This window comes from Quercus lobata, chromosome 8 (genome assembly GCF_001633185.2).
Source record: "Quercus lobata isolate SW786 chromosome 8, ValleyOak3.0 Primary Assembly, whole genome shotgun sequence".
Lineage (NCBI taxonomy): Eukaryota > Viridiplantae > Streptophyta > Magnoliopsida > Fagales > Fagaceae > Quercus > Quercus lobata.
The window spans coordinates 30,884,895-30,956,104 of NC_044911.1; the positions used below are offsets into that span (position 1 = coordinate 30,884,895).

The 71,210-nt window shown below is 36.6% G+C and overlaps 5 protein-coding genes and 3 non-coding genes across 9 annotated transcripts; 3 read left to right on the forward strand and 5 right to left on the reverse strand.

Moving 5' to 3' along the window:
• Positions 1-1,135: 1,135 nt before the first annotated feature.
• Positions 1,136-2,587, reverse strand: LOC115956727. Its single transcript, XM_031075029.1, has 3 exons — positions 2,318-2,587; positions 1,256-2,221; positions 1,136-1,162 (listed from the first exon to the last, which is right to left on the reverse strand). Exons 1-3 carry the CDS (start codon positions 2,585-2,587, stop codon positions 1,136-1,138), a joined length of 1,263 nt encoding a protein of 420 aa, XP_030930889.1.
• Positions 2,588-11,799: 9,212 nt separating this feature from the next.
• On the forward strand, positions 11,800-11,871 carry LOC115958709. The gene has a single exon (XR_004084632.1). It is a non-coding gene; the product is annotated as a small nucleolar RNA U49 (small nucleolar RNA).
• A 273-nt stretch (positions 11,872-12,144) lies between these two features.
• Positions 12,145-12,293, forward strand: LOC115958708. The gene has a single exon (XR_004084631.1). It is a non-coding gene; the product is annotated as a small nucleolar RNA snoR2/U65 (small nucleolar RNA).
• A 63-nt stretch (positions 12,294-12,356) lies between these two features.
• LOC115958701 lies at positions 12,357-12,448 on the forward strand. Its single transcript, XR_004084624.1, has one exon. It is a non-coding gene; the product is annotated as a small nucleolar RNA snoR77Y (small nucleolar RNA).
• A 1,524-nt stretch (positions 12,449-13,972) lies between these two features.
• On the reverse strand, positions 13,973-21,436 carry LOC115957350 (nucleobase-ascorbate transporter 1). Of its 2 annotated transcripts, none has more exons than XM_031075571.1 (14): positions 21,098-21,431; positions 19,128-19,225; positions 18,538-18,714; positions 17,816-17,916; positions 17,651-17,726; positions 17,084-17,143; positions 16,810-16,997; positions 16,634-16,730; positions 16,372-16,458; positions 16,020-16,078; positions 15,834-15,925; positions 15,510-15,587; positions 14,868-15,028; positions 13,973-14,485 (listed from the first exon to the last, which is right to left on the reverse strand). In XM_031075571.1, exons 1-14 carry the CDS (start codon positions 21,171-21,173, stop codon positions 14,273-14,275), a joined length of 1,563 nt encoding a protein of 520 aa, XP_030931431.1. In that variant the 5' UTR covers positions 21,174-21,431; the 3' UTR covers positions 13,973-14,272. The 2 variants fall into 2 exon arrangements, with proteins under 2 accessions (XP_030931431.1, XP_030931432.1); XM_031075572.1 differs by having other exon boundaries at positions 14,357-14,442; positions 21,098-21,436.
• Positions 21,437-28,491: 7,055 nt separating this feature from the next.
• Positions 28,492-37,579, reverse strand: LOC115958265. Its single transcript, XM_031076674.1, has 10 exons — positions 37,057-37,579; positions 34,292-34,445; positions 33,933-34,107; positions 32,985-33,100; positions 32,547-32,606; positions 30,793-30,943; positions 30,449-30,515; positions 29,733-29,804; positions 29,568-29,633; positions 28,492-28,776 (listed from the first exon to the last, which is right to left on the reverse strand). Exons 1-10 carry the CDS (start codon positions 37,228-37,230, stop codon positions 28,642-28,644), a joined length of 1,170 nt encoding a protein of 389 aa, XP_030932534.1. The 5' UTR covers positions 37,231-37,579; the 3' UTR covers positions 28,492-28,641.
• Positions 37,580-48,201: 10,622 nt separating this feature from the next.
• LOC115956728 lies at positions 48,202-49,053 on the reverse strand. The gene has a single exon (XM_031075030.1). It carries the CDS (start codon positions 49,051-49,053, stop codon positions 48,202-48,204), a length of 852 nt encoding a protein of 283 aa, XP_030930890.1.
• An 11,958-nt stretch (positions 49,054-61,011) lies between these two features.
• On the reverse strand, positions 61,012-67,599 carry LOC115957758 (probable plastidic glucose transporter 1). The gene is made up of 12 exons (XM_031076080.1): positions 67,366-67,599; positions 67,158-67,281; positions 66,606-66,806; positions 65,012-65,111; positions 64,424-64,536; positions 63,880-63,973; positions 63,638-63,794; positions 63,249-63,395; positions 63,079-63,152; positions 62,673-62,761; positions 61,824-61,938; positions 61,012-61,593 (listed from the first exon to the last, which is right to left on the reverse strand). Exons 1-12 carry the CDS (start codon positions 67,550-67,552, stop codon positions 61,396-61,398), a joined length of 1,599 nt encoding a protein of 532 aa, XP_030931940.1. The 5' UTR covers positions 67,553-67,599; the 3' UTR covers positions 61,012-61,395.
• Between the last annotated feature and the right edge of the window lie 3,611 nt (positions 67,600-71,210).

Consider the following 71,210-nt stretch of genomic DNA (forward strand, 5'->3'; position numbering starts at 1 on the left):
TAGTAGAGATAGTTATGACAATGGTGTTAATGAATTTGCATTGTAATAGCACTAGCCTACTGATGTAATGTTTTGATGTGTCAATGAATGAAGAATTGGTCAATTATTGAGTATTTTGTGCATATCATAACAACCATTCAATGGAAGAATTATTGGTCATGCCACTAGTCTGTGGGCATTTAATGGAAGAAGTATTGGTCAATTATCAATAACTTGTGCATACCATAACAACCATTCCACAATAAAAACTTCCATACACTATATTGGAAAAATATACTTGGACACAATCTGTAGTAGTAATAAATAAACTTCCATATAATTTGGCTGTGCATACCATAACAACCATTCCACAATAAAAACTTCCATACACTATATTAGAAAAATATACTTGGACATAATTTGTAGTAGCAATAAATAAACTTTCATATAATCTAGTTTGGACAAATATTGTTCCATACAAACTGTAATATCACAACTTCCATATAACAACCTGGAGTGTATTGTACCTTAATTACAAAAAAGCACATTCCAAGGCCAGCTATATATATATATATATACACATACACACATCTATACACATAAATATAATTGCTCAAAACAAGGTGATTGTTTTTTACACTAATTGATAATTACAAAAGGCCAACAATGGTCTTCACAAAAAAAAAAAAAAAAAAAAAAAAAAAACAAAAAACAAAAAGGCCCACATGTTCCCACTAGCTTTACTCCCAATGCTGGCATGCGTACCCATTAGCTTCATTCATTTCTTGCCTTTACTCTTTCCTCTTTCCACCCACTGGATTCATTTTTGGTGACCTTTGTGCAGCAAGTTGTCCTCTAGTCCTCACACCACCAATGCTCCCATTTGCATGTGAAGGCTACAAAATAAAAAATAGATCCACTTGTTAAAAAATATCCCAGTTTACACAACCATCCAGGACTAAGTTACCTGTGAAGAACTTGGTAAGGTATCCCAGGTCTCCCTAGGTGTGTGAAACTCTGGTTGTGAGGAAGAGAACCATCCTATTCTCTTGTGAGATGGCCTAGGTTGATTTCCTTGCTGTGAGGATGAAGGCTGAGTGGCAGACATCATGTTGTAGGTCTGGGTAGGCTACTGGGATGGTGGTTGAGGTGCAGTTCAAGGTGCAGGCACTCCTCCTCTTGCCTGCAACAAAACCCGGTTTCAATACAGTGTTTATTGTAAGTTTAAAAACAAGTTTTTTTTTTTTTTTTTGCCATTTAAATCCTAATTACTTACAGCTTTTTCTTTTTGAAGTCTTTGTCTCCTCTGCCATGGTGTCTCCCCAGTGATGCCAGCCTTGCACCCTCTTGAATTATGCCCTTCTTTTTTGCATTTCCCACATCTTACAGGTCTGTTCAGTCTACTTACTTTGTAAGGGTTCCTAGGCTCATCAGAAGCCCTCTTTCTTTGCTTGGGTGGTCTGCCTGGTGGTTTGTATATGTGAGGTGCCAGGGGAGCAGGCTGTCCAGTCTCAACCCATTCTGACTGGCCAGGCATGGGAGGAAGTACCTCCTTGTGTATCTCCATGTAAGTTTCTTTGAAGTAGCATGAGTGGGTATAGTCTTCTGGTTTCTCAATGTTTGTATAAATGGTTGTTATGGCATGTTTGCAGGGAATGCCATTTAAATCCCAAGACCTACAATTACATGTCTTCTTCACCAAATCAACTACATGCCTCTCATACTGACTACCTACCTCATAAAGGAAACTACCAGCTGGGGTAGCACTAAATGGCTTACTTTCAACCTTCAATTTCTCCAACCTATCTTGTATGCTTGAACACAACTTTCCAGCATACTTCTGTATCCCTTCTCTTTTTGTATAATACCTAGTCATAAGTCTAACCCCAATCCACTCCAACATTACTAAGATAGGCTTGTCCCTAGACTTCAATATCATTGCATTAAAAGACTCACTCAAATTATTTACCAAACAATCTGTTAAGGCCCTAGGAGTGAAGTGTGACCTTGTCCACTGTGCAGGTGCAATGTTTGCAAGATACTCATATGCCTTTTCATCCAAATCCCTTATGTACTGCATGCATCTCTCAAACTCCCTTACTATTGTGGCAACAGCACACCTCCACAATGCATCCTTCAGCTCCAATCCCTTGTGATCAACTTTGAAATTGTTGTAGATGTGTTTCACACAGTATTTATGCTCCACGATAAGGAATAGTGTCTCTATTGCAGGTATAAGCTCCTGTAAATAAGCAAACAAACAAACAAACAAAACAAGTTAGTTCAGCAAACAAAGTCAACTATTCAAGTGTAACTGAACAAAACAAAACTTGCATACCTTTTGCCTATTAGAAATGAAGACCAACTGAAACTCCTCTAGTCTCCTTATATCATCAGCAAAAATTTCCAAAAACCATATCCAAGACTCCTTGGTTTCTTGTTCCACAACAGCCATGGCTACTGGAAAAATGTTGTCATTTGCATCCTTGGCAGTGGCATATAAGATTTGCCCACCAAATCTGTGCTTTATGTGACAACCATCTAAACCTATAAATGACTTGCATCCACCTAAAAATCCTACCTTTTGAGCATTGAACCTAACATACATCCTCTTAAATTTTGGCTAGGAAGTCTCCTCAGCCATTTCTGTCTGCAGTATAACCCTACTCCCCTTGTCTACAGTGGTTATCATTTATGCATAGTCCCTAAGGACACCATATTGCAGTTGCTCATCTCCATTTATCAAATCCTTTGTCTTTCTCTTTAACCTATACACTTGGTTTACACTTAGGCCAACAGATAAATTTTGCATCACATGGTTGTGTACACCACTCAACTCCCAATTTGGATTTTTGCTAAAATCCTCAATGAACCTCTTAGCAACATAAGCTGATGTTGCTTGGCTGTTTTTAAAAGACTTTGGGCAAGTACAGTCATCAGTCAAGGTCTTAATTTGAAATGTTAGCTCTCCACTTATTTGAGATGTATAACATCTCCACCCACATCCATTCTTGCAGTGAACTGATATCTTGATCCTCTCATTAAGCTTAAATTTGATGTCAATAGGTTTTTTGATTGCATACTCCCTCAAAACAGCTTTGAACACCTTTGCATTAGGGAACTTCATCTCCTTCTTCAGTACAACATTTCTCATATCACTCTTAGCATTAAACTTTACTTGCTCAGGTACCTACTCATCATCAGACCCATCCATGCTTACTAGGTCATCCTCAAGGGCTGGCTCAGTCCACTCAGGGTCTGCATGGAATGCATTGCTTGATTTTGGGGCTGTGTGGGGTGCATTGCTTGATTCTGGGGCTATGTGGGGTGCATTTCTTGATTCTGGGTTTGTATTGGGAGCAGAACCTTGTGGAGCTGAGTTTGAGCAGCAAATATATCATCACCAAAGTCATCCCCTTCTAGGCCTTCATTTATTCAATCATCATCATCATCATCATCATCTCCTTCAACATTCTATTCTTCATCTCTTGCATCAATGTCAACATCCTCAACATCTTCTTCATCATCACTCTCATCATTATTCTCATTATCTTCATCATCATCACTATCCAAATTTATTTCAACCCTTGCTGCATCACCACTTACATCACCACTTGCATGACCACCTACACCATCTACCACTCCCCCTCCATCACCACCTACACCACCATCTGCCACTCCCCCTGCATCAGGATACTCAACTGCCAATGGCTCCACATCTATGTCAGTATAGATTATGATTTTTTCAGCACGCCATGCCTTATGAAGGTTAGTCATGTTTACGACATTTGTATCTGTTTCTATGTCTCTTAAATCATGCTGTAGATCACCTTCAGGAAGTAAATACTTATATCTACTGTGTTCTTTAGGAGCACCAACTAGATAGCATAAATCCCGAATTTCAAAGTAACTCAACTTGTCAGGGTCAATCTCTGTCAGTAAATGTACAGACCCATCCACATATTGTATGGTTGGCTCCTCCACAAAACATCCCCTAACAATTATTTCAATGTCAAATGTGAAGTCAACCATCTGCAATTAAAATAAATAGTTTGTTTACACACTGACATGCAGAAAATGACAAGAAGCCAAAAGAGACAACAACACATAGATAAAGGACCACATAAAGCACATGCAAAACCAGATTCCCAACAAATTCATAGGGACCACACTACCCACAGTTCACAAACAAGTGCAATCATTGACAAATAAACTTGATTTTTTCAGGTATATGCATTATAGAAACAACCATAGCAAAATGCATATCCTAAGTGATTCTACACATAAATAGCAAAATGCACATTTAACATACAAAAAAAAATTTATTGTGCAGATGAACAGCAAAACCTAACTACGTGGGTGGGTCACGATAAAAAAATGACATCAAGAACCCAAATGCAAATGAAAAACAATCACACATACCTTGCCTAGGTTTGATGATGCAAAACAAGTGTTTTCTCCCTCTCCAGACGCTCCAAACCACGAAGAGCAAGCCTGATTGCACCTTGGGTCTCTCTCTCGAAAAGTGTTTGAGTTTTGGGGGTTTTGATTCGCGTTATGTTCTGTTTTGGGGTTAAAAGGTATTTTTGTAACGGCAGAGACCGAGGTAGGTTACAGAGAGTGACGGAAACACACCTCAGGTGGGTTAAGTGATACTTTTCAAACCACGGATGAGCAAAGTGATTTTTGCCCAAACCACAGGTGGGTTATGTGTAATTATCCATTTTTTTTAGAAACAATTTTCATTCATCCTAATTTTAGGTTTATGCATTTGTCTAATAATATTATACATTTGCGAACTACTTATACAACCATGAATTTCGTAAGGCTAGCTTCAAAAATTGAATACCAAAATAACATTGAAATCATATGTACGTGTCTGGATATGTTCATTTTTTGGACCTAGCCTCATGAAACTCTTAGTTGTATCAGTAGTTTACAAATGCATAATAATATTAGACAAACACATAAACCAAGTTACTACAACTTTAAAAATGAGGACCAACCTTCACTGTTGATGGTCGAAGCCAAGTCCCTCACAAACCCACAAAAATGAAAACCCATAAATCAAATTAATAAGTTAATTCAAAAGTACAATCAACAAAACAAAATACAAACTAAACATATCTTACAGTACATTAGGGGCGTGGGGTTGTTAAAGCTTCAATGTATCTCATTAGCATCCAACATTATAGCCATGAAAAAACTCATTAACAATTTCAAAAGCTTCCAAGTGATCCATTGCTACAAACCCAACAAAAACAAAAACCCAAAAAGCAAAAATCGAATTTCAGATTAAGAAGTGAAAGTTCTCCATTATTTAAAAAAGAAAAAGAAAAAAAGAGAGCTTTACTTGACCTAACCAAATCCAAAACGATAGAAATGGAGAACACAAAACCCAATAAATTTATAAAATTCTAACTGAAAAATAGTAAAACCGTGAGCACCTAACAAAAATCCCAGCAAACCCATCCATTCCTCATCTTCGTGACTCATTAGAACACAAAACAACAACCCCATTCAACAAAATCCAAATTTTAAACTTAGCCAACAAAATCCCAATATACCCATCCTCTTCCTTATCACTGTGACTCATCAAAACCCAAAACCAAAATCCAAAGACAACCCCAACCTCCCTTCAAGTTGAAGCAAGTGGTAAAGAAGCCAAGGTGGTTCAGTCGAACAGCGAGGTGGCAGTGAATGATAGATAAGTTGGGAGTCATGGTGGTGGGATCGAACAACCTTGACTTTACTGCCAATGAAGCTTAACCCTTTTGTCTCCAACCGCCCCCCCCCCCTTTATGATTCTCTATCTCTCTCTCTCTTTCTCTCTCTCTCATGTGAGTTTTGTGTTTGATGAATGTTTTGTTAATTAAAAAAAAGGGTAAACCGTAATATACTTGTGGGGGTCAAAAACTCCAACACTCTTACGGACTACAATGACTAGGTAAGTGACTTGCATAATTTATTTATCAGGAACATAGGGTAGAAATTCCACAGAGGGAGACCTAAACACCTAATTATTAAGATAGAAGGACATGAAAATAATTCTATGATGTATAAACTACATTCCCGAGGTACCAGGAGTAAGCTAGAAAGCAAAAATAAAAAGTCTCTCTCCCTAACTTGGGTAATTCTATCTTTTGTTCTTCTTCTGATTTTTTTTTTCTCTTAATATTTCCTAAACCCCTCTTTGTTGCAGCCTCCTCCCCTTTTATATGCATTTTTCCTTCCCTTATCTCCCTAACTAACCTGCTCTTAGCTTGATTTTTGGGATACTTGTCACATTCCCCCTCTGCTCTCCCCCCCCCCCCACCCTTATAGGACTTTTAGGGATGTTTGCACTGTTCAGGCTATCTTATATGCATTTAATGTGAAAGAGATTAGGTAAAGAACCTCTCATTAATACGAAAGAGACTGACGAAGGACCATCCATGCTTGTTACCTTGGATAAGAGTTTCAGTATTGGTGGCTAACTCAGATCTCCACGGGAACTGTTTTGGTGAGTGTGAGGGTCCTTTACTTGTTGTTTGGTGGACTGGGCTTGGTTCACTGCAGCTAAATGGGACTAATTACAAATCAAGTTATGCGTAAGTCACATAAAACTTTTCAAGGCAAAAATGCGATTCCTCCTAAGCAATAAAATACTATTATAAGTGTTTTGTGTCATGAAATGACCTTTTACTCTTACAAAACAAGTAAAATAATTATTCATAATATTCACAATGAGAGAGAGATTGAAATAGAGTATTTAAGGCTTATATTTTATTATGTAAACATTTAAAAGAGTTCCTTCACTTGGAACCCCGGGCGTACTGTCGTGGTACCTTGAATGTACTATTGTGGTTCCCAAGGGTATTAGGCCTGTAAGAATCTAGAATGCTAATTTTATGAACCATACAATCTTTCTCCATGCTTATTATGCAATAAAGTTTTGTCATTTCCCTTTACCTCTATAAGTCCTGCATAAGAACACATTATACAATACACATATCTTCAAATAATTGTTAGTTTCTTAGATTAAGATATGCATTTTAATACATATACATATATGTAAATGAATTTCATGAGAATGATTCAGCCACAAGAATCCTGGCCCCAATTCTCATAGACTTAGTGCTTTTGCACAAGACTTGTGGGATTTGGAACTCAAGTCCAAGTGGTTTTACTTGGGCATTGCCTTCCAAGATAGTTAGGTGAGGGGGATTTTTATGGGAGAGAATGATATCTGATGTCTACATGTTTTGGCATATGTTTCTTTGGAGGCTAAGTGATATTTTGAACGATCTCAAGGATATAGGACAAATTCCTTCACCTTGGCTCTCTTATTTTGTTTTTTTCTTTCTCTTCCTTGTTGGGCTATTTAAGCTCTAAGAATATATGTTTTGAACCTCTGAATTCTACCCATGAATCTCCATTTTTCTCCCCCAAAAAATCCTCCTTTCTACTATGCCTTAGTGTTCCTTCTATAGCAAACTTTGTTCGATACCCCGGGCGAGGATGCCCCAGGTTTGCTGAGTAAAACCATGTCCTCTGGAACCTGAAAATGTGCATTAGGCAGAGGTTTAGCTTATTTAGGCAATTATAACTCAAAAGGGGCATTTGGTTTTAGCTATAAATGAAAGATTCCTTCTTGGAAAGTCAAAAGGAATGGGTGGGCTACTCAGTGTATTGTGACAGCTTTAGTTGAAAATGACAATTGAGAGAAAATTGTGAGGAGGTGTCATACACATGGGGGAATTGAGTTTTCCATTGGTTCATGCATTCCAAGCAAATATATGAACCAAAGGAAGCCTTCGGGATCCTCTTTTCACCATAAATCACTCCCCTACCAACCAAACCATTTCTCCCTTACTATCCACTCGGGATCCCACAGGCTTGGACCATGGGTTACAAAGATAATACCTGGTTTTGCTAGATTTTTTTAATGGCTTTTGTTGGAAATATGAACATACATCTTGCTGCATATCCTCTAGTCTTACTGGGATCCTTCTTCTTGCTGCATATCCTCTGGCCCGCCAGGATCCTTCCTCTGGCCTAACCGAGATCCTCTTCTTTTTTCTTTATTATTATTATTATTATTATTCCTTTCTTTTTCCTTCTTTTTGGGATTTTGAGCCTTCATGGTCCTTCTTAACTTCATAAATTGAGCCTTCTTTTGTTAAGGCCCGTGGTCTTTCTTTACTTTTCATGGAATGAGCTTTCTTGTGAAATTTTGGTCCTCAACAATGAGTTACTCTTTACTCTTCAAGCACTCTAGCTTCTATCCGCAATGAAGGAACTGACCCATCTCTTCAAGTATGATCTTTTGGGCCTTTGGACCTTGGCCTAGAATCAAGTCCCCCCCCCCCCCCCAATAATACATATAAAGAAGTTTTCGATTCTAAGCCCCAAATTGTAAATCCTTTTATTTCTTACCCAAAATCTCTTAAGGATCTTGCATAATTTTTTTTTTTTTTTTTTTTTTACAACAGCATTTTTGGATTTTTTATTTTCTCTTATTTTTTTTAATATATATCTTTTTTTGGAGGGGATAGACATAAAAGGGGACTAAAAAAAACATATTTACCATTGTTTTTAATAAAGGTGAGTTGTGGGATACAAATGAAGCGAACCTCAGGTGGATAAAATGACTTTTTTTTTTTTTTTTTTCTTTTTAAAACCATAGGTAGGCAAAGTGATTTCAGGTGAAACCATATGTGGGTTTATTGCAATTACCTCAACAATCTAACATTTGCTTTCTATTTGGTCAGTTGCATTTAATGAGTCAGGAATCTAGGGACCCAAGACTTGAATCGAAAATTGATGTTATGTTTGGTTTGATGTATCACTCAATCTCAATTCTCATAACTCAGATCTTATAACCCTAACCCATATCTCATATCTTATTATCTATTTTTATCTTTAACTCACTCCCAATTTGTTTGGATAAAAAATTGGCTTTAGTTTTTTGTTTGAAAACTCAATTTTATTTGAAAATGGTAGAGCACACACGTCTGATTAGGTTAGAATGATCCTCCCTCCTTACTCGCGTGAACATGCTCTTTCCCCAATTAAGACAACTCTCTAAGAATCGAAAAGGTCAAACCCAGCACCCAACTAAAAGAAAAAAACCAGCCACCCTATCTCATATCACCATTAACAACCCACAAACCCACCAATTGCAACCCTAAAAAACCCAACACATTGTCGTTGTTTTCCATCCACCACTGCATAAATCATAAAAAATCAAACTCATCCACCATAGCAGACCCACTCACACCACCAACACCTTCAACACCACAACAAATTCTTATTAAAAAAAAAAAAAAACTACAACAAATTACCCTATAAAATCCACAAACTCTAAATATCAAATTCCAAGCCTATAAAGCATAATCTAAATCTAAATCACAACCCAAATTGGAGCTCTAATTTTGTTATTAGGCCTTTGTCATCTCTACCATCACCACGTGACGTAGAAGAAGAAGAAGAAGAAGAAGAAGAAGTTAAAAGAAAAACCAGTGTAAAGAAGAAATAAAGAAAGAAATAAAAGATAAAAGAAGAAGAAGAAGAAGCCGAAAGAAGAAACTAGGACAAAGAAGAAAGAAATAAATAGAAGATAAAAGAGAAAAGAAGAAAGAGAATAAACTAAGAGTAGAGAAACAAGAGCGAGGAAGAACTAAAGAAAGAAAGAAAAGAGAAAATAGGAAAGAGAAAGAAAGAAGGAAAATGTGTTGTGTTGTGTCCAGGTCGAAGAAGAAAGAAGGAAACACTAGTTGAAAGAAAGAGATGAGAAGAAAAAAAAGAAAGAAGGAAGCATCAATTGAGAGAGAAAAAGAGAAGAAGAAAAATAGAAAAAGACCATTGGACCATATGTGTGGCTTGACTTGATGGAGACAAGGCATGACCATGGATCCTATACATCACCAAATATTTATAATAATGCCATGATATCTCAATTTCCATAACTTGGAAACTCCTAAAACTTGTTCCAAATTCTCATCACTCTGACTCATTTATTTTGAGTTTTGATTTATGAAAACTCAAAACAAAAACTGAACCAAACAATGATTTTTTAGGTGGAGTAAATGAATTTTGAGTTTTGGAGTGATGAAAACTAAGTTTTGAGATAGGAAATTGGCTAAACCAAACAGCCTCTGAGTTTTTCAAGGCTTGAAACCCGCTACACTACTTATGCAATTGGAGGCAATCACATGTTGCTGAGTGGGTCGGGTTTTGTGGGTCTACGAATACCCCCTGTTACACCCATTAGATAATTTTGGAAAGGAGGGCCATTACTTTGGGCGGGCTTGGTAGCGATTTTCAAGTATTGTTGTTTAAAATGATGTGAAAATTGTGGTTTAAAAAGTATTGTAAAAATACTTATTTAAAGTACTCATAATGCAAAAAATGTGTTTGGTAGTAGTTTTCAAACAACATATTTAAAAATGTGAAAAAACATAATTGTGTGTTTGGTATGGGTGTATATTTTTTTTTTTAAATGTAGGTAATTATATAACATGAACAGTACATTTAGTAGTATTTTAATTGATGAGACAGAAATTTTCCTTTTAATGTTTCATTGTCTCTTTCTTTTCTCTTCACAAAAACCCAATTCTCTTTCTCTTCGTGCACTTCGTCCCTCTCAGCCCTAGGTCTTAGCACTTTGCTTCTCTTTTGTAGTTTATTTCTTTTGTGTTGCTCTAAATGTTTGGTTTGGTTTGTATTTTGTGGGTGGGGATTAAACTCAAATGGGTTTTCTTTTTTGGGTTTGGCATTTTGTTTCTATGGGTTTTGTTTTATTGGTAGGGATTAAATTCAAATAGGATTTGTTTGATTTGGAAGAAGAAGACTAGCACGGCAGCACCACAGCAAACACCAAAACAGAAAATAGTAGAATACAAGAAAATGGAGAGGAAGAAGGTGACTAGCCAGTAATAGGGTTTGTGCAAGAGAGAGAAAAAGAAAAGAAAAGTAAAGTAAAGAAGCCATGAAGGAGAAAAAAATAATGTGTGTTGTCTCATCAGTGGGTCTCATGAGTTTTAAAATATCTACAACAATGCCATTGAATAATGTTACACAAAAACTAAAAATTGGCCCATATGTATTTTCAAAATATAGTGTTTAAATTTCCTAAATTGAGAATTATGACTTAAACACTCTTAGTTAAACAACCTTACCAAACACATATTTTTTATTAGACCCATAGTTTTTAGTTTTTAAATGTTGAAATCTGTTGTTTGGAGTCACTTACCAAACCGACCCTCTATGATTAAAAAAAAAAAAGTGTTAGGGAACGGATCCAATGTGCTTGTAGTTGCCCGGTTGCTCTAAAAAAAAGAAAATTGTAGTTGCCCAGTTAAATGGGCTTGCGTTTCTTTTGGTGATAGCGGGTTAACGGGCACCTTGTTTTGCCCATCACCTCTTCAGCCCAAAAGTCCCTTGTTTTTATTTTGGGCCGTAGGAGCTAATCCAGAAAAACGGCCCACAAAAAAGGGTTAAAAAGCAAAGTAAATTGCTGTGTTCGATATTTCGAAGCCCATTTTCACTTAAAATGAAATTGGGGGCCGGGTTAAAAAAACAAAAGAGAGGCAATTTTGTCATTATGAGATCAGTGTGAGGGCATTGTTGGTAAATAAATGAATTTCATTAACCTTCGTGCGGCGGTATTGTTATTTGTTAGAATTAGGGTTTACGCCTCTTTGCTATAAAGCTGCACTCATTCTCTTTCATATTCACATCTCCATCTCTGTCTGCTCCTTTTATTTTATTTAGTTCACCTTCTCAATTAGGGTTAGGGTTAGGGTTAGGGTTAGGGTTTTGATAGAAGGAAAATTCCCCCGATGAGGAAGAATTCCCATAAAATTGATAGGAAGTGCCGTATGACACGTCCAAATGCAGAGCAGGTTAGGGCTGTTAAATACTCACACAGACACAGAGTCACCGCTTTTCCCAATCAACCAACCATATGAGCAGACCCCACCCTCCGACGATTCGTCTCCCCTTTTACGGGGAACGGCGTCGTTTGGTGCCTTGCTCATTGGTAGGGGGATTACGTGGCCTGTCTGTGTTCTACAATCCTTTCCTTCGCTGTGTGTGTGATTTTAAACGGGTCTCTGAGGGTCTCTCTTTTTTTCTTTTTCTTTTTTTAAAATAAATTTTATAATTAATATTATTTTGTAAGGTCCGATGCCACGTCGCCGAGAGCTATAACAGCGGTGATCGGTGATGCTATGATTGGACCAAGAGCGATTCATTGTTTCGCATCTTGATAGGAACCTGTGGATCTCATAAAACTTTGGTCCACGGAGCCGTTTTGTGCGATTACATTTTTATATTTCCCTTTCTCTCTTTTTTCACTTGCTTTTGTTTTTATTTTTTAATTTTGTTTTCTGAAGCCTATGATGATTGTTCTTCTTTTAGTTGGAATTACCGGCTGAATTTTATTTTGATGTCAATTTGACTGGCTGTATGTCTGAGGCTTCATTGGTAAATTATTTTCTTTTGTTTTTGTCTATGCTTGAAAAAAATATCGGATTGATATGTTAAATGACTCTATTATATTTTGGCTACTTTGAAAACGTATCAATTTTTGAAAACCATATCATATGAAATTGAACAATTTAGATAACTAATTCCTTGAAATGGTTTTCCTAAAAAAAAAAAAAAATTCCTTGAAATGATATGGTACGTACAATTTTTTCTTAAAACATGCCAAAGGGCATTACAATTGTTCGTCTTTAAAGAAAGGATATTGAGAAAACATTCCATAATTATTGGAATTAGGGGAAAAATAACAAATGCAAACAAGACGGTACTCAATACGAACTGGTTTGTAGAATAATTGTTATTGTTCTTTATTCTATAAAAAATGCTAAAGTGCATTTTAGTTTTGTAAGACTCCACTAACTAAAATGCCTGGAAATTTCACCACAATAGAGAGAAATCATAAAAATTGCAGGATTGGTCTGCTTTCTTGAACTGTTTTTTACCTAAAGTGGTAATAATCTAACAAGTCAGGAATAAGAGGTTCTTCGAATTGTGCTTGGAATTTGCAAATAGGGACATTTTTTCATAAGCCTAGATAAACAATTTCTATGGCCCGTTATATACCCAAATATTTATCCTAAATCAAATATTTTCTGGATTGAATTGGTTAAATTAATTTGCATCTCTATACATCTATGGACCTGATTCCATTAATGGCATCTCTTTCAAACAAGACAAACTAATAGTTCCACTACTTCGGCTGTAGCCAACAGCACGGTTCTAGAATCTAGCTTCAGCCATCATGGGATCTTTTTCTTCTATAATCTCATAGCACACTTAGAAAGTTTCTCTGACTTGTGATTTCTTGCAATTACTTCTATTTTTCATAGAAGTAGCTTGAGTTTGCACTAGTTTGTTTGCTGATTTGGTTGTGAGCTCACCTGACTGATTTTGGAGTCCAAAGCAACTTGTTGTCCAACATTTCTTGAGGAAAGTCTGATGCTGAAGGGGTGCTATTTATGTTACAAAGAGTTTATACAATAACAGGCTGTCTCTCTTTTAAATCTCTCTTTTAAAGGTATTAAAATTTAAAACACCTCTTTGTTCCACTTTTGGTTTGTCAGGAATTGAACTCCAAATTTTATATTTGATAACAAGAGACTTTTTACTAGTTGAATTAACTAGAATCCACCAACTAAGAAAGAGATTAATTGCTTTCTTTTGGACTACTTGAACTTGCTTATGTTCAAGTTACTTTGGGATTTTTTTTCACCTGCAATATTTGGCATAATAAACCCATTGGCACTGCTGTCTAGATGAGTTGTCTTTGTTTTTGTTCCGCATTCTTGACATAATGCTAACAACTTCAAGGTGCCTATGTGAGGCAGCAAGCTCCTTCGTGACTCTTGGAGAGTTAGAATTAACCATTAACCAAATATGGCTGATTTATTTCAGTCCTCTCTGAGCAGGAAATTATAACTTACATATATATGCATATACACAGCTTTTAAAGATTAATATATACCATTAAAAAAAATTGAAGGCAACCTTGATATTAACCGAGAAAGAGAACCGATTTCCCTTCTTTATTATTACATCTACAAAAGCATGGACTAAATGAACTACAATTCTAATCTGGACCCTGCCACAACGGTTGGCCCGCAAAAAATTGTCACCTTGAAAAGAGGAAGACTAACATTTGCTAAGAATATTTGCCAAATAATCTTTGCATTTACAAACTCTAAGGGAACCTAATTTTAGCATGTTAACTGAAATGCATTGCAGAAAGAATAAGTTTGTTTGGCTGGCCTTGTTGAACTTGCTAGGTTGGAGGGAAGAACCTATTGAGATTGAATGGCAAAGTGTAGAACTCTTCATTTCTGTTATCACCTCTAAATGTTCTGAACTTCACCCACCATGGCATCCCTCGGTCTTTCTTCGATTTCTCCACTTCTATTGTGTTATCAAGAAACACTGCGACAATCAAACCCACTGTCGCCGGAGACGAGAATATGGTATTTAGAAATGCATTAAACTGCAAGGATGTCATTTAACAATCAGGCTAACAATATTAAAAAGAGAAAAAAAATTACCAAAATTATCTTCTAAAGTGGAGAACATTTTAGAAAATTATTCAGTGCACCCGATAGACTACCCTCCACTCACATTAAGGAGGACCCCATATGTGTCCCGCACATGGGACTCATATTTATGTGAGAGGGTGTAATTTAGGTGTACCTAATAATTTCTCAAAGTCTTGAGGAATTATATCTAAATCTCAATGACATTATTTATAAATATATTTGGGATGTTGAAGCTTATTACAGTCAGGGCCAAACTACATGCTACCTGGATATTTATACTTGTCTTTGTACTTTGCTATGGACTCTATTATTGGCATTAATGATAGTACTCACCCATCCAGCATTAGTATGAACCAGACCACGGTGTGAAGGATTCCAATATTCATTGAAAAATTGTGGGATAGATATCCCGAGGAACAGTGAAAGCCCAGTAATGATGAGATTTCTCATAGAATTCATATTGGTGAATTGAAGAAATGACAATCCAACCGAAGCTGAAAACAAAGAAACAAGTTACATTAAAGAGAAGAACAAGAAAAAGACAAAGTTTAGCTATAAAACTGGTTGTAGCTTAAAGCTACAACTTTACTCAGTAAAATAAACATTATATATTTTGAAAATCTAACCGTTGAATTGTATGTGCTACATGCTCTTAATACACATTCCAAATTTTGTGTCAATTGGATATTATTTACTATATGATGTATAAGGTTATATATTATGCATAATTTTCAACTACAAAAACTTGTAATTTAAAAAATTTATTGATGATATAACTATTGATCTTTAATTTTCTAGAAATTTTGCAAGCGTGAAGGATATAAAAAGAAGAAGAAGAAGATGTAATCCAATGATGGATTTTGACTAAAAAGATATTAAGTAAGGTTATAGCCTAAGGTTACAACAAATTTGTAGCTAAACTTTGTCCACAAGAAAAAGGTTAAAAACTTGATTTCAATTTAGCTAATAACATACCTACAAGGCCAAAGAGAACACAATACAATGCAGCAAATATCGGGAAGGGTATAGATGCAAACACAGCTCCAAATTTTCCTGCAAACATAATGGAGTGAATGAATCATACAGAACAATTATTAGAATTGTAATTGGGAAATCTTAAAAGCTTACCACTAGATGCAGCTGAAATTTGTAATTGCTAAAAAGAAAAGGAAAAGAGGGAAAATGCAACAGCGAAGACTTTAGATCCAGTCTGAACAGCTCAGTGAAAATGAATTGAATTTTCACCAATTGGCATGTTTATATCAGTTCTCAAAACAACGCCAAAAAGATAATACCAACCTAGGGTGGAGAAGAATATCATGAAGCCTGCAGAAATTTGAACAACTCTGCGACTTCCTACTCGAGTTAATCCAAGGAGTCCTACATTTTCCCTGAAATACATGACCATGATTTCTGTCAAGCTATATTTGTAGGCAAAAGAACAGAACATCAGCTAGCAGCTATGGCTCATCTAGCGTGTCTTACACAGAAACAGTAGAACCAGTGCATGTTCCAAAAAGACCATCAAGCAAGATTCCTATTCCCTGCCACAGTGAGAAACTAAAACTACTCAGCTCTTTCCAAGACACATGAAAGTGATGAAATATATCCACACAAAAAAAGAAAAAAGAAAAAAGCATTAACATCCAAAAACAACATGTGACCATAAGAATTGTGCATGATATGTGGAAATTCAATTGTAATGTACAAGCAAAAGGGTGACAGGTGACACATTGCAGAAATTCTGTTAGCATTGTTAAAACATGTGAATTGTATTCAGGAATAAGTAAATCTACAACAAGGAGTCACAAATGTGTCAAAACAGCTCACTGCTCACCTGCCAGCCAATGCCCCGGCTCAATACATAAGCAGGAGGTGGAGTAGCAATTGCCAACCTCGATGCTGCCTTGTATGCACCAGTTGACTGCAGTCAAATGTACAAGTTATAAAAGGCTACTAAAGAAATTGGATATCTAGAACAACATAACAAAGGTGAAATCAAAAGAGCTATCTCTATCAACTGGTTCCTGGGATTCAATAGGATATGCCATTAATCTTGATAACAATTTAGAGACGCTTTTAAGAAACTCAATAAATACCTCAACCATTGAAACAAGGACAGCCGACATCATGGCAAATGAATGACCCGCTGAAAATGTTGGTGGGCCCCACTGCAGAGGGTAGGGAAACTTGAACCTGAAATAATACAAAACTTCAGAAGCAGCCCAAAACACAGCACAACATAAGAGAAGCAGAGGTTAGCCCGTTGAGATACCATGGGGCAGTAGATATAAGATCTGCTCTGTCAGTACGGCAATTGATCTGTGTTTTAATGGGCTTGCCTCGATAAGCCCCACTAGCAGTCAAGATAAGGGAATAGATCCAAATGATTGCAATACAGATCAAAACTGGAAACCGCTCAAAAATAGGGATGTCTCTAAATGGTCTCATGTGCTTTAGATACTGCAATACACACAATCCATACGTGATGGAAAACAAATACTTAGTAAAGTAATAGATTACCCCAAAAATTTTACAAAGTCACTTACCTGCGACAACCCAATGACCAACAACAGCATCGGTATCCCAATTTCCACACAATTGCCCAACTGAAACAGATATTGCAGTAGTAGAATTGTATAAATCTTCAAAGAGAATGATAAAACAACAAGGCAAAAGAGAACATGAGGTATCCATTATGTACATTGAGCACCATCAGTCAGAGGAACATGCTGCTTATTAAGAAACAAGGTGCCCTTTCTTCAGTTCTGAGCAGGTTATAATTAATCAAATTTTCACATCAATGCATGTCCTAGTTGAAATTGAAACATTGCAAAAGGGTTGAAGAAAGCTAGATATATTCAAGAATGCAGTCAATTTCCGATGCGTCTAAAAGTTGAAGCTAGATGCTAGAGTTTTGAATTCTAGTTCCTTCGCAAAAAAATTATGATATGATATTTGTCAATAACTAAAATATGATGCCCCCAATGTTAGAAATCTTGATAATCTATAATAAAATTTCACCCTCCAACAAGTGCTTAACACATCAAATGGAAGCTCCTCTTTCAAAATCAACCAAACGGATATTATAAATAGCCTCTCATGGCAATACTTACAGCTGGAAATCCACGTTCAAACAATCCCAAGCCAACCAATCCAACCACTGGTGCCATACCAAGAGGACTGAAGAACCTGTGAAAGAGACCCTTATAATAGTGAATAAAACAATTATGAACAGGTAGTTCAATCATTTCATTACCCATTAAGCGCTATCAACCTACCGTGAAAAGAGACCCCAAACTTGGCTGTAACCTAGGATAATTTGTATGCTTGAGGCTACAATTAAAGCTCCCTGAATAGCTCGCATAGTTTGTATAAATCTCTGCAAACCAATCACATGGGAAGATCCCTTTCAATACCCTACCAAATAAGAAAGTGTAAAATTCCTGAGAAGGGAATAAAATTCAGAGAGATATCTCTTATGAGACTCAGGCTGATATTGAAATGTACTGTAACATGAAAGCCACAGTATTTATGGGTCATTTGGACACCACATTCCAATAAAAATATTTCATTCTTCTACTCAGTGCATTAAAAGTGAAACTTTGTTTGCATAAATTTAAGAATATAACCATGCATATTCAATTGGAATTTTAACAATTTCCCTTGTATTATGCAAATTAATATCACTTCAGTCATTTTGGCAGAAACTCCATTTAGCAATGGAAGCTTAAGCTCCCTCCTGCCTTTTCCTCTCAAAGGCCAATCTTTGTACACCATGAAAAAGCCTTTGCTTCTATTTCCTTTCAAGAAGCTTGCACTTTTTTTTTGTAGAAACAATCTGCCTAGGAATGCCCCTTAGTAATATCTTGCAAATGGAATAAGCCTCTAGTTTTATCAAGACGAGCATTCTTGTCAATTAGTTTTATGTATCAATTTATTTCCATGTGGTTCTTAAAGACCCCAATATTTTTTTATAGAAGAGGAAGATTGGATAACTTACTTCATGAGAATTATTAATCCGCTGCAACTGGGAGTCGTTTACAATGTAAGCTATGGGAATGACATAAGCAAAGGAGCCTCCAACAACCGCAGGCAACCTGGTTCCAAAAAGTGCTTGAAGAAGTGTGTTAATGCCGGCCACAAAGAGTAGAGTCTGTATAACACGTGCTTTGTCTCCCTGGTTGTGACCAAGAAAATTGTTTGAAAGGGGGGGGGGAGGAAAATTAAGTTAAAAGAACAAATTCCTGATCAACCATATATAAACAGTTCTGCCAACATCTTTAGTCCAAAATTCAACCATATAAAAATTAGAAGTGTCCAAAGTGTGGTAAGTTTTGGACAGAAGAGAACAAATTAGGAAAGAAAGTGTCATGGGAACTTGAAAATCTTAAGCAGTGTTTCAACCTAGAGTACTGCAGGTGGGACCTAATGATTTGAGGGTTCAAAATACCTGCATAGTCCCTCTAGTAAGTCAAGAGAGAAACCAGCCTGTACAGGATGCTTCTACAACAAGTATCAATTGAACTTAAATTGAAACATGGTTGCTAAACTGAAAAGGAGTAGAGGAAGTTTATCAAAAAACAAGCTTACATCAGTGCCACCCATTGCAGGGACAAGCAACGCAGGGATCATTACACTTGTGCCCAGCATCAGGATGTAGTTCTGAAATGCCAACAGGATTGTTTCAACTGCAAGAAAAAGATTAAAATATAAACAAAAATGAAAAGGTGAGGCAATCAGCTTACCATGTATTGGCATGAACTTTCTTTAAGAGAAAATAAAGAAGATTTTACATCTTGATTTTGAATTGTAAACTAACACTGTTCTCAATCTGAGTGGAGTATGTGTCAAATTTATGGTAAACAAGTCTAATGAATTATGAAGCTGAGTTTCCACTTGAGTTTCAAAAGGAAAACTTGCAGTAATTACATGTCTTGGAGGATTGGGATATAAAAATATCAATAATGTCAAATCCCAATTGGAGTCGACATTCATCAGGAAGTTTAACACAAATAATTGGGCCTAGGAGTAAGTTTTTATATATTTATCTCTTTTTTCTTTTGGTGCTAGATATTTTACTGAAAGCCTATCTGGTAATCCACACACCTAAGTTCTAAAGCAATTTCAGTAAAGTAGCCAAAATAAAATGTGGTTACCATAGTTCTAGAATTCCTAAAATTCAAGGTCCCTCCTATAAGATAAAAACAGTCTTCTTTCACTTCAGCCACCATATATAAATATATATATATATATATATATATTTTAAAGATTTGAATTCATTCCAGCTTAAAATAGGTCATGAGAAAGAGGTCAAATACTAAAATAAATCAAATGAAGCCAGTGAAATAATTTACTTAATTTCCAATGGTACGTAATAAAAACAATAAAATAGTTAAATGTAATTCTTGTTTTCTTCTTTCTAAGGGAACACATTGATCCTATCATGAATCAAAATGTAAGGTAACATTATCAATGGCACGACCATTAACATGTGCATGACTAAACTACATTTTCAAGTTGAGGTCAAAGTGGGACACGTAAAAGAAGTGTCAAAGCCTACAAGGTATTTTCGTCAGCAACCCCACAAGCAAAAGAAGAAGAAGAAGAAGCCTTTGGCTCTGATGGGTAAAAGAGTAATTACAATACGTCCTTTGGCCCATTCTTAAGAAGTTTTTAGAGTGTTATAGACCCGTGATGGCCATGAAAGCTATGTTTGATAGCTGAGAAATCTTAAGAAAGGTACATAAAACATAGTAAAACACTTGGAATGTCACTATATATCTATCTACTCCAGCCCCAACCCACCAAAAGATTTCAAAATTGTCATTTTTCGGTTTTTTTTTTCCCCGTATCATTTCTCAGTAACCAAACAAAGCATTCATAAACAGAAATTTTAAAAATTGAAAAAACCAATAGAGTCCCACTCATTGTCAATATCATTAAAGTACAAATTTCAAAAATATTTTTAATCTTCGAAAACAAAAAGCTACAGCATAAGTTTACAATTTCTGTCACCCATCATCCAAAGAAAAAAGAAAGGAAAAAAAATAAAAATAAAAACTGTGTCGATCGTCAAACTCAAAACCAATACTAAATTTTTAATTTTGGTTTTATATTTTACAAGTTACATAAATTCTTTCTTTTACAGGGGTCAAGTTTGTAACTTTGTATGCCACGAGACCACAGTGCCTGAACTTCAATGGCAGAAATACCAGTGATTCCCACACTGTCTCATTACTCACAACTAAAGCTACACTTTTTTTTTCCTCGATGAATACTAAAGCTTCACTGCAACTACTTCTATTCCCACAACCCATTTCTCTTCCACACCATATCCTAACAAACCCATATGAAGAAGAAGAAGAAGAAGAAAAAACACTGGATAGAGAGAGAGAGAGAGAGGAAAAAAAAAAAAAAACTACTTTGCAACTATATATGTTGTCCCACAAGCCCATTTCACTCTCAAAACTCCTTAACCAAGTAAAAAAGAAATAAAATGAAAGTGAGAGAAAGAAAGGAACCCCTTACAAAACAGATGTATACAAAGAGATAGGGCATACCCCAAGGAGGGTTGGAGTCTATGCAGTACTCAAGGTCTTGGAGCTGGTCCATGGGATGGTGAGTAATGTCTGCCATTGGTGAAGCTTTGTCAGAAGAGCTTCACAAAACTCGCTCACACAACACAGCCAAAGCAAAAATAGTAATGAAACAGAAGAAGAAGAAGAAAAGAAGAAAAAAGTAAAAGTGAAGATATAAAGTGAAAAAATAAAAGTAGCAAAAAATTTGAAAAATAAAAGGAACAAAATATGCAAAGCAAAACAAAGCAAAGCAAGTCCCTCTGTGACGCTCCCTCGCTGATTATAGCCCAGTTTTTGAATCATCAGACTCTTTCTACTTCTTTTTTTTTTTTTTGAGAAGTAAAATAGAGTAAAAAACAACTACCCCTAATTTTACTTGCATTTACAGTGCAGCCATTGGCGGACCACTTTTTTGTAAAAAATACACTAACGTTGTTGCTTGAATTTTTTGGAAATAAGAATGGGTAAAAGGACAATTGCACACCCACTCACTATCATTAAACTGTGCATGGAGTTATTAAAAGGACAATTGCACCCTACTCCTAGAGACCCTATCAAATCTAGGACACTTTGTACGTTAAACTATTCAATGTCTATTAGTTTATATTTTATATATAATTTTAAATTATAAAAATTTATAATTTAAATAATTTATTGATAATATAATTATTCATCTTTAATTTTTAAACATTTTGTAAATATTGTGTTTATAAAAAGAATATATTATCTTATAGTGGATTTATTAAAATTCACTTCTAATAAAAAGATGTTGAGTGAGATTATAGTCTTAAGTTACAATTAATTTTGTAAATAAATTTTTTTTTTTTTTATAACTATCTTGTGGGTATGTTTATTACTTTTACGTAAATTTATCATTTTTTTCACTACTCAAATATTTAATAATTATAAAAATAAGTGTGTAATTAGTCCTAAAATTTTTCTTTGTTAAATATGTTCTCAATTTATCATCATCATAATAAGGATTGAGGAGGTAGTTGGATATACAATTACACATCAATGCCTCTCTCTCCTCCCCTTGGATTGCGACAATGTGGTACAACAATGTTGTACAAGGCACAGTTTTTTGGGGTACAATTTGGAAGGACCGGTCAATTCAACCCAAATTTATATGTTTTGCCTTTATCTCTTTTTAAATACCTAAAACATTTCTTAATAAGATGAAAAAAAAAACACAATAGTCATATATCATAAGGGTATTTATATATTTGTAGGATTAGTAACATGTTGTAATTATTAAAGAGAGAGAGAGAGAGAGAGAGAAGCATGGGAAGGGATTGACGGTTGAAGTCCACAAAAATGCAGGAGGCCATTGGCGTTAATCTCTGACCATTAAAGAGCAGAAAGATGAGCTTAAATTATCATTTTTTGAGAAAGAAAATTGGTTTAAAACCAAACACTGGAAACAGATAATACATGACGAATTCTAGTCAAAGACAAAGAGTCATAGGTACGACTGATCTCTTAATGCCCGATAAATGTTCACCTTCCAACCTCCAGGTGAAACCATCTTGAAATTTTAAACAAAAAAATAAAAACAAAGGAGCTCAATTTGACACATGAATCATATTCATTGGCAAAAGTTAAAATTATTAGCCACAATATTTAATGATAAGCGTACCTTTGCCTACAACTTATTGGATAAGATTTTAATTTTAATTTTTATGTACAATTTTTTAAAATACAAATATATTTAAATACATTTTTCACAAAAAAGCTACTGAATAAATAGACAGGCTAAGTTAAAATTTGAACTACCATCATTTTTAAGTAGACTTACTATTAATATTTAATACTACAGTGCCACTTTTTTATTATACGCTAATTATATAATAATCAACCCCTAGAATTATTATTATTACAAAAAATAAATAAATAAAACACTAGATTTATTGATATGAAATATATTAATTGAACTTGTGGGGTGGCGGCATTGAATGAAATATCGGGGGTCATTTGATGTCGCGACTCGCGTCACATTAACTACACACTACTTCGCTCAAAAAACTACACACTACTACACCTCCAACATGGCAACATAAATAAACTTAGGTCTTTGTAATTTGCTTTCTTTTGTCTAATGCAAAGAATATGTGCTGGTCCTGCTGGCCAAGCTGGAACAAGAGTGGGGGACACTTTTTTTTTTTTTTTTCTTTTAAAATATTTTTTTTCTTTAATGGTCTTTTAAAATATTGTTAAACAAGGCAGGAAATAATGTAAAATTAGTGGGAAGATTGGAGATGGACCAAAGTGAGAAAGGGAACACTGTAAAGTCAAAGTTAGCTACTATCTAATAGTGGCTGATGATGCTGTATGTGCGGTGCGTTGCGGTTCAGTGCGACTAATTGAAGTTTTCAACTAAATATTTTTTAGCTATAAATAAATATTATATTATTCCCATCACGATTGATGACCACCCCCCATAAATTCCGATTCCCATGGAAAATCAGAACAAACCCCAACCCATTTCTAACGTCTTCCCAAATGTTTTCTCCCGTCAAGATAAGAATCTCACTTTCTCTTTCTCAATGGGTTTGTTACTTTGATTGGCTTGGTTTGCATCTACATCTCCCCTCAAAAGTAGGGGCTTTTTTTTTTCTCCTCCTTCTTTTTCTGTTTTCTTTTTGTTCAAACTAAAGGGGAGGGGTTGTTATAGATAAGTGGAATCAGTCAATTGGATATTTTCGTTTTACAATACAGTAAAAGGGCTCCCTTTTTTTTTTTTTTTTCTTTTTTAACTTTAAATTCTTTGCTAACATTTAGGGGTTGGTTTTTGTTTTAGGTTCAAATCTTCTGGTCAACACTGTTTTATTCTAAGAAGTCATCTTGATTAATATTTTGTTTCAGTAATTAATTGAATATTCTAAGAGCTTTAAACACTATAGAAAATAAAAAACTTTAAATTCCTTGCTCCAATTTAAGTGGGATGGACCTACTTACATTTGGTTGTCTAACGACCATCAATATTTGCCATGAGCATGAGGCAACTTCTATCTTAAAGAAGAATTATTATAGCCACAATCTAAATCATCGTATGATGCTTTTTAACAATAGATTTGTAGATTCAAAACTTCTATAAAGTGAGCTATAAAATAAAAATAAAAATGAAAAAAAGAAGGTGAGGGTTGCTAGAGTTGAGAGTTTCATTGAATTAACTGGATGAATTCATTGGACATGAGAACGTGGGGAGAAAAGTTCGCCGACGAAAACTCCATTACATTAAACTTTCACAAAAAGATAATGCCATTTTTTTTTTTAAATGTGATTGATTAAAGAATGAGAGGAGAGTATAAAATGATAAAATCTAACAAAGTAGAAGCTCTACATCTGCCGAATAAAAATACCTGGGGCATCCAAATGCAAATTCAGGTCAAATCCAAAAAGGAGGAGGTAGATTTGATAAAAGGATAATTCTAAAGAAACTTATGAATCCATGTATTATAACAGGCTGTGTCCTGAATACGTTGTTCCCCCTTAGTTTTTTTTTTTATGTTCTATTTGGAAGTTTTAAAAAAGAGGGGGAGTAGAGTAGAGGAAGGGAAAGTAATCCAATTACCTTGTTTGAAAGTTTTTTAAGGAAGGAGGGGTTTCAACCACCTCTAACTTCTCATTTTTAATTCCTCAAAATTAGAGAGATTTGGAGGGAGAGTAGAGTAGATAAATTATTGACTAGATAAATTTCCCAATTTACCATTTCTAAATTAATAATAGACCAATGTTGCAAGTCAATTTTCAAATAGGGGTAAATTTGTCTATTTTAATTATTTCATATCTTCTTCATCCTAATTTTTAAAACATCCAAATAAGGGAAATGGCTAATTACTCCATTTCCCCTTACTAATTTTAAAAACATCCAAACAAGGTGGAGAGAAACCATTCCCCTCTACTCCCCTCTACTCTCCTCCCTCTCTAAACTTCCAAACAGGTCATTAATGCAATTCCCTGGTTATCAAAAAAAAAAAAAAATCTTAGTCTTAGCCTATCGAGTTCGGGAGAAATTATTATTTATAACGGGAGGATTGATGATGTAATCCTCCTTATCAATGAGATGATGCCATTTATATAAATATATGTGCGAGCTTCTTAATCAGCAGAAAGAATAAAAAATAAAAATTACAAGATAATGTCACATTTACATATATATATATATATATATAACAATATTTTATTAATTGAAAGTTCAAGAAATACCACGTCAGCATCACTCTTTGCGGACCTACCCATACTTTGAGATAAAATAAGGAATTGGGAATAAACAAGTCTTTACCTGACAAATAATTATTTGGAATAACTTTAATTCCAAACAACCGCTTTTCAATGCATTTGTCCTCCAAACCAATTATGTCTTTTTCTTCGCCTTTGGCTGAATCCCAAGTTCCCAACTTCCCAAACCATTACCAATGTCACTCACTCACGCTACACTACCCTACCCTACAAAAAAAAAAAACAACTAAAATACCCTGTTCTTTAGCTTCTATTACCAAAATACCCCTTAATACTGGCAGTAACAATTATGTAATTAAGTCTCATCTTTTTTTTTTTTTTTTTTTTGAGAAGAATTAAGTCTCATCTTTAGACTTTAGGGCTAGAATCTCTAAATAGCTCCCCATAAAATTAAATTAAAAAAAAAAAAAAGGCTCTAATAAATAGCCCATGATGATACTATTTTATTTTATTTGCAGCAAATGTTCCATTCATTGGGAATAAATGCCACTGTATTAAAGAAGTAGCAGCACAAAGTAGAGCACGCATTGTACTATGTAGCAACCGATACTCTCGTCTCCAGAATCACACGTGTCACGTGACGGTGCTTTCCTTTGTTTATGGCAGCACAAATATGGAGAGTAATTTTGCTTATTCTACAGCTGCAAATATGACATAAAAACTGGCATTAATTATTAATGGAATAAAGGCAGCAGATGTGTGCAGACCATCTGGCTATATATGTTTTCCGAGTTGTCACACTGTCTCTATTTAATGAATTAACAATGACATTTCAGGTTATAGCTCTTTCCCCAACACGGCAACTAGTCTAGGCTCAGTGGAACTCCTACAGGATTCTTCATTTTGTTCCTAAACAAGTGAAGAGTTAAGGTCAGGTAACTTTTTGTGTTGTTGAATTTTGAATTTAATGCTTAAGAGTTAAGATAGCAAAACCAGGTTGCACTATTAATGCTGTTTCTTAAAAAAAAAAAAAAAAAAAAAAAGTTAAACTTTTAATGCTGTTTCAACTCCAAAGACTCCAAACGAGCAATCACAGAAAAATCATAATGGACACTGGTAAATTTTATGAGAATTCAGTTGCAGGCAAAACCTAACATAGATTATAGGAGTGCTCTTTTATTTGTCATCGTAAAGAAACAACAATGTGGTAAAGGCAAATTCAAGTGATCATGAGTGGAGAAATCAATATGTCAACTACGGATTTTGGATAGACCTTGTGAATGGGTCAATTTGGGTTGGATTTAATTGAGTTCGTATCGAAAATAGGTTATCATAAACAAGTTGCAAGCAAGTCAAATCGATCGAGTTATGGATTTAGTTAAGGCAAGTCAGGTCGATTTGTATTTTTTCACATGCAACAACAACAACAACAACAACAATAATAATAAAATGAAAAAAATAAATTAAATATCAAAAATAACAAAATACTCTAAATAATATATAAATTCTTAAATTTACACCATTCAAAGTTACTAATGATATCATTACCATAAAGAGTTTGGTGATTTGCCATTCAGTGCCCCAAACCATGTAGTTTTGTTTTTTTTTTTTTGTTTTTTTATAAGTATTTCTTACATTAAAAAAATCATAAAATTAAAAAAAATTAATAGAACAGTAAGGGCCCAGCATTCTAGGGCAACAATGTTGCATTCCTTCACTCTCGTCCTTTTAGATACAAACTTTATTCTACTTGTAGACAATGAAAGAGATGTTGGTTCACTTGTAGTAGATGAGAGTGACAATGGTAATGATCTTATGAGTTTTATTGCAGAATTTTGGGGTCTAGACCAATACTATGATCCTTTTAATACACCAAAGGATGTATAGATGTTTCAATCTAAGCTACTTGATGCTCTCAAAATTTATATTGTAAGCTCAATTTCTCTAAATCTTGTTGCCCTCGATCAAACTAGAAAGAAAAGTTTTTGGTGGCTACTATTTGATTCAACGTATTCATTACCTTTGGATGATTAATACTATTATATTACCTTTACATGGTTTAGCATTTGAAGTGATTTGCTAGCTTATATGATTTGATTTTAAAAAAAAAAAAAAAAAATTTAGAAAATGAGTTGGATCATGAGTCAATCCATTTTTATTTAGGTTAAAAAATTTCTTGTTCAGGTTAGGTATTTCCTTTAGGCTCAGGTTGGGTTACCGGCTTTAGGTTCGGGTCCAGTTTTGCCAAGTTTTGGATTAGTGTAGTCTTAGTTGGAGATCTTAGTTACCACAATAAATGGAATGAGAAATTAAAAATAAGACAGTACAAATAGGCTAGAACGGCATTTGGTCCAAGTATAATTAGCTAGCTAATATTTTTCATTGTGCCGTTTCCCTTTCTATGCTATTTTCCATTGAAGACGTGAAGTCCATGAGAGGGTAAAGATAGGAGGGAAAGCTCGTTGTTTGAATTCATTACTGTCATCTTCCACTTGGGTGTTTTAGAGATCATATCACTGCCTTCTTTTACTTGACAGTTGACACTATCCCAGCTAGCTGCTTTTCTTATAAACCTTTCAAGTTTGAGGCCGCTTGGACCAACACACCATGTCAGCACTCAAGAGATGAAGGATTTTGATATGTTAAAATTGATTTTGTCTGGAATAGTTTCTTAGAAAAAAAAAAAAAAAAAAAAAACCATATCCTGACTTATTTTCAATTTATATTGGACTTTTGATTTTAATTTAGAGACAACTTGTAATGGAACGGTGCAAGTGAAGTTTATCTAATGACTCACGTGTCATAATAAAAAGTAATCAATAAAAAGTCAAACGTATATAGATATATAGGTACAATTTAAGGAAAGAACCATGATATTTTTTTATCTTGATATCTTTACCTAAATTTTGTCTAAATCCAAATACCACCAGTCAAGACGATTATGTAAAAAAAAATGAAAATTAGGTTCTGGAGGAGCTGTTTCTCAAAAAAAGGTTCTGGAGGAGCTCAATGATTGACACCTAGCATGCACCAAGCAGAAGCATGCGTTTTAGGGTTCAGGGGCAGTGGGAAAATTTATTCATTTTAACATGAATTTCGGTTTTAACATGCCATAAATGCAAGAGTTCAAGACCCTTTTACGCTGAAACCAGTGAAACTTTGGGGTAGCAAGCTATCTTGCAAGGAAACTGAAAATACAAAAGTAACTACAAACACTAATAAAGTAGGATATGATTGACTTTTTTTTTTTGGTTTAGTATGATTGGCTAAGTTGATTACAGCAAAGAATGGGTGCACCAAATAGGGTGCATGCCTTAAAACAAATGAGATGAATACGGCATTTCTCATTCCATCTCTTTATCAGGTCCAATATACATTGTGCAACACACTGAAATCAAAATGAGTAAACATCCAACAAGTCGCCCAAAGGATGGAGCTATTCTTGATGAACTGATGCTCCATAATTGTGACAGGGCAGCCTGAAACAGCAATACAGGTATTAATGTAATTAACAAGATGATGGGATCTTCATTTTTTATTCCTCTTATTTTTTACTGTTTTTATTTTTTATTTTTTTTGGAACGGAGGGAGATTGACGGGGAGGTGAGGGAAAGTAATTCATTACTATTCTTTTTATGTTTTTGCAATAATTTCTTTTTGGCTAAAGTGCAAACTATACTCCTGAAGTCTGGAGATCTCTAGATTTTATATCTTAAAGTTTTAGAATTTGAATTTTACCCCCTCAAAGTTATAGATAGTTTGCATCAACAGTCCCTCCGTTCATATTTTATGTTAAGTGCCACATAAACTTGTCACATGTGTTTAGTTTTTCCAATAAAATAACACCACATCATTTTTATTATGCCATGTCATTTTTTACATGCCACGTGACATCATTTTATTGGACGAACTAAACATGTGTGGCAAGTTTATGTGGTACATAACAGAAAAATATGGATAGAAGAGGGCTGCTCATGCAAACGGAATATAACTTTAGAAGATAAAAGCCAAATTCTGAAACTTTAGTGTAAAATTTAAAGACCCCCACACTTTAGGGGGTGTAATTTGCACTTTAGCCTTTCTTTTTTGATAAGTGTCTTTTACAATCATTTCCTAAAAGTTTCACAATATCAATCTTCACATAATTTTATCGGAATTGCACATTGCTAGCATCTCACAGATTATCACTATCTAAATTTCTAAAGACTAAGGCAGGCAAAAGTTGATCACTGTATAAATTGCTACTAAATGCTGGGGGGGAGAACAATACCAAAATGTACTGGACATTTGCAGCTTTGGTGGTTTTCTCAAGCTGAAGTCCGCGTGCTAAAAATACCTGCAACCAAGCACACATGTTCAGAAGCAAGGTCAGAAAATCAAAAAAAGTCCATCCTTATTGATGTCATTATTGCATCATAATAATATAGAAGAGCACCTCTGCAAAAAAGGCCAGGACACCTAGTACAAGCATTAGTAAGAATGAATGAAGATCAGGCAGCACAAAATCCTGCATCAAACAAGAAATAAATAATTGAGAAACACCCAGAGACACATAACACTCATCATAAAAAGGATACACAGTATGGATGCAACTATAACTTCGGACTCTCAGACAGCATAAACTTCAAATGGCTTTGGACTGCCAGTATAACCTCTGATCATTAAGCATAAATAATATCAAGCACAAGTGCACAACATTGATATATGAAAGATATTCTGAGCACAACATTTTATCTTCTTTATTTTGCATGAAGAAAATTCTGATTAACAATAAATAATGACAATTATTTATGAATTTCAAAATACAAAGTGCAATTAAATTACAAGTTTAAGCAAATAACTCTTAACTCAAATGACACGTATGAAATGAGTTGTGGGTTCCAGACCCACTGGTGTATGAGTAACTAGCTATCCTAAAAATGAAAAATGTAGATTACAAATTGAAGCAATTAAGATGATGATGATGAATGTTAAGTTTTAATATACTATTCTAAATCCCTGGCCAATATCTACTGGAAACGCATCATTTCATTACGTCTGATGTGAGTGGTTAAAACAAAATGCCTATACAACAAAAGCATTACATGTAAGGTGAATCAGGGTTTCATGGCCACTAAGTATCATTAGATTTTGACTGTGTCATGGACTTACCTCAAAAGAAAATGTACATATTCCAGCAGCAGAGCTAGCCAGTATGCCAAATGAGAAAACTGTAACCCTGGAAAGAGCAAACAACTTACTAAGGCAATCTCTTTACATAATATCTTCCTTTCTTAAAATCATAGTGTGGCAGCACTAATTACTACAGAATCTAGTAATAACCAATTTCGCTTCCAAAAGATGTATTAACTAGTAAAAAGGAAAGCCATGTTAAGAGTGAGGGGCACAATAGCATAGTATAACTTTCTTTAAGCTTTAGTGGTTTGAAGGGAAAGAAATAAAGAAGATTATATCATAGTGGACAATAAAAGATGAGGCAAGTCATGTAATCTTACACTGGTTGATCAGATGCCTTTGCTCCAGCCCTTATGAGGCAATAGCTGATTCCACCAGTTATTGATGAAAATAAACCAACTAAGACAACATATATATGATGGCTTCCACTAAGGTATGTATTGTTTGCTTCCCCAGCTTTGACTAAGCTTCCTGAAAAAGTACACAATCAATAACGCACAAGTCTAGGCAGAGTTGTAGGAAAGCAACTCTCCCTGTCTCATTATAAGCACGTGTAGTGATGTGTTTAGAGAGATTTTTAACCTGTAACACCAAAAAAGCCACAAATAAAGCCCACAAGGGAAAGACAATAAAGCAAAAGAAAAGGGAATATGTGTTGCTCTAGTCTCTATTGTTGCCCATTCATCCTACCATCAATAACTTGCTCACTTTCAAGGAATCTGGCAAATAAATCTAGGTTCTAGTTTCCCATAATTTGCCAAAAATCAACACAATGGAAGGGGGAAGTCATTGTCAAAGATGTGGTTTGAGAAACACACACCCCCATCCCAACCACCACGCCCCCCACCCCCTGTGCGGGTGCAGATAAATAAATGAAATATTCAATAGCATAATAGAAATGAAGACAAGGTGTGAAAAACTCCCATAATTTATTGTATAAAAAATTGAAAATTGTGGAAAAAAGGATTGACGTTATTCAAATAAAGACTAAACTAGTAACAAAAAAGAAAATAACATAAATGAACCAATATGATGTTGAAACAAAGAAGAATATGAAAGATTAATTAAATATCTTGTAAGAACATTAATACAAGGGGTTGACTTTTTTGAGTTCTTCACTAATGAGGTTGGAAAATTCAAAACCTTAGAGAAGCTTTTAATAACACGTGAGAAAACATAACTCATGCATCCTTTTTTTGATATATAAACTAGAAAGCCCGGACACTTCATTTGGGGTGTCGTACCCGTGCTGAACACGGGACATGCCTAGGACACTTTTGCACAGTGTCCTTTTTTGTTTTTGAAAAATTGCAAGACAAGGAGGGATACTTATCTTTTATTTATTTTTTTAGTTTTAATCTTGAACACTTATCTAGTTATCTCTTATTTACTCTTTTTTGATCTTATTCTTGGTTTGTATTCTTTTTTGATACATCATATATTAGTCATGAATTAACTTTATTATCCTTTATTGCTCTTAAATTTATATATGTTTAAAATTATGAAAAAATAAATGCTTAACAATATTTAAAAATAAAAAATAAAAATATATTTAATAATTAATTAGTATATGTATCCTCGCCATACCCGTGTCCTAATTTTTAAAAAATTGCCATGTTGCTGTGTCGTACCCGTACCTGTATTTGTGTTTGTGCTTCATAGCACATAAATAACTACAATATATCATCAGCACATGAATAAAACATCTTTTCCTTATAAAAATAGGTATTTTCAAACTTTTTCCAAGACAAAAGTTAATCAATATCACAGCATGGTACTCTCAACTCTACAATGGGAATAATGCACAGAAGTTGCACTAAATAAGATTCAGAGAGAGAGAGAGAGAGAGAGAGAGAGCTTGGGTACACTTGGGAGACTATTGCTTAAGATTAGCTTTCATGTAGAAAGGAAAAGATAGCATCAGTACAGTGGCAGTATATACAGGCACATGACATGGAATAGCAACAAAGATAAGGAAATATAAATTTATCTTGATTGAATTCTTTACCAAAACCTATCAAGGCATCCACATCTGACATAGCATATAGAAGGTTACTTTAACTCACTTCTGTACCTTGATTAGTAAGTATCTGCCGGAAAATGAAGAGCACACCGAAGAAACTGCAAGCAAGACCTGGAAAAAGTATGATAGTTAACATAGGAAACACTGTTTGCCTAACAGAAGGTAGTCCATCTTCTATGCCAAAACTGTGAGATTGGAAATCAATGTAAAATTCAAGAAAATAGTTTCATTTTCTATGATGTAAAACATTTGCAGCTAGATTGGCTTCCATTACCACTTCTCAGGCTTGCCTAACTCTTGGGTATAGTTGTTTCCCAAACTAATTGGGACCCTAAGCATGATGAGCCATGTGCTATTTTGTTCACCACACAGTAAAAAGTGCTTTATGTTCCATAAATAGATGTAAATGGGGGCATATTTGCATATCTCATAATATTATTTTTAAGGACTAAGAAAAAATAATTATAAAAATATTACATACTAGCATACCTCCAATGTCAGCGATTTTCAACTTCTCATTTAAAATTATTCTGGCTGCAATTGATGCCATAATTTGTGTTGTGAAGCTTAATACAATAGCCTGAGACAAAGGTAACCTTTGAATGCTGAAATGAAAATAAACCAGCTCCTGGTCATTACAGCAGTTATCACTAAATCAACTCATAAGGATATCCTTACAAGCCATTGACAAAGCTTTCTAAGCATAGTATATGAGGTAAAGAAAAATGTAAAACATTACCAAAAATTTTGAAATTCAGGTTGATAGATTCATTAATATTAGATATTAAAGGGATTTATATTGAAAGCACTCTATTCTAGGTACCTTACATTTTATCTTTGTGTTCTGAACATAATTATGTTTCAATAAGTTCATACAAAGTTATCACAGTAGGTGGGTGTGTTAGTGGTAAAATGTGCTCATTCTCCTCAAGCAATGCTCAGGTTCAGATCATGCTACACTCACATTTCAATTGAGTGCTCTACCTGTCTCTAAAGGGTCAGCACGGCATACCTTTCTCAGGGTTACCTCCCGACATACTACCCCCCCACCCCCCCCCAAAAAACACTTTTTGGCATAGGGAAAAAAAAAAACCCTCCATACGAAGTTATAAATTAAATATGTATTGGTGACTAAGAGTTAATAGGCCAATATAGCGTATACAGAACAGTATAGCAACTGCTACTGTTTGAAACCACATGATGCAACAACTGTTTGATCAAGACAATTGACCTAGTATGCCTATGTAGGAACATCTTGTTTAAGAAAACTTGCATCATGTGACACATGCTAAGTGCCTCACAACCTTTAGAGGGAGTGCATAGATATTCCCACTAGGAAATGAGTAAATATTCAGAAAGTGTTACAAGCATTGACGAATGATGATAGCAACATGCTATAAATACAAAAAGAAAGGATGTCAATGGAAGTCCACTTACCAATAAACATAACTCATCAATGAAAGATAACCCATAAGGGCTCTTGAAACCAAAAGTTTTCTAACATGCGTCTGTCCAAATATTGAATGCCCACTCTTTCTCAACCAAAAATATGACAATATTGTTACAATTGTGCATCGAGTAAAAGCTGTCTCAAGTAAAGGAATTGATTGGGCTGCCAATATAGAATTGGAATAAAATCAATCAGTGGACAAACAAACAAATTTTGCTAATAATAGATCCTGTTCAGAAAATGTAAATGAAAATTTATAGATGGTAAAGTGCATACTTATGAGCAATACGCACCATATGCCTTGAGACTTATGTATAATTTTAAATAAGGAAAGAGCTTTACTGACCAGAGAAAACATCAGAAAGAACTTCCATGACAAAATAGATGATAGATGAGATGGCCGTACACAAGAGACCAGAGTACCTGGACCCACTCCACACCCACAAAATAAATTGAGTCACTAGAGATGTCTCTGATTCCGGTAATCTTGTCACCTGCTCCTGCAAATTTTTAACAGAGCAACCATATTAATTTCCCCAACATTTCCTAACTTTTAATGAATCAAATTGAAATGAAAAGAGAAACCAGACCACTAGAGAAAATAATAGAAATGAAAAAAAAAGATCCAACGGAAGCCAACCTACAGTTTATCTTATCCTCCATATTGTATTAGCAAGTAAATGACTAAGCACACTATCAAGGACCGGCGCTAAGCTTATAATATTTCACTCTAATGGCAGAAACTCCATAGCAGTGAAACATATTAAATCAAAACTTATTGTAGCATTCTGGATTTCTTGGCTATGAACTAAGTCAAAGCAGGAAAAGAAACCACAGATGACCAGAAGAGTGTAGCTAAATTTAGATTTTTATTTTTATTTTTATTTTTTATTTTAAAGAATAATACTTCATTGAAAGGAAATCTCAAATACAAAGAACCAATGCACACAGGAAGTGTACCGAGGAAAACATAAAAACAACAAAACTAAGATGCATAGAAAGTACAACTATCAAGCAAATCAGGCAAAGAAGTGAAATTGAAAACACCAGACGCATTTGTCCACCCAAGCAGATTCTAGATCTTTGGGACCCAATGGGTCATGCCAAGCTCTGTGGAAAGCTTGGTGTATTGTTGGAGCTATTGGCTGGGAAAATTTAATTCAGACATATGGAATATTTTTCTTGGCTGTTTGATGTGGATTGTTTGGACGGAAAGAAATCGGCGCTCTTTTGAGGATATCGTGAAATCCTTGGTTCAACTACAAGCTCTATGCCAAAAGACTTTATTTGATTGGTCTAGGTGTTGGGGCTTCTCGGATTGTTCCACTATCTTGGAGTTTATTTCTTCTATTAGTATTGCACTTTAAGTTGTTTCTTGTTGTTTGATGTTGTTTGTTTTTTTGTTGCATTTCCTTGTGTTCACCATCATGAAAACCTTGTATTTTCTTTCTTCTGTTTTACAATTTGTTTAATAATACTATTATTACCTATCAAAAAAGAAATTCTAGAAGGAAAAAAGCTTTAGCTCATGATTTGATCTTCCTGTTCCTTCAAAGATCCAAGTATTCCTCTCCCACCAAATGCTCCAAATTAAGCAATGAGGGATCATATTCCAAATCACCCCATTTCTATGCCTACTAAACTTGCCCGTCCAACTAGCTAGAAGCTCTATGAACCCCCGCTGGGCATAACTCAACAAACCCCAAAAAGTGTAAACACCATGCTCCACAACTCTTGGCTACATGGCAATGTAAAAGTAAGTAATTATAGGTCTCCCAAGCCCTCTTACACATACAACACCAATCAATAACAACAAGCTGACACTTGCGTAAATTATCATTAGTTACAATTCAATCCAATGGAAGAAACTTTGTTGGCACTTTTGGTTTCCACACAGTCTTCCAAGGAAAAGACATATGAGAAGGGGTAGAGGTGTTCGCGGTGCGGTTTTGGGTCATTTTTAGTACCACGCTTTGTGATGCGGTTTAGCCAAAATCATAACAGCATCACACATCATTTTTGCGATCACATGTACGGTCCGGCGTATAAGATACAATTTGAAGCCGATATATTTTTCAAATTTTGGTCTTTTCTTGCTCACTCCAAAACTGATTTTTCCTTTTGTTTTGGGCCAAGTTTTAAACTATTGAGTTAGTTTTTTTTTTTGGTTGGCTTTCCTAATAAACACTTGTTAGGGTTATTAAACTTTTTTTTGAAAACTAGGGTTATTAAACTACTAATAATATATTTAATATTAAAAAAGATCAATATATAGTGAGGTGCGGTATGGTGTGGTTTATGCAATTTTCTTATTATAAAACCACAAATTGCACTACAAATTGCACTGCACTATGTGGTGCGGTGCGGTTATGATATTTTGTGGGCGGTTTTTGCGGTTTGGTGAACACCCCTAAGAAGGGATACTAAGATTGAACTTCAAAAACCCCCTGGGATGAGGGCTTCCGGCACAACTCATCCACTCCATCCCACCCCTTCCTTATATTAGAGCACCAGCCCCCGCCTTTCTCCACAAAGCATCTCTCTCCAAAATTAGAATGTTAAAGATGGATAAGTACAAGTATATATAGGATTTGAAATGACGAAATTTGCTTAAAGATGAGGGTGCCCTATTAACGAAAAGTCGAGTGAGAATCACTTGAGATGGTTTGGTAATGTTTAAAGAAAAGTGATTAGTGCCTAGTAACAAAAAAGGAGTTGATTCAAGTTTTGGGGGGAAAAAGACAGGAAAAACATTAATAGAAGTAAACAAAACAAACAAAAAAAAAAACATGTAAATTAGGTACGATTTCGTATAGAATAGACCTGCAAATAAGAATAAATGTGGTAGCTGACCCATACTAAGCTGCTCAACCTTTCAATCTCTAGTAGTTGCACATTACATTTTCCATTTTCCTTGGTTGATAAATCAATCCAATTACTACGCTGACTGAAGCTGACCTATTTTTTAAAGCCCATTCGGCATTTAAAATGAAAGTCAATTCCAGCCCGAAATTGTACAACACGATTCGAATTCGAAATTGATGTTTGTGAATAAAAAACAAAGAGAGTGAAATTTAAAAAAAGAAGAAAGGTCAAAGTAGTTTTTTATACCCGGGTTTTAGTTCGGGGATAAGAGATGGTGAAGATGTTGATCTTAGGCTTCTGGACCGGATTTAAGAGAGGGATAATCTCCGCCTCTGATGATGGTGGTGGTGATGGTGATGGTGATGGTTGTGTGTCGTGTACTACCAGCTCCACCACGTGATCTCCATTTTCGGCCGCCATTCTCGATCGCGCACACCAACCAAAAGCCCTCCCTCCCCTTTGCTTTCCGTACCGTCGGAGGTTATGATTTCTTCATTTTTCTTACACTCTAGAAAGAGAGAAAAGAAGGAAGACTTGGAATCTGTGGTCGTTTGAGAGAGAGAGAGACGCGTCAACGGTCGAGTGGGTGTGGCTGTTGGGACCCAGTGGAACACGACAGAGCAAGACTCTAGAGAGAGAGAGTCAGAGAGACTGTTGTTATTTTGTTTTTTTGTACATGAATGATCTGGATGATCTCTAATCCAGAATCCAATGGTCGGGACGAAGTAATACTAGCGGCACACTCAAGTCGTACTAAAATTCACATCACATCTTGTTTTGTTTAACGGTAAGGGCAATGTGAGCAGAGTCTATTAAAGGAAAATGTGCACCTTTAAAATTACCAAAATACTAGTATTAATATTTCTAAAATTATTAAAAATACCCCTAAAATAAAATGTAACGTCCTATCTTTCTCTCGATTTTCAATTTTCTCTCGCTTTTTTTGGCTTTTTCGTTTGACCATAACCAAAGCTCATATCTAAGGGATTTGATTTTTTGGATTTGAATTTGTGTTTTTTTTATAGAGGAGATATCTTCCATGGTGATGAGGAATCGACAATGATTTTCAGGAGCTACAAGGATGCGTCGAAGAGTGGTTAGGGTTCTTATGAGCTCTTTGTTGACACTGATGAGCTCTAGTAGTGGTAAAGGTCCAGTGTTCAAATTGGTCAATGCCTAACTTCTCCATAATAATCAATCTTACACTCTTCTAAGCACTAAGGACCTCAGTAATTCAAGGTCTCTCTCTCTCTCTCCTCGTTTGGTTACTGAAATTTTTTTGGAAAAGTTAATGAATTAAATTTTTTAATCTTAATTAGTCTAATTGAGCTAAGTTAATTATGGTTATAGGCTTAGGATGAGTTTGGTAGCTAGGATAATGAGAAGAAAAAGAAAGAAAATCAACAAATTTCTAAGGGTTTGAGGCTTAGGATATGTTTGGTAGTTGAGAAAATGAAAGAAAATTAATGAGATTTCTCTTAGGGTTTGGAATTTTTTGGTGGAGAGAGGGGGCATGTGACTAGTTAGGTTTAGAATTTTTTTGAAAAAAAATCTAAGATTTAAATTTTAGATTTTCGATGGGTAGGTATCTAGTGGGTGTTGAGGGTCATTTTTGAGAATCCAAGAAGAAAGAAGAAAGCCCAGCAACAAGGGCAGCAAAGGGTTGGCAGACAGATGGCAAAACCATTACGCCTAAGTGGTAGAAATAATGGATCACAGGCCCATGAAATAAACAAATGGGCATTGAAGAAGCAAATGGGTTTTAAAAAGCCCGAAAAGAGAGAAATAGCATACCCATGGGCAGCATATGATATAGAAAAGTGAGAATGAGCCACTGCAGGCTTAAAGTAATGCAAACAAAGAAAGTAAGGGGTTAATGGCAGGCCCATGAACCCCAAGGATGAGAATAAGGTAATTGGGCCAGGGAAGCCCAATGAAGTTAGTAAAAGTCCATGTGAATGTAGAGTTAGTAAAATGGTCAAGGAAGCCCAAAGAAAGCAAATGGGCCAAGGATGCCCAAAAGAAAAACAAAAGGGACATAGGAGCCCATAAGTAGGAGAACCAATGGCCATGCTAAGCCATTGGGAGAAAGAGTAAACGGCTGGCCTAAAAAGGCCCAGCAAGATTGAGTCATTACAGCAAGAATGACAAAGTAATATGGCAGGAAATGAGGGAAATCAAGAAATGGGCCCAAAAAAAAATGTAAGGCCTAGTGTCAAATAAAGCCCAGCTCTTAAGGGGAGCGGGAAATCGAAAAGCAGCTCACATAAAAGGTTAAAGAAAACAGACGACAGATGAGTGAGCATCAGGCAGATTTTGGACAAACATAGAAGGAAGGCACGTGTAACGCACAGGCACCACCAGCCTGTACCCAGCCAATATAGGGCATGGTGAGGTTGTGGGTCAGAGGTAAGAAGGCATAGTTTGGTGATGGGGAAAGGGGAAAAATCTATTTTTGAGATTCCTGCTTGGGCTCTTTTGGGGGAAGTGTCCTGCTGGGATGACATACTACCCAAAAGATGTAAGTTGAGTTGGAATCACTAGGTGAATGGGATAGGGAGAGAGAAAGAACCCAGACTGTAGTAGGAAAGGGTGCCACGATAGACAAACAAACAAAATACCCTTCTTTGTCTGGTGATGGGGGGTGGCACATAGACGAACCAGTGGTGGTCGGCAAGTACACCCAGATCAGACAAAGGAGGTCAAAGGCTAAAACAATAAAATCCGGTCACGTCAGGCACTATAAAAAGAGACCCTTGCCGTGAACAAATGGGAGAGAGGACGGGAATTATAACGAAGGAATAGGAATTCGAAAAGATATACCAAGAAACAGAAAGAAACAAGTGCAGGGGAAAGAAAGAAAAAGAGAAAAACCAAAAAGAAAATAGATAGAGTGTTAGAACGGCAGGCATGCACCAATAGATTGATTCACTCTCTCCCTCACAAAATCCTGCTTTATGTCAAAACCAAAAGGAACCCTTTGTGCATCAACCATTCAGGTCCGTTTCTCTCAAGGTAGTTAATTTATACGGCAGGATTTTCCTGGGAGATTAATTGTGTTGAGAAGAAACGTTCTCTCCTCTCTGGTTTTGCTCCTGCGGACTAGATTTAATCTGACTTCTTTCTCTTCTGATTAACCCACATATATTACCATTTGTTCCCTTTGTTCTTTTTGTAAAAGTGATTATTATTACTATGATTATGTTTCTTGAATAGGGATTGTAGGGGCACAATTTAGTAACCAAGCTCTTGCTATCACAAGCCTTGGTCCAAAAAGCCCAACACAATGAATTCTTGTAGAGTATGGGCTAAAGAACTCGGTTTAAGTAAATTTAACGGGTTGTTGTATGGGTTAAGGGAACACACGAACAAGAACAAATGTTATTGTGTTGAAAGGTTACCAGGTCATGACAGAGCTAAAAACTTGATTAATAGATACAGATCAATGCAGTAAGACTTCTCTACAGTATTCTCTTTTTTTTTTTTTTTCCGTCCCTTCTCTTGGGGGACTTTTACATATTATATAGGCCATTTCCAATCATCTAGACTTTACACTTGTTGATCATCCAAACCCCCACTTGAGCACCTGTCCCATCAAACACCCCTCTCAATTCTTCGTGAGTTACGGTAGCCAAGGTAGCACTGTTCAGGGGTCTTCTCTTCATTAATGCGGCCAAAAGAGTAGTTGTAATGCATTTAATATGGTGGTGGCAGCCTTTGCTGAGATATTTCGGGTTTCCTTCCTTTTTACGTATTTGGAAGATGGACTATAGTGGTTTGGATGTACCTTTACTCTGGATTTTGCAGTATCCGAGGAGAAATTACTCCTCGAACATGTTCTCTTTGCCCTAGTGGGCCTGAATAAGGATTGCTTGGGCCACGCTGACTCCTCGGATGGGCTGCGTCCTCGAACGGGCCTAGGGCCCACAGCCAGCCTGTTATTTTGGGCCGGTCCCCACAATAGTCCCTCAAAACTCCGGTTTTTGATCTCCTTCCGAGGAGAAAAGCGGGGTTTTGACATTACAAAGGATGGAATTAATTAGCTCTTGATTCACACGTGTGGGGGCAGTTACTTTTGACGCGCTACAATTTACGAGGCGCGACTATTTACTCTAGGCGGCTTCATGTCTCCCCTATCTAACGGTGCAGCGTAGATCTAACGGCTGACATTCTTCCCAAAGTTTTTGAGCGGGAGCGATTCCCTTTTTCCCCCTTGCTATATAAAGCCTTAAGGAGACTTGTTCTTCTTTTCGTTCACCAACATATAAGAAGTTTAAAGAACTCCGGAGAACTCCAGTGCCCAGACATCCACGAATACTCCCGACCTTCAGATTTCTGTAACTATTTTTGTGAGGCGTCCTTCCCTGAAGAGATTTCTAAGTGTTTCAGAGATTGTCGCAGGGACACCTGTAAGTTCCACTCGCTTTGTTGCTCCATATTTCTCCTCGGCTTTCAATTTTCGCTTCGGCTTTCTCTCCGTCCCTCCAGTTTAACTTAGATGGGTAGATTCAAGGATCTAGTAGATACTCCAGCTGCCATGGAGGCTTTTAGGGCAAAATATCATATCCCACCGGGTGTGGTTCTGCAGTACTGTCCCCCAGAAGGAGTATTAACAGATAGAGATGTGGGTCAAGTCGTCATTCCCATGATTGCTTTTATAGAAGGAGGAATGACACTTCCCATGCGTAGGATTACCCGGGACTACTTGTTCCACCATAGGTTGACACCGCATCAGTGCGCTCCAAACATGTTTAGAATATTAGGCAGCATAGATGTCCTGAATGAGCGGATGGGTCTAGGCCTTACTTGGCACGATGTGGTTCATCTGTACGAGTGCCACTACCTCGAGAAGGGGGTGTATTATCTTAAATCTCGGTCCGAGATCGTTAGGCTAATCTCTTGCCTCCCCATATCCAATAAGACTATGAAGGATGATTTCCTCATTGCCTCAGGAGAGTGGAGCGATGGTTTTCATTGTCCAACTCGGGCAGGAAATCCAGGTGCGGTGCCTCTAGGGCCAATCCTTTAGGGAGGGGGCTTAGCTCTTTAGATTCATTCCATTTTTTTTGCTTAAGAATCAAAAAATTTTATAACTTAACCATAATCTCCTTCTCGGCTATTTTGCAGATAAAGCTCAAGTTGCTCCTTGGCTGAGCCACGTAAACGTTCCGGCCTTGAACTATCTTTTGAGGTTAGAAATCTACGTTAACGAGGACGGGCAACTACGTGTGGCTCATCTGGTTTTGGGCTACCAACCCCTATCTCGTTCCTTCCAAGACATTGGCCACGCTATAAGAGCTGGTAGTCCGAGGTTAGCTAGGATCGATGTGTCCAAGCCCAAGTTTTTAGCCCGAAATGATCTCAGGCCTGTCATTTTGCCTCGCGTTCAAAATCCTTCACCAATTGCGCAATTGCCTCCACCAAATAATCTCGAGGTTGCCGCACAAGCTGAAGAAGAAGCTGAATCATCTCGTCTTTCTCTAGAGGAGGAGATAGACGAGTTCTACTTTGAAGAAGATATTCCCAAAACTCCTCTGATTGAGCTTTCAGATCCCGAGGGAGAGCAGGACCAAAATTTAGTGGTCAGCGTGCCAATTGTTATAGCCTGCTCGGAAGACTCCTCAGACGACGAGGTAGATAATATGGCTTCCAATAAAAGAAAAAGCCTACAAGAGTTGATGGCCTCCCAAGGCAAGGGTCAATCATCAAAGGCACTATCTCAGTCGCAGACCCCTGTTCTTCCTCCCGTTGCTTCTCAGCTCCCTTCTGATCTTGGCCTAAAGGTTAACTCGGACTTGAAGAAGAAAAGGCCGGTTGAAACCCTTGAGGAAGGTGAGGTGGGGCTCCGCTAGGGCAAGCAGCAAAAAACCACCCGGTAGCAGAAGAATAAAAGGGCTCCCTCCGTAGAAAGCCGGGAGGAAGAGAACCGGGCCGAAGTGCGTGTTAATCCGCGCACTTGGAGCCCGAAGCTCGAGGTAGACAGGGTCGTCATTCCTTATACTGCCTCGGTTTGAGAATACAATAGGGGTCGAGCAGGATATATAGCTGAGGCCCTAGAGTAGCCATTACTCCTTCCTCGGGACATGGAGGCCTACAGGCGATTCTCTCAGCCTGAGCTCTTTCTATCCCTCAAGAGGGACCTTGCAATGGTAAAGTGACTCTTCTAACCTTTGATAAAATCATTAGACCTTGTCACATTCTAAGATATTGTTTTGTTGTTTTGTGGGCAGATTACTCAACAAGTGTTTGTGGCCGAGGAGTACTACCGCAACAACCGCAATTTGGCTGAAGCTGAGGCTCAGTCTTGTGCTGAGGTGGAGAAATCTGTAGGGTCCCTCAAGCAGGAGAATTTTGAATTTTCGAAGAAGTTCAAAGAGGCGGAGAAAGGCCGCAAGAGCGCTCTGGCTGGGCTGAAGAACGCTGAAACCCAAGCCGAGGACCAACGCCAAAAATTGTACGTGACCGAGACCAACCTTGCCACTGAAAGGCAAACAGTGTTGGATCTCAAGGTCGCGTTACAGAAAGCTGTGGAGGAGGTCCGGCTGGCTAAAGAAGAGGCTCAGCTAGTTCGGGAAGTAGCCGAGGCTGAAAAGAAGGCTTCTTATCAACTTGGAGCGGAGGAGACTGAAGCCAGGCTCTCTGAGGAGCTTCCAGAGGTATGCAGGGATTACTGCAGCATCTCATGGGCTCATGCCCTTGATGCTGCAGGAGTTCCTGCAGACTCGGCCTTGAGGTTGCTTGAGAAGGTCTTCTTCCCTTCTAAGATCCGAGAGATCCCTGACGGCGCCCCTGAAGCTTCTGAGCAGGCCATGGTTATTCCTAATGCCATCCCTTTGCTTGATAAGGCCAAGGATCCTGCCAAGGAGTCCGTCTCTAAGGGTCTTGGGGCAGATTCCCAAGCCAATGAGGTTCCTCCTCCTCAGCCAGAGTAGAAAGAGAATCCTCCTGCTGAGACTTAGCTTCTAGGGATTTTTTTTTTTTTTTAATTATTGTATTTTCTTTAAAACGGGAGTTGTCTTACCTTTCGCTCTTTTGTAAAGACTTCCCTTTGTATTATTCTCAGTTTATTAATATAGAATGTTCTTTCTCCCATTTCTCTTTTTGTATTTATGACCGATGATGATATAATTTCATTACTTGGTTCAAAATTAATGCTACTGTTCCTTTAGTTGATGTTTGCAGCAATATAAACAAATATAAACAAATGAGAAAAGGCAGTGTCGTGCGGCGAACTTAGAACAATAGATGCAATTATACTAAACTACGAACGTACCTTAAAATCGCACAGGAGTCCTAAGTTGTTAATTTCCCCTAAGTCTGTGGTCCGAGGAGCCATGCAGGACTTAGGTTCTGTTTAAAACTTTGATAGATGCCTAAGTTATTAATTTCCCCTAAGTCTGTGGTCCGAGGAGCCATGCAGGACTTAGGTCCTGTTTAAAACTTGGATAGATGCCTCAAGTTATTAATTTCCCCTAAATTCGTGGTCCGAGGAGTCATGCAGGACTTAGGTTCTGTTTAAAACTTCAATAGATGCCTCAAGTTATTAATTTCCCCTAAGTCTGTGGTCCGAGGAGCATGCAAGACTTAGGTTCTGTTTAAAACTTGGATAGATGTCATAAGTTATTAATTTCCCCCAAGCCCGTGGTCCGAAGAGTCATGCAAGACTTAGGTTTTGTTTAAAACTTTGATAGATGCCACAAGTTATTAATTTCCCCCAAGTCTGTGGTCCGAGGATCCATGCAGGACTTAGGTTTTGTTTAAAACTTGGATAGATGCCTCAAGTTATTAATTTCCTCTAAGTCTGTGGTCCGAGGAGCCATGTAGGACTTAGGCTCTGTTTAAAACTTGGATAGATGCCTCAAGTTATTAATTTCCCCTAAGTCTGTGGTCCGAAAAGCCATGCAGAACTTAGGTTTTGTTTAAAACTTGTATAGATGCCATAAGTTATTAATTTCTCCAAAGTCTGTGGTCCGAGGATCCATGCAGGACTTAGGTTCTGTTTAAAACTTGGATAGATGAAAATGGACCAATGGGTATGCGATGATCATGAAACAAAACATAGGCAGAGCTGTTTTCATTAATAATAATATCTTCTTAGATTATTTACATTCCACGGGTGAGGTACAGTTTTTTCATCTAAGTTTTCTAGGTAATAAGCACCTATTCCGGCCACAGATGTGATGCGATATGATCCTTTCCAGTTGGGTCCCAGCTTGCCCCAGGAAGGGTTCTTAGCGCTGTCGATAATCTTCCTCATCATGAGGTTGCCTGGACTCAAAGGTCGCAGCTTTACATTAGCATCATACCCCTGCTTTAGTTTCTGGTGATAACAGGCCATATGGATCATCGCTTTTTCCCTTTTTTCCTCAGCTAAGTCTAGACTTTTCCCCAGTAACTCGTCATTTTTTTTTTGGGTAAAAGTGCTAGACTTCAATGTGGGGAAGCTGTTCTCGATTGGGAGTACGGCTTCGGCCCCATAAGTCATTGAAAAGGGAGTTTCGCCCGTTTACCGTCGCGGCGTCATTCGATAGGTCCATAAAACATGTGGGAGCTCTTCCACCCATCTCCCCTTTGCATCATCCAACCTCTTTTTCAGCCCGCTCACTATGACTTTGTTCGCGACCTCGGCTTGCCCATTTCCTTGGGGGTAGGCAGGAGTGGAATATCGGTTTGTGATTCCAAACTCGCAGCAGTATTCCCTAAAGTTCTTACTATCAAATTGAAAACCGTTGTCCGAGATGAGGGTGTGAGGAGTTTCGAAGCGCGTAATAATATTTTTCCAAATGAATTTCTTGGCATCCACGTCCCTGATGTTGGCCAAAGGTTCAGCCTCTACCCATTTGGTAAAATAATTGGTGCCGACTATTATGTATCGCTTATTCCCTGCTGCTTTAGGGAAAGGACCGACAATATCAAGACCCCATTGAGCAAACGGCCAAGGGCTGGAGAGGGGGTTAAGGACTCCTCCCGGTTGGTGGATATTTGGGGCGAATCTCTGGCATTGATCATACTTCTTTGCATATTCTTGGGCCTCTCTTTGCATGTTTGGCCACTAGTATCCCTGGGTGAGTGCCCTGTGCGCCAGCGATCTTCCTCCTGTGTGACTTCCACAAATCCCCTCATGTAGCTCTTCAAGCAAGGACTCGGATTCCTCTGGGTGTATACATAATAGGTACGGCCCAGAATAGGAACGCCGGTATAGCTTGTGGTCTTCTGACAACCAAAACCGAGGAGCATTCCTCCGTATCTTCTCGGCCTCTAGTTTTCCTTCTGGTAATGTATCGTCTTTGAGGAAGTTCATTATAGGATCCATCCAGTTGGGACTCTTTCTAACCTGATGGACCTGAGCTGTGTCTCTTCTAATTGAACTTGTCTGGCATAGATCCTCAACAAGGATCATTCGCGGCAGATCATGCGCAGAGGACGTGGCAAGAGTGGCCAACGAATCTGCATGTGTGTTCCTACTTCTGGAAATATTCGTCAGATTGAAGGATTCAAAGTCTAACTGCAGGCGTTTGACTCGACCGAGATACTCTTGCATTCTAGCATCTTTAGCTTCTAACTTACCCATTACTTGGCCAACGACCAATTTGGAGTCCGAGAATGCTTCCATTGCCTTTCCGCCCAATTTTTGAACCATCATCATTCCTTGAAGTAAAACTTCGTACTCAGCCTCGTTGTTCGTAGCCGAGAACCCGAGTCTTAGCAATTTTTCAATGGCAATACTTTCAGGCGATATTAGAACTAGCCCAATTCCAGATCCTTTTTGGTTGGCCGCGCTGTCCACGTAGACTTTCCAACGCGAGATTTCCCGTGCTGAGATTGTGCCAACCGATTTTCCATCCATGTCTTCCTTCTCTGTTATTGTTTCTACAGAAGGTTCAGCGAATTCTACGACTAGGTCCACGAGGACTTGACCCTTGACAGAGGACCTAGGCATGTATTTAATATCAAAGGCCCCCAAAAGTGCACTCCACATGGCGATCCTTCCTGTGTAATTGGCGCTTCGGAGCACCGATTGAAGGGGAAGCTGGGTTAGAACAATGACTGTGTGTGCCTGAAAGTAATGGGGGAGTTTTTGCGTGGCATGCACCACTGCTAGAATTGCTTTCTCCAATGGTAAGTAGCGTACTTCAGCCTCATGTAATGATTTACTTACGTAATACACTGGTCGCTGTATTCCATTATCATCCTGTATCAGTACCAGGCTTACAGCATGAGGGGCTTCCGCTATGTATGCGAACAGTACCTCGTCCGCCTTAGGGCTAGACATGATGGGTGGTCGCGACAAGTATTTTTTGAGTTGCTGGAAGGCCAGGACACAGTCCTCCGACCACTCAAACCCTTTCCACTTATTTATTAAGAGGTAGAAAGGTCGGCATCGGTTTGCAGATCGTGAGATGAACCGGTTCAACGCTGCGATCATGCCAATGAGTTTCTGCACTTCTTTAGGATTCCGAGGAGCCTGTAGGCTATTAATCGCTTTGATTTGATCTGGGCTTACCTCTATTCCTCTGTGAGTTACCATATAGCTTAGGAATTTCCCAAATCCGACCCCAAATGAACACTTGGAAGCATTGAGTTGCAACTTATGCTCCCTTAAGATGCCAAAGATGATCTCCAGGTCTTTCACGTGCTCGGACACCACCTTACTTTTTACCACCATATCGTCTATGTAGATTTCAATAACCTTGCCTAGCTGAGGTTCGAACATTCTGGTCATCATCCTTTGGTAGGTTGACCCTGCATTCTTAAGTCCGAAAGGCATCACCTTATAGTGGTAGTTTCCGACGGGTGTCATGAACACCGTTTTCTCCTAATCATCTAGTGCCAGTGGTATCTGATGATAGCCCTGGAAGGCGTTCAGGAAGCTCATTTGAGGGTGGCCTACAGTCGCATCTACCAATCGATCAATTTGAGGTAACGGGAATGGGTCTTTCAGGCATGCCTTGTTAAAGTTTGTGAAGTCCACGCAAACTCGCTACTTCCCCGTTTTCTTTCTTACCACCACCGTATTTGCCAGCCATTCGGGGTAAAAGACTTCTTTGATAGCCTCTACCCTTTTCAGCTTCGTCACTTCGTCTCTGACGGCACTGGCATGTTCTTTCGAGGGACGTCGGGTGATTGCTTCTTTGGAATGAAAGATGGGTTAACATTCAAGTAGTGACAAATGAGACTAGGGTAAACTCCCGGGGCATCGTAAGCGTCCCATGCAAATACGTCAACGTTTTTCCTCAGAAATCCGACCAGTTCCTCTTTTTCTTGAGGAGGTAACTCTGAGCCGACCTAAAAAAATCTCTCTGGATCGTTTTCAACGGAAAACTTTTCCAAAATTTCACACCTTATCTCCTCGGCTAGCCCACTAATTTGCCCTGCTGAGGTGGTTAATTGCTATAAGTTTTCAGAAGCCGAGGACTCAACATGGGGCTGACGTGAGATGGTGGCCACCATACATTGCCTAGCCATGGCCTGATCTCCACGAATCTCTTCCACTCGGCCTTCGGATGGGTATTTTACCTTTTGATGAAGTGTAGAAGATACGGCCTCCAGGGCATGGATCCATGGCCTGGCTACTATCGCTGTGTAGGGCGAGTAGGCATCGATCACGATAAAGTCCACTTCCACTACCTCTGATCCGGTTTGTATGGGTAATCTGATCTGCCCTTTTGGTACCACAGTTTTCCCTTCGAAACTGATAAGGGGGGAGTCATAAGCCGTCAAATCCTCTGGCCTTAAGTTCAGCCCCTTGTATAGATCAGGGTACATTACCTCTACTGCACTACCCGGGTCTACCAATACCCTCCTCACATCGAAACCTCCGATTCTCAGCGTAACCACTAAGGCATCGTCGTGAGGTTGGATAGTTCCCTTCTTATCTTCGTCCGAGAATCCAAATATCAAAAAGCTTCCCTTTTTAGACATTTTAAATTCTCTTTCCCTGTCCTCGGCAGAGAGCCGAGCCACGGACAGCACCCTGGAAGGAAATGAGCCGGTTCTTCCTGGAGCAGCGAGGATGACGTGTATCGTCCCCGTGGGAGGTCTTAATGATACATCTTTTCGAGACTCTTGCATTGCCTGGCCCAGATGACCGCTTGAGGGGTGTAAAAGGTGACGTAACTTTTCTTCTCGAACCAACTGATCTAGGTGATTCCATAAATTCCGGCAATCCTCAGTGGTATGCCCATGGTCCTGATGATAGTGACAATACAGGTTCTGGTTGCGCTTCGTAGGGTCCCCAGCCATTTTTCCTGGCCATCTGAAGAAGGGTTCATTCTTGACTTTCTCCAGAACTTGCTATACTGGCTCTCTGAACACGGCATTAACCGTTTGCATGTTGCTTTGTCCAGCCTGTCTCGAAAAATCTCTCCTCGGCTGGTTATGGTTATATCGTTCTGACCTGAAATCATTCCCTTTGGGGGGAATGATCTTCTCCTTTCTTTTTCCTTGTAGCTGATCTTCTTTCACCCTTTTGTACTTGTTAATCCTATCCATCAACTGATGAACGTTGGCAACGGGTTTACCAGTGAGAGATTTCCTTAAGCCATGCTCGGTGGGGAGACCGCTTTTGAATGTGCTGATGGCGACATCATCGTGGTTCTCATCCAACTCGTTATACATCTCCCAATACCTATCCGAATACGCCTTTAGGGTCTCTCCCTTGCGCATGGACAAGGACAATAACGAACTTAGGGGTCGAGGGACTCTACTATTTGTAATAAAGCGAGAACAAAAAGCCTGAGTGAGTTGCTTATAGAAGCCTATGGAATTTGTCTTTAGGCTGTTGAACCATCTCATCGCCATTGGGCCCAAGCTGGATGGAAAAATTTTGCACATCAGAGCCTCATTTTGGGAGTAGATGGTCATTCTTTGGTTAAACTGGCTCACATGCTCCACCGGGTCTGCTCGACCGTTGTAGATGGCAAACGTTGGTTGATTGAAACGTCGGGGTAATTTAGCCCTTTCGATCCTGTGCGCGAAGGGTGATCTGGAGATTTGATCCAATGCCTTGTTCATGGCATCATTACCCAATCCCTTGCTAGACGGGCTCTCATACCTCCGTGCAGGGCGCAACTCCTTCTCGTAAGAAAAATTTTCACTCGAGGGAGTTCTTGACCTCCGTCTGTAGCTGACGTCCTCCTCCTCCTCATTGGAGGACGCATCCGAGCTGGAGGGAGATTGCTTTTGCCGTGCATGGCGCAGCTTTCTTTTCAGGTCTTCTATTTCTCGCTGCATGGCCTAATGATCGTTTCACCTTCGGGATACACGACTACCTATTTGGATACGGCTTTGGCTGGTCTGGGTAGTATGTACGCTTCCCTCATGATTTCTTTCATTGCCTGGATTTGTTCCCGGGTTATGAGGATTATTTTGCCGTTGAGAGCCAACAGGTTCCGTCAGTTGAAGGTCAGCTTGGTGGGGATTCTCCTGGTGTGGACCTAATTCTGCCATGCCTAACTATCGTACTTACTAACACTTAAGTTCTTCCCACAGACGGCGCCAATTGTAGGGGCACAATTTAGTAACCAAGCTCTTGCTGTCACAAGCCTTGGTCTAAAAAGCCCAACACAATGAATTCTTGTAGAGTATGGGCTAAAGAACTCGGTTTAAGTAAATTTAATGGGTTGTTGCATGGGTTATGGGAACACACGAACAGGAACACATGAACAAGAACAAATGCTATTGTGTTGAAAGGTCACCCGGTCATGACAGAGCTAAAAACTTGATTAATAGATACAGATCAATGTAGTAAGACTTCTCTACAGTATTCTCTCTTCTTTTTTTCCGTCCCTTCTCTTGGGGGACTTTTACATATTATATAGGCCCTTTCCAATCATCTGGGCTTTACACTTGCTGATCATCCAAACCCCCACTTGAGCACCTGTCCCATCAGACACCCCTCTCAGTTCTTTGTGAGTTGCGGTAGCCAAGGTAGCATTGTTCAGGGGTCTTCTCCTCATTAATGCGGCCATGAGAGTAGTTGTAATGCATTTAATGTGGTGGTGGCAGCCTTTGCTGAGATATTTCGAGTTTCCTTCCTTTTTACGTATTCGGAAGATGGACTATAGTGGCTTGGATGTACCTTTGCTCCGGATTTTGTAGTATCCGAGGAGAAATTACTTCTCGAACATGTTCTCTTTGCCCCAGTGGGCCTGAATAAGGATTACTTGGGCCACGCTGACTCCTCGGACGAGTTGCGTCCTCGGACGGGCCTAGGGCCCAGCCAGCTTGTTATTTTGGGCCGGTCCCCACAGGGATCATTTGGTCATTTTCCATTAAGTAGCTAGGATATTTTATTTTGTCATTATTACCATGTCCATTTGCCACAACTTGTCTGAAACAGCTCTGCCTGTTGCAAGCATGTTTCTGGCAAACAAGGCATAGTTTGCGCACAAGCCAGACCAAATTGAGTTGTAGTTGGACCGGTCCCAACTCTTTTATCTAGAAAACTTGGGCCTAGTGTAGTAGGAAGTAGCCCAACACTACAAGCAAGGCCCACCACTTTACAGTGGGTTACTAGATTACCTAGTGGATATACGAATTTAACCCAAACGTTTAATTGAGTAGGTAAAAATTTACTTAAATTAGTTGGGCCATAGGTATGTTAATAGGTTTTTGGTAAAATTTGTCGCCCCTAATTTTAATGTATGAAATAATTCAACAAGATAAAGATTTTTTTTTAAAGAAAAAAGAAAAGAGAAAAACGAGATAAGTATAAAATAGGTTTTCCTGTTCAACTTGTAGAATTAGTTTAATATATAAGTATTAAAAGAGCTTTAGAGTAAAACATAAAAGCTTAAAAAATTAAACTTTTTAAAATTGGCATCAAAAATCTATTTAGCAGCACCCTAACAAATTCAAAAGTTATACTAGAAGTTTGTCAGTAGGATGTTTTTTCTACTAAGAGTCTGTTTGGATACAACTTATTTTGCTAAAAATTAAAAACTGAAAATAAAAATAAATAAATAAAAATTTACTGTTCACTATTTTTTTACTGTTCATATGCCTTGGTGCACTGTTCATGTCCCATGAATAATTCACCAGGCACTGGTCTTAAAAAAACAAAAAACAAAAAAAAGGGAAAGAAATGTAGATGCAAATGTGGGAAGCGCAAAACGCGCTTCCTAGACGCACCCTAAAGAGCTTTAGGGACCTTACTATTTAAGAGCTTCATAATGCAAAATGCATCGCAACACTTATATAATTTTTTTTAGGTTTTGAGAATGTCCCATGCATCTTTACTTCTCACCCTAACTTTTATATTTTATTTACTTTTTTTTTAAAGGAATAGTTAATGATTATTCATCTAAAATTAGCCTCAATTTCATGTTGCCTACTTGTATTCAAAAAGTATTACTTTTTTTTTTTTTTGCTGAATAAAAAAAGTATTACTTTATTCACTTAAGGTTAGCTCCGATATACCATCACTACCCACCCACCTCATGATTTTCACTGTTAAAAAAAAATTCAAAGTCTAAAAGTTAGAATTTTGATTATTTATTCTTGTATTTGCCTCTTTCCCGTAACCAACCCTTTTACTTTAAAAAAAAAAAAAAAATACCTTTTCTATCGGTTCGCACCTCATCAAAAACTACTAAAGCTTCTGAAAGAAGTAGCAAAAGAGCATGAGTTGGATTCAATTGGGATCCTGCTGACTCTGAAATGAGTTTTTAAAACCACATGAAGATTTATTGAATGGCTCAACATAGTGGGTCTAAATTGCTACCTTCCTAATGAAAACACAATGAACCGAAGTACTTCTTCGCCCCTACCGCACAAATAACAACCAGATTCTGATTCCAACTGGTACTTTCTAATATTTCAATGGAGATGTTTAAAGTTTAAGTACATCTTTAAACTTTGAACATATCTATTTTTTGTCATGATTATCCTTTAAACAAATTTTACATTTTTTTTGAAATATTTAATTAATCTAAGAATAAATAATTTTAGCTTTCAATACTGACAATAAAGTGAAGTGTATTGTGCAGCCATATCCAATTTTTTTAATAGCTACAAATCTTAGAAAAGAAACTGTAGCTACTATCAACATTTGGAATAAATATTTTTAGCTTTCATTATTGCCAACAAAGCTTGGCGTAGTGAAGCGGTTGGTGTTTAAGTTAACTCACCCACAATATTGCACTCTCCTCCTTCTAGTCACATCATTTCTCTCTTCTCTCTCTCTCTCTCTGTCTCTCTCTCTCTCTCTTTTTTCACAATTTCGGTACACTATTACCGAAATTCACCTCTCACAGTACACATATCATAAATAAACTCATATTTAAGCCCAAAAAACTCGAAATTATGGTATATGTACAAATGGACAATTTAGTTGTCCCGTAGCACAAATTTGTTCAAAACTTTCTTGACCAGCCTAAATCCATTCTTACTTTCCCCCACTCTAATAACCTCACACCCAATCTCCACCTCCTTTTTTTTTTTTTTTTTTCCTTCGTTTCTATTTCCCTTTCCCTATTGTTCATAGACGACCACTAGTCTCCCTTTGACATTTTTCATCAACAATTGAGATCTAAAAGTTGCATTATTGTTACAAAACCCTAATTTTTAAATCTTGATTTCTTTTTTTTTTTCTTTTAAAAAAAAAAATTAAAGGTGAAAGTGATGAGGTGGGTAACAACTAACAACTTTATAATGGATTCAACCTCAAGTAGGTAAAGTGACACATTTTAAATCATGAGTAAGCAACATAGAATTAAGACTTTGTACTCTCTAATTATCCATTTTTTAAAATACACTTTACAACATTCTTTATACCATTTTTTTCTATCTTGTTTATAAATATATAGGTAAATAGTAGGGAATGAGATCATTAACTAGGTTAAAAGTGTTGGGAAGAAAATATTTTTAACTTTAAAGAGCTGTTACTATAATATTAATTATAACTTGTACCCAATTTGGCTAATTTGAGAGTTTTGGAGTAGGTTTGGGGCTTACATCTACTTGTGTGAATATAATTTATCATGACAACCTTTCGAGCAGAAGTAGCATAAGTGAATAAAAATAAGCGCGCACACACTCTATTTGTCATCAATAGGTAGATAGATTGAAAGGCCTTGTATTGACATAGGGTCCGTTTGGATACAGCTGAAAACTGAAAACTAAAAACTGAAAAACACTGTAGCAAAATAATTCTTAAATATGTGAATAGTACCGTGAGACCCATTTTTAGGCTGCGTTTGGTTCAACGAAAATGCTTTTCCGAGCGTAAAATCATTTCAGGGGAAATTGTTTTCTCGTAAAGGAAAACGTATTCAGGTTGTTTGGCTGCCTTGGAATTCATTTTACGGAAAATCAATTCCCATGTTTGGTTCGTTCAAACATTTTACGGAAAATGGAATTCGTTTTACAGAAAATCAATTCCCATGTTTGGTTTGTGGATCATTTTGCGAAAAAATATGAAATGCTTTACAAATTCAGCACCTGCATTGCCTAGACAAACCTATAACAGTACAAAAATAATCATCCGAATATACCCATAATATTTATATCAAAACAACCATATCAATCTTTCACCATTGGCATTACACCTCCATGGTGTACAAAAATGATACCTACACGTGGTATCTGAATAGTACAAATACATAATTTGGGTAATTGTATCGTCCCAATAATACAAAAGACTACATATATAATACAATGGTAGGTGAATACTAGTACTACAACAAAAGTTAATCCCTAAAGCTACCGTCACAGTCAACATGAAACAAACAAGTCAGAGGTGTGTGAACAAAAAACTATCCATCCACAACTTTCTTAGCTTAGCATTCTTGGCTAGAAATCCCCGTGTTGCCTTCTTATTTTCATAGAAATGGTCAAAGGCAGTTGCGAACATGTCTTCGCTATACCCATCTGCCACCATAGCCATGACCTCAAAGTAAAGAGCTGTGTAATCAATAGGCTCCCGGTTGATTTCTTTCAAAGCCACAACAATTTCCTTCAGTTGATCAGACAAATCAGTCAACACACTATCATCAGAGGGAGGTGCACGCCCTCTTTTGCGGGACTTGGAAATTCCCAACCCAGTGGTGGATGACTCTACCGCATTCTTCCCTTTGTCCACCACACTTTCCTCCCCATTGTCTGGCTCATTCTCAATATCCACATACGACTTAGAAAAGCTACCCGGGGCTGTATCCTTCCCCATTACAATAGCCAATTCATCATACATCTCAATCTTTTTGTTCAGATACTCTGCATGCTTACGATGTGCCTTTAAGGGAGAAAGGAACGTATAATAACAATGCAATAATCACTTCACTCATAAATTCAATATTCAATTCAATATAGATGCCATTAGATGATTTAGGTCAATGATAAACAAAAAAATCTGTTAGGGAACAGGAGACATAACCTATGATTTTGAAGATAAGTACAACAGAAAATACAATGTACAAATGGTAAGACCATATTTTACAATAGATCCGCACATGAAAGTTATATTTGAAAATTTGTAAAAGCAATGGAATCCTAAAAAGAATAACACTATAAATTTCATATAAAGAGGGTACTTGAGCAGCCTTGTCTTGTTCTCAATTCATAGATTATAAAAACCAAAAACATATATTATCATTTATATTAAGAAAATATAGTTGGAAGCCATACCATGACTTCTTCTTGATATGTCTTCGCATCGCATGTTATCATTTTTAAGTTATCGTTCCAGCCGAAACCACTCTTCTTCCTAATAGTTTGAATAGTGGTCCACATGGTCCTCAAAGTCCGCAGCCGATTCTCTATATAAGAGGGGTGGCACTTGACCCCAAATTGAGCAGATATCTCCTTCACTACAAAAGCAAAGGAGCCGGCCTTGAAAGTGTTAGAAGGCTTGTTACCCTTCGCAGCCTCCTCGGCAAGTAGCCTAAGCAGAGTCGTGTGCATGGGAGGCAGCCACCTGAACTGCTTAGTGCTGCCCACCTTCTCTTTTCCCTTCGACATTACTACATACGAAAATTGTATAGTGAGAGTAGCATTTAAAAATGAGAGTAGCATTTAGTAATTACACTCGGAATATGAACAACAAATCAAACACACATACAACCATGCTTATAAATGTGCACAACAGAACGAAACATGCTAACACTGGAAATAACAATGTAATGTTGGAAATAATAATGTAATGTTGAAAATACTTTTTCCTTACACCACTAGAAGTCTATAGAAAATACATTGTCCTTACAGAAAAAAAAAATACAGCACATATTACAATCATAGAAATCTAAATAAAGTACTACTCTCCACTCTTGGTATAATCAGACTACATAACTTAGCATATCTGATCTCTCTTAGCATTCCACACTCTACTATCTTCAATGGAGTCTCGACGTGACTGTGTTTCTTGTTAGGGGCCACTAGACTCTACTTGGTTCATTGCAGGTTCCATAATATGGTCATTTGGTTCAACCCCCATAATGTGATTATGAATCACACAACATGCTAACACTACTTTCACTTGGATTTCAAAAGACCAAAATGGTTCTGCATCTAACACTCGAAAACGTTTCTTCAACACTCCAAACCCTCGCTCAATGGTAGTTCTCAATGAAGAGTGTCGGAGGTTGAACAATTCTTGCTCATTCTCAGGAGGACGATCACTAAACTCTTTCAAGTGATATCGCACGCTCCAATAAGGTGACAAAATTCCATTTTTATTATCATACCTAGCATCACCAAGATAATATTTACCTACATATATTTAAAAATAAAACCAAATCACTACTATGGTTAGGAAAACGCACAATATTTATTAAACTAATAAACCAAAAATGTGAAGTAATCCTATAATACCTTTGGGAATTGAAAATCCCCTTGACCTAGCAAATGCATCATTTAACACACATGAATCATGTGCATTGCTTTCCCATCCAATCAATACATAAGTGAACTTTAAGTCAAAACTAATGGCAGCTAACACATTTTGCGTGGTTTCATCCTTGTGACCACGAAACCTTCCTTGTATTTCAGGTGGCACAGATGCACGAACATGTGTACCATCGATTGCTCCAACACAATCCTAATTTTCGACAGACATAATGGTTTAAAATTACACAAATATTCACAATTTACAAAAATACACAAGTCGCAATATTTACCTTAAAATATGGGTAGAACCTTCTGCTATTCCTTATCTCTAGGGGTGTATCTTCGCTAGGCAATCTTATTAGAGCTCTATATAATTTTAAGACCCCCCCTAAGGACAACCTTGAAGTATCTATGAACAGTCTTAGTCGATTTATGCAACCGACTACCAATTACACGGAACCTCACATTATGACCAATAATGTGACAGAAAATTAGCACTTGCTCCGTAACAGACATGTGAATAGTCGGGCGTACGTGCTCCCTCTCAGTGAGGATGTGACATAAGTGGTGGAAAGCTATAGGATTCATCCTAATTTGATTCACACAATGTCTCTCACTTCCATGCAGAATACTATTTATGTAATGCTCTTTCTCGGCTGCATGATTAACATAAGGCGCTCTAGCTAGTCGTCTACGCCGCAATTTCCTTAACAATGTAACCTCTCAAGAAGGATAGATGCAACTGAAGCAAGAATTGCGGCTTTGGTTTTTTCTTCATCTAAAAAATCACAAACACTGTGGCCTAAGAGGTATGTAAACAAGCATGCTATTGATTACACAGTATATAAAAACATCCACAAACAGAAAACATCCAAACCACATTGATAACGAGTACCAAAATATTTATACACATATATTTCTGTATAATTGTAATATCAACAATGTACACAACATAATACCATCACAATCAATATTTACACCAACAAATCACATTGCATTCTATTTCTGTATAATTGTAACACCAACAAAATTTAAATTCTTAAATCAATAATTAAATAAAAAATGGATAATTAAAAAAAGTAAATAAATAATTATATAAAGTAAATAATTATATAAATAAATAAATAAACAAATATATATATATATATATTAGAACCGAGAGGTGGGTCGGAGGATAGGTTGTTTATGGGTTTGAGGGTGGATTTTGGCTAGATGGGTTTGAGGGGATGTGGATCGGCTTTTGTAAAGGGTGGGTCGGAGGTGTATGGATCGGAGATAAGGTGAGGTGAGGTCGTCGGACTCAAATAGAGGGTGGATCGGAGGTGAGGTTGTCAGACTGAGAAATGAACTCAATTGGAAAAGGAAACTCATCGTGGGTGGATCTTTGGCGCTCGTCAGACTGTGAGTGGAGCTCGAACTAGCGTGAGGGAGAGGATCGACTGCGTTTGGCATGAAGGAGAGGGTGGAGCTCGGTGTGAGGGAGAGTACCAGTGATCTCTCTTCTCTCTCTCTCTCTCTCTCTCTCTCTCTCTCTCTCTATTTGCGTGTCTGAGTCCGAAAATGGTTTGAAGTGAAAATAGAAATGTAAAACAATTTCCGGGTCAAAGCCATAATATTTACGATAAAATGAAATGCTTTTCCGGAAAATTCTATTTTCCACGCGTAACCAAACACACGATAAGGTGTAAAATCATTTCCTGAAATGGTTTTATGCCAAAACAAACGCAGCCTTAATGAAAAAGTTGTTGAAAAGTGAAATTTGTGGGTCCGTGAACATTGCACACTGTGCACTGTTCACAGAAAAAGTCAAACATTTCGGCTAAAAAAAAAAAAAAAAAACTGAAACGTAAAACGTGCGCTTCCCAAATGCACACATAATATCAAATGAAACCTAACTCAAACCAATGAAAAGGTTCCTCCCTAATTAAACCGTTAGACCTTGCTCTTAGATTGTTCTTCCAATTCAATTATATTGAATTTTTCCCCATAAAAAAAAAAATCAATTTTTTTATAACCAATTATATTGAGAAACTAGCAAGTGAATGGAATTTGAATTTTCACCCAAAACCATGTCAAAATTTGTCATGACAATTCACACGACACACAACTCATTAAAATTGATGATTTAGGAGTTACGTACATTTCCATATCAACCCTGCTTAGTGCCACATCCACGGATTTAGGATTGCATACGTTGGCAAAAAGTACATCCTTACTAGCGCCACATTTGCTAGTGAGAATGTCACATTAAAAGGGAAAAAAATCACCTAGAAAGATCATAAACCTTTATGGCGCTACATTGTATCAATTTTGGGGAAAAAAAATCATAAGAAAATATAGTGCCATATGGTCCAATTTAAAGCTATGAATAACAAAAGGGACCAAAAGATTTTTTTTTTTCTTTGGGGAAGGGACCTAAAGGATATCTATTATTTAATCCAATTGAAATTAGAGTAATACTAATAATACCTTACTAGCCTCATCACACGCGCTTAGTACGTGCGTTGAGGTTTTTTATTTTTTATTTTTTGGGTTAACATGTTTTACTCATGGTAGTTTTATTTTATTTTTATTTTAAGAAGAAGTTGCATTAGTACTTGACTACTAATGTGAGAGAGGAATGTGAAAGTGAGAAAAAAACAGTTTAGTAATAAAAAAAAAATGGTACGTTTGTGGGGAAAAAAAAACAATGTTTGGTTCAAATTTGAACCAATAACAATTAACCACCTATAATTTGTTGTAAAAATGTTGTGGACGTAGCACATCTCTTTTTCAAAAAGAAGAAGATGTATTAATACTTGATAACTAATGTGAGAGAAAAATGTGGAGGTGGGAGAAAAAATTGTTTTTTTTTTTTTTTTAATTAGCTAAAAATTAGGAATTTTTAAAATTACTAATTTTATATGTATAACCCTATGATTTAAGCCTTAGAAGCAGAAGAATTTGAAGATATTTTAGACATCAAAATTAAGAGGCTGTTTGGATGAGTGATTTCCACCACTTATAACTCTGTTTCCATAACTCATAACTCAAAAATGGTGGAACCTATAACTGAGAAGTCTGTTTGGCACCACATAACTCTGTTTTCAGTTTTTTGTTTCCATCACTCAATTCTCTGATTTTTGAGTTATGAGTTATGAAAACTGAAAACACATTTGAACTGTTTTCAGTTTCCATAACTCTGTTTTCAATAACACTTTTGTAATTAAACACATATGGAGGGACCCACTGTCAGGGTCAGCCACAACTTTTGACCCTTTTTTTTTTCTTCTTCTTTCACTGGTCTCTGTTGGCTGGGTTCATTTTTTTTTTTTTTTTTGGTTCTTCATCACCTTTAATTTTCGGTCTTCAGTTCTTTTTTTTTTTTTCTTCTTCTTCTTCTTCTTTCACTGGGTTCAGGATTTTGGGTTTTTTTTTTTTTTTTTTTTTTTTTTTTTTTTTTTTTTTCACTAGATTCGGTGAGTTTGGTTTTTTTTTTTTTTTTTTTTACTGGGTTCAATGAGTTTGGGTACTGGAGGAAAAAAAAAGCTGCACCAAGTGACAGGTATGGAGCCCACAAATAGTGTGAATAATATTGAGTAATGACAAATGAGTGATAGTGCCAAATAGGTAGGGTATATTAACGAGTGATGAGTGATAAGTGACGAGTAATGAGTGATAAGTGACGAGTAATGAGTGACGAAAATTGAGTGATAAAAAAAAGCATCCAAACAAGTCCGGAGTATTCAAACAAGAAATCCCTCTTAAATAGTATAGATAAAAATGTAAATTTAAATCCTTGCACCAACACCAATTGGCGGGAGGTCATAATTATGTTATTTTAGGTGGGATATTTAAAAAATCCCGTATCTTGCAAGAAATCATTTATCTCTTGAGAGTTTTTTATTTAATTTTTTTTATTTTATTATTCTTACCGTTTAGCCATCTGAACAGGAGAAATTCCATGCCCAAGTTAGTCCTTGCTGAAGTGACTGGATTGAAAGAATGTGTGGTCTATTGAATTTGAGGCCATGCCATGAATTAAAAATCCTAGAGGAGAAGAAAAACTGCTAGGGATTAGACTGACTTGTTCTTAACTTTATGATGCTTTAGAGCATCTCCAATGGTGTAAAATACTCTCTATAATAGAGAGTGAGAGCAAAAAAAGGGGCTTCAACAGCCTCTCTATACATCAATTTTTTTTTTTGCTAATGAACAGTAGCTCATTAGGCCTGATGAGCTACTGTTCATTCTTCAAATCTTTTTTTTCTATTATAATAATTGGGTGTTGAATAAAAAAATGTTGGAAGATGTGTAGTTATTAAAAAAATAATAAATAATGAATGAAGAAATAATATTTAAATGAGATAGAGAGTCTGTTGGAAAGTGTATTTGAAAAAGTGGGTAGATAAAGGTAAAAGTCACTGTTTATTCCCCAAATAATACAAAATTTTGCTGATTCTACTGTAGATGCTCTTAGGCGTTAGCAAAAGGTTCTTGGGAGTAGCATCACTGCTAGTGCTGGAGGACATCAGGTTGTGAAGAACAAGAACAAAACCGGGATCCAAAAAAAAAAAACTTCCATTCACTAAATATTTAAACAAGTGAATGATACCAAAAAAAGAAAAGAAAAAATCATCGAAATTTGCTTACATGCAGTCTAGAGACTGCAACATGGAGGATTGCCAGCTGAAAATCTTCATCACAAAATACCAGTGTTCTGTGAAGCAAAACCATCTCTGCAGTTGAGCATAACACTTATCTTTTGGATCAGAATGTATGTGGTCACGTGTCTCTGGCCTGGATATTGGGATTCAGTGACATTTCTATTTCCTCAAGAGAGCGCCCTTTAGTTTCAACTATGAAGTAATTGACAAATATTGCTGCCACCAAGGAAACTCCGCCAAAGCTAGCATAAACTGGAGAAACTCCAAATTTCTCAACTAAGTCAAGGAAAAAAAGCCCCACCAAGAAATTGCAAACCTGAATAATTATAATGACATCAGACATGATAAAATCACTCAAACTTTAAGGTGATTTCAGTAGCAGCATCATGATGCAGATAAAGTAAAATACAAAAATGAACCTAGCAACATTTTAAAACACAAGTAGCATGAATCAAAAATTATAACTGCTGAAGAAGTGTTGGATTAGGATCTGGGAAAATCCTTCTAGAAAGAAAAATCATGGACAACAATTATTGTAATACCTACCCAATGAGCTGTGAAACTGAATCCCATTATCTTTCCACGCATCCTGGTGCTGCTGAGCTCTGGTATAATGAGACCTGTTACTGGGCCAGCTCCAGTTGCAAAGGTAAAAATGTACCTTGAAGAATGTGCAAAGGCAAATAGCATCAATGTATTCCATTATAGTGCATAGTACTTTTTAGATGAGACAAAACATTCAGTTACTTCTCCATTTTGACCTAAGTAGTCTATGAAGGTATACAACTATACATCATCCTACATTTTCCAAGAAGGATACCATGATTCATTTGTGGCCATGCTCATTGAAACCCGCCTTTTTCTTCCCCTTCCAAGCAAAGCTGAAAATGCTTAGTGGAAGGAAGAAGAGAAAAGTTAATTTGAGATGAAGCATTACTAGGAATCCCCTCTTAGAGGCATAAGAAGTTCCTAGAGAAATTGTTTGTGGCTTCAGGGTTTTGCAAAATTGTGCAAAAAAGCATGTCTTAAGTGATAGTTGATTGTTTCTAATGACTGGTATCAGTTTTAACAGTATTTTGAAGGTTGTCTTTTCAATGGCTACCTTTCAATGATGCATTCTCATTGGTGTCTCTTTATTGTCTATTTATATGATTCATATAAAAAAACACATACACAAGGAAATTCTGGAATTCTCCAGAATTTTTAAATTTCAAGATTTGCTGTATCCTAGAGACAATTTGCTAGGAATCTGATAGCAAACTCTCTTTTGAGTGGGGCAACTATTGTCTTAAAAACAGTAGTTTTACGCGCCCAAAGCCTTTTTCTTTTGTTGTTGTTGTTCTCGCCCCATTTCCCAAACATAAGTTAATTTTTGCTAAGTGAGCAAATACTTACAGTACAGTTCCTAGTATTGATAAGTTGTGACTGAGTTGTTCATCTAAAGGAAAACTGATTGCGTAGACTACAAGAAACATCGAAACTGCCTGCATGTAAACAATGAATTTGAAAAAAAGTATATTAATCCATATGGAAGAAAAAAAAAAAACATTGAGGAAAATTGATGATTTTGATATAACTAAGGATAACAACATGGACGTCTGCGTATGCAATTTCCAGACCTCAACAAAACAAAGAACCTTTCTCATCTCTCAAAGATGTAAAATAACCTTCTCTCTCTCTCTCTCTCTCTCTCACACACACACACACACACGCACTTGTGCACGTGTGTGTACAATGATATTGATTTTTTATTTGCCCCAACATTAGCTTAATTTCTTTTATAAGCATTTTAAACACTTACCATTCCTAAGTAGCTTCCTATCAAGAGCTTTTTTCTTCCTTGCTTATCCATTAAATACAAAGCACAAAGTGCACCTAGAGATGACAACCAATTGAAAAAGAATGAGAAGTTGTTCTACTTAGAAACTTATTCTAATGCAGAAATATATTGATGCAGATTAGATCTCAAACCTGTAAGGTTGGTAAGTCCAACAACCAAGCTTGCTAAAGCACCACTTGTAACTCCAACATTTTGAAAGGTCAATGATGAAAAATAAAGAACCCCATTTATACCAGCAAACTGTTGAAGTACAAAAAGGGTGCCTCCAAGGAATGCAACTGCAACCATAAAAGAAGATCAGTGTCTGTAAATGAGGATTCATTTAGCACATAAAGTGTGTAATGCTTGGAAAAAGTACCAGTTTAAAATAAGAAATGCCTCTATACCAAGCTAGACTGTATCCCAACTACTTAAACATTATATTTTCACGACTTCACCCTTTATTTTAAACAAAAAAAGAGGGCCAATTTTATGCTTAACATTAAAATTCCTTTATGTCCAAAAACCACCTTTGTACAACCTCTAGAGTGTGGCTCTTCTAGGAGTTCAAGCCATCTGCTGTTCAAATCACTTCCATCATTCTTGCTGACTGTCTGAAATTCTTCAATTGCCTTTTCAACTTCAGATGCTCCCCAAAGGTTATTGACAACTGCTTTAGCATCATCCAATCTCCCAGCCTTCACAAACAACAAGAGACAGTGTTGAGAAAAGCACACTGAGAAATAACAAAAGATCAGGAATAATTTAATGACAGAGTCCTACTTTACAAAGCCAGCGGGGGCTGTCTACAGCAAACTGCATGCCAATTGTAATGATAAATCCAGGGATACTTGCAATGTAGAGTATTGTCCTCCACCTGAAAGACATAATTTGTTAAAGTTTATCCAACAGTTCCATGAAGATAAAATATTTATGCTTTAAAGAGTCAGAGTCTTCCAGCTCTTCAATAGACATCATTATTACTTTCAGCTTAAATTTACATTCATATCCAAACCAATGTATAGTAAGGAAACTCCTGAATAACAGGGAAAGAAATAATAACTGCATAAAACAACATTCACCTACATGATAAACTGATAAACATAAGACTGGCATATGGATTCATATTTATATGTACAAGGTCTGACAAATCCTAGCAATTCCTGACCTACTTTCCCAAAGCCCCTGTTTTATCCTTTAAATAAGCTCAACTTTTAGATGACATGATATTTTGTTTACTCAGTCAGAAAAAAATGCTTACATATGCAGGTAAGAGAAAACAAGTGGCATATGAAATTCCCAAAAACAAAATGGATGAGAACCTTACCAATGTGGATCATTGTCAGAGGGAATTCCCACACAAAGTGACGTAATAATGCCAAGACAGGAGCCGATCTGACTCAAGGTTCCCAGTGATCCTCTATATTTCGTTGGGGAAACCTACAACAAAATACAGTCAAAAGAAAAGGCAGTGAAAGGAATAAATATGCATGGTATTTGGAATTCCTTGACTCCACAACTATCATATACATGGCAAGTACAGAAATAAGCTCAAAATTCATGTGTAAACCTTATAAAGATTAAAATTAAACCTTCTGAACAACCCTTCAAAATGGTTGGTTCAAAAGGCATGGTCAACACACATGATACAGAAACCCCGGAGCTCACTTTTCCAGTATTTTGGTGAGTTCCAGTCACTTTCTCTGTCTTTCCAACCATGTCCTTATGGTCAGTTTCCCAATAATGAGCAAGAGTATATAGAGAGAAAAATCTGAAATTCCTAAGCTCCCTTCACCAATGGTCTCATTTTAAATGGCCACCCATTATAACTAGCATAAAGATCAACAGTCACTTGAAGCTCAGTGTTTGAAAGAAATGAACATTGTAAATACAGCAAAATGGATGCCAACAATACCTCAGATATATAAATCGGAACAAGAACCGTATTCACACCTATACCAAGGCCAACAAGAAATCTTCCCAAAAGTACTTCATCCAAGGAGTGAGCTTGTGCACTGTTACAAATGCAAAGGGGCATAGTTAAAAATACTTATCGAAACACATAAAATCCAAGATCAAAGGAGCTATCATTGGTGGACAGAAAGCAAGTGCTGTGCATCAACAAGTATTCAATGTTGAACATGGACCATTCCATTTCTATTAAATTTAAACATGGAAACAAAGCATATGTGTACCTTTTTCTACGTGCTTTATCAAACCTAAATGTTCATGCATGTTTTTGTTTGAATCTATGTTGAAGAACAAAATAGTTTCAGTTGATTGTTACGTCAGCCCAAATATTCAAAAAAAATTGGGAAAAGAAGTCAAATGCACAGCGCACTTGGGTGTAATAGTATAAAGTTATACATTGTACAATATGAATGCAATGAATGTCATCCTCCATAATTGAAGAGCAAATATATTTTGCAACATTTGTAATGGAAGCTTGGTGTTGACAGATGATGAACCACATAAAAGTACAACTGATATGGTGTATTCATCTGGATACTTTTTGAGAAAAGGAGATAACAAGAGAAACAGCAGGTTGAAAAGAATATAATTGGCATGAAGAGGTTAACAAAGACTAAGATAAACAATATTACATCCCAAAAAAATTTATGTTTCATGGGCAATGATGTTAAGTATCAGACCCTATGGGCCATTTATAGAACATTTCTAATGGCATACGGTCATTGATCAGGAGCATGTGTTCAAAATTGAACGCATAAAAGTCCACTACAAAAATTGACCAGTATGCATTATGCTCCAAGAAAAAATCAACTTCTCATACTAAAATCAGTGTAGCCAAAAGGCAACCCAGGCACTTGCCTAGGCACTCGGGCAAGGCAAGGCATCACTAAGGTGCCTTTGAAGCTAAGGGCACACCACTTTTAGAGCTTAGGCGATTGCTCAAGCACCTTAAACAGGCTATAAGGTGCCTGAGGCGAGAGCATCAATGAAATTCAGCCAAGAAGGGGGAAAATACAGTTTTGTAAATTGGCAAAAAAGGTAGTTCTATACTTAAATTCAAGTTACTGGGTGTCTCTTTCTCTTGTTTCCCTTTTTTTTCTCTCACCTTTCTTTCTTTCCACACCAATTTAGATTTTTTCTTTCTTTCTTTGAAATGCAACCATATAATATTTTATCTTTGATATTTTTTTCTCTTTTGTTTTTTGATATTTTTTTCTCTTTTGTTTTTTGAAATTTTTTCATATTAGATTGTTGTAAAGTCTATTCATAGATTAATCAGTAGAGCCTCCTACCAGTTAGAAAAATTCAAATTGTGCCTAATGAGTATTAGATACATATGATTTGAGTTCATCATATAGAGTTTGGCACCTTGCTTCACTTGGGTGAGCGCCTTTTTGATACCTCATGCCTCATGTGATACAAAGACTTGGCACCTTAAGTTTGCCATTTGCCTTTGACTACACTGTTTCAGATATAGCTTTATCTAGCAAACTAATTCCGCTAGTGATGTTCTACTTGAGATACTAAACAAGTATTACCTTAATATAGCGCCAAGAATCAAGGGTATTGTGACAATTTGGAACGTACGCCGACAACCAAGTCTATCAACCAATGAGCCAGAGCTTATGCTTCCAACAAATGCACCAACAATAAAAATGCTAACCACAAGTCCCTCGAGTATTGAATTTCCTTCAAAACCAAGTTCTCGTGCAATAGAAACAATAGGACCATTCAGTACTCTGCAAGAATAGTTTTATAAACTATAAGAGCAACCCAAATAATCAAAATAGTCAATCACTCATTTTTTGAAATGAACCATCAAACTTTTTGCATCAATTGAAAACCCAAAACGTTACAAAGTGCAAACATTCAATCTAAGTCGCTTGAACCCAACTATATATCCAAATCTTAAGCAGCTTAGTTAATATTGCCAAAGTTGAGTATTTCATTATCTCACCAAGACAAATTCAGACACATTACAAAGAAAATAATAATAAAATTTTCATGTTAGTCCATTTCACAGTCACAACTCACAAGGGTAATATGTCATTTACCAAATAGTAATAAGATAGAGAGAAAGAAAGACTGACCCAATATGATACCCAAATAGAAAATTGGACAGAGAAGCAATCAAGACGTGAGGAAAAGCAGGTAGCCATCCATAATCAGCAACTTCATCACCATTCTTTGCGCTCACAGTGAAGTTTTCACTCTCTGCAACAATATCAAATACTAATATTTAACACAAAAATGATTATTTTTATAATTCATAATTCGTAAAAATTGAGAGTGGATGACCTGGCTTCCGAGTTTCTAACTTAGTGAGCTGCTGCTTCTTTGCCGCCAAAGCTTTGAACTTAACAAGCCTAAGAAAACGAAACGTTTTCGGTTTCGGAAAAGAAACGAGGAGATTCAGGTTTCGGGGACTGGTTAGGGTTGCCGGAACCGGACGAACCAGTTCGTAATGAACGGTATTTACCCACATCGGAACAGAGAGAGAGAGTCTGTCGCGTGCAAGTGTGTGTTTTTTTTTCAGGGGAGTTGGAAATGTTCATTAGTATCCACGTGGGAGGGACTCGTGTGGTCCACGTCGTAAGGTGGGGTTGTTTACTTTACTTTATGGCCGTTGGATGTATTTGCAGATGAAGTGTTCCAATTTCACATGGCTAGAATTTATAAAAAAAAAAAAAAAATTCACATTCGCTAGAAAGAAGGATTCAGATGGATTTCCACTCTACTAAATAGATTTTGATGGTGAGTCAAAAATTGGGTTATTTCCAGTTCATCCATAATGTCATCTAAGTTCAGGAAGGTTGTCCCAATATTAGAAGGTTATCCAAGTAAAAAGATCGTCCAGCCTAATACTTAGAAATTCTCCAAGTAAATTTATGTTCAAAATCTTATAATTCGGACCACATTCTATTGTTTTGAAGAATGAGCAAAAAATCACTCTAACTTCCCACTAAGTTTCTAACTTCCATAGCAATTGTGAAAGTTAAGTTTGAACCTTCTAACTTCCATCCATGTTGAGGAAGTTACTGAACAAATAACCACTTCAAAGCTCATTATAAAAGAACTCATCCATATCAAATGAAGGTAAGTTTTTACCACTCCTAAAGTTAGAATTCTTGAGTTTTAGAGAGAAAATTAACTTAAGTATCGGAGGGTTCTTCGTCAGTTTACCCCGATCACCTTTGATTTTGTGTTTCTTTCTTTTCAAGCCTTCCAGGCAACCACTAGCCTATTGAACCCCGGAGCGTTTAGCATATTGATTTTCTTTACATCATCAAATTTCGTTAAATCTTACCCACTCTTTTATGATTTAAGGGTCTAAATTCTGTTATGTCAGCATTCTACTAATAATACTCTTAAAATAATAAAATAATATTGCAAACAAAAAAATTAAAATTATTTTCAGTAGAATGTTGATATGGCAAAATTTAAACTTTTAAATCATAAAAAAGTGATTAAAATTTAAAAAAATCTATTAATAAACTGCTTAGAAAATAGAGAGGATCTAAATCCTAGTAAAAAAGAAAGAATAGAAGAATGTAGTAGAAATAGAAATAGTGAAATACCGCTTGTACGTTACAGTTCGGTCGGATAAGTGCGCGGGCCCACTTGGTTTTTTGTTTTGGATGAATAGAAGATAATACGGAATTTGCCACGTTGGTTCTCTCCAAATACAACAAATCCTTATTTGTCGGCCAAAATGAAAAATCCATCTCAAATGATCTGAGTCAATTGCAAAAACATCAAGCGGTTTCAGTCAATTCTTTCTTTCTTATAATTAATTGAAATTTTCGTATTTGAAAAATTAATCATTATCATCAAGAACGAAGTCAGGACTTAGAGTTAGGGGGACAGAAGTATAAACAATTTTTTTTTTGAAACTTTAAATAAACATTCATTTAATAAATCATCAACAAAGAAAAATACACAAAATTATTGTTTTTTAAGATATTACAATGCAATTATTTATGAAAATGAAACTCGCTGTCTTTTTAAATTTTCGAAATCATCTATGATTGAATCCGTACTAATTGTCGCAGCAAGAACCTTGAAAGCTTCGACCCTTCTCAGATTTTAAAAATTTTTTAAAACAAGACTGGTATGGACCCAACTTAATGTAACGTCATTGGATCTCATCTCGTTGATCAACATGATAAGTATATATTTGTCTACGCAGTCCAGGATCAAGTTTTAATTGCAATGAACGCATATCAACTTTTTGAAATTTTGTTTGAGAATTTTGCTTAATAGGGACATCAAGATTTTCCTCAACAAGTTCATCAGGATTTTCCTCAATTGGAACGTCGAGATTTTTCTCAATTGGAACATTAGGATTTTCCTCAACATTAGTGGTTGGCAATGTTGCACCACTAATATTAGCTTCTAAAACATTTGAAATTTTTCTTTTGAAAAAATCAAATATAGTAGTTAACTTTTTCATAATCTACAAATAAAATATAATTTAAAATTATTATGTTATTATATAATCAATAATCTACAATCATTACACACAATAGACAAATACTATGCACACAAACATTCAACAACTAACCAATAAATTTCAAAGTTACAAATAATCTCTTTAATTATTTATTCAATTTTAATGTTTTAAAAGACACTAACTAATAGACAAAAACACTAAAGATGAAACTACAAAAAAAAAAATATCACAAAAAATCACAGCCTATTCATTATTGCTAAAGACAAAACTAAAAAAAAAGAAAATTACAAAATATCAAGTGTCGACTATTACGTGTGGTCTTGTGTGGTGTTGTGTGTGTCACTTGTCAGATGCAACTTTTTCTAATGCTAAAGAGTAAAGACAAAGATGACTATTACCTTTCTTTTACCTCTTTCTCTGCATATTCTGTCTTTGAGTCCACTCTTAGGTCTCTCCGTCCCAGCCAAGCGTCCTTGACTGCCACTTCCACTGGCTTTGCTTCTTCAGTTCTTCTGCCGCTAGCTGTCGAATTTCTCATTGTGTTCAGCCGTAAGTTAGGTTTTTTTTTTTTTTTTTTGAATGGCCTAGAAATCCCTTTCTTTTTTTTCCTTTTATTATATGTGTGAGGTAAGTTGGGTGTTTACTACTTTTAGGCTAGGTAGATATCTAATTAGAATTTGGTCAAAAAGATATCTGATTAGAACCGGTTTTGATTTTTTTTTTGGTGTTGTTTGGGCTTAATTTTTGTTGTTGGGCTAAATTTTTTTATAGCATTTAAAAATATCAAAGATATTGTTAAGGGGGCAAAGTGCAATTTTATTGGAACAAATTGCTAAAAATAATATATTATATATATACTAAATTTTTTTTTTGAAAATGTGGGGGGCACTGCACCCCAGGTCCAAGAATAGCACTGTTACTGATTATCATTAACTTATGAGAATTACTATGGACAAAAAAAATTATGTTACCACATTAGTAAGATTTACCACATTAATAACTATTTTCATGATTTTTTTTCTTTAATAACATGTGGCATATTGTTACTGTTATTAGTGGTCAAAAAAATGATTTCATTTGTAAATTCATATTAAAAATAATAACAATTTGTTAGTTAAAATTTATTGTGAAAATATTGTGAATGTAACGATTCTCATAAAAATTAGCTCTTAGAGCCAATTAAGCATATATGAAAACATTACAGAGTCAACGGAAGAATCAAAACCTTATGAGTTGTTTTTGCAAATTGTTATTGACCTAAACCCCATGACACACACACAAATATATATATATATATATATATATATATAGGGTAATTATTGAGTACTCCTGAAATACCATAAATGTGTACTTCCCCTCTCACATACTGTGGATTCCACTAATTAAATTTATGGTGAGACCCACAGTTCATGTAAGAGGAGGAAATACGCATTTATGGTACTCCCGAAGTATTTAATAATTTTCCATATATATATATATATTATTTTGTATTTTCACTTTATTTATTTAATATAATATTTATTAGTATTTTTTAAATGATCATGTTAATAGGTGCCTTTAGAGCAATGGTTAACAGTCCATTTTAGGAAAATTTTGACTTTGCTTTTAAGGGAAATAGAAAAAATTATCAAAACATTAATTACTTTTTTTTTCCATGACAATTTTCTTAAAATAGATCGTTAATCATTAC

Excerpts from the sequence above, each read along its gene's own strand:
- LOC115957350 (XM_031075571.1), bottom strand. The coding sequence starts at position 21,173 with ATGGCAGACATTACTCACCATCCCATGGACCAGCTCCAAGACCTTGAG. Across the intron at positions 18,715-19,127 it reads CTGCAATGGGTGGCACTGAT|GGAGACAAAGCACGTGTTAT; the intron begins GTAAGCTTGTTT and ends GGTCACAACCAG. Across the intron at positions 15,926-16,019 it reads ACTGGTTCTACTGTTTCTGT|GGAAAATGTAGGACTCCTTG; the intron begins GTAAGACACGCT and ends CATGTATTTCAG.
- LOC115956727 (XM_031075029.1), bottom strand. The coding sequence starts at position 2,587 with ATGTATGTTAGGTTCAATGCTCAAAAGGTAGGATTTTTAGGTGGATGC. Across the intron at positions 2,222-2,317 it reads TCATTTCTAATAGGCAAAAG|GAGCTTATACCTGCAATAGA; the intron begins GTATGCAAGTTT and ends GCTTATTTACAG. Across the intron at positions 1,163-1,255 it reads GACTTCAAAAAGAAAAAGCT|GCAAGAGGAGGAGTGCCTGC; the intron begins GTAAGTAATTAG and ends GTTTTGTTGCAG.
- LOC115958265 (XM_031076674.1), bottom strand. The coding sequence starts at position 37,230 with ATGGCGGCCGAAAATGGAGATCACGTGGTGGAGCTGGTAGTACACGAC. Across the intron at positions 33,101-33,932 it reads TTGATGAGTTATGTTTATTG|CATTCAAAGGTTACCTTTGT; the intron begins GTAAGTGGACTT and ends TTTTCATTTCAG. Across the intron at positions 32,607-32,984 it reads GAAAATCGCTGACATTGGAG|GTCTTGCTTGCAGTTTCTTC; the intron begins GTATGCTAGTAT and ends TACTTTTTCCAG.
- LOC115957758 (XM_031076080.1), bottom strand. The coding sequence starts at position 67,552 with ATGTGGGTAAATACCGTTCATTACGAACTGGTTCGTCCGGTTCCGGCA. Across the intron at positions 67,282-67,365 it reads GTTAGAAACTCGGAAGCCAG|AGAGTGAAAACTTCACTGTG; the intron begins GTCATCCACTCT and ends ATATTGTTGCAG. Across the intron at positions 61,594-61,823 it reads TCAGTTTCACAGCTCATTGG|GTTTGCAATTTCTTGGTGGG; the intron begins GTAGGTATTACA and ends ATAATTATTCAG.
- LOC115956728 (XM_031075030.1), bottom strand. The coding sequence starts at position 49,053 with ATGGCTGGGGACCCTACGAAGCGCAACCAGAACCTGTATTGTCACTAT.